Source organism: Triturus cristatus, chromosome 11 (assembly GCF_964204655.1).
Source record: "Triturus cristatus chromosome 11, aTriCri1.1, whole genome shotgun sequence".
NCBI lineage: Eukaryota > Metazoa > Chordata > Amphibia > Caudata > Salamandridae > Triturus > Triturus cristatus.
In genome coordinates, this window is record NC_140594.1 from 659,166,446 (window position 1) to 659,238,534 (window position 72,089).

Consider the following 72,089-nt stretch of genomic DNA (forward strand, 5'->3'; position numbering starts at 1 on the left):
AGTGGAAGTGGCATTACATACTCTTTGATCTTAGTGACATCACAGAAAGTGACATTATATGACCCTTGACCCTGACTTTTTCCAAGAACGGCTGTCACATGATGGTAACATGCCACACACTCTCTCTCTCCAACACCCTTACATTCATTCATTCTCACTCGCTCACACTCTTAATCTCACTCATACTCCCTCATATTTACTGACACTCAGACCAAGGTTTACTAACACTTTGCACTGTGTTTGTGTCACTTGTGTGTGTTAGAGTGGGATTTACTATCCAACGCAAATCCTGGTTTGTGTTCAATAGTATTCTAAAGTATGTTTTGTGGTATTTTGCATCAAATGGGCGCTCACTGGGTAGTGCATGGGTGCCCTCATGCAACCGCCCATGGGTTTTGATGCAAATCCCTATCTACAAACATTGGTTGAGTGGAATGTGTGGCAAATTAATTTAACTACTCAACGCAGACATAGTGAGGGGAAATGTTTTAATTTCTCCTTGTTTTCTAAAATTGCACATGTGCTGCATTGCACAGCACAAATGCAAAGAGGGAAAAGCCTTTCAGCATACTTTTTGTACATGTAGGAAACCCTTTTAGTATAAAACCTAAGCTTCAGAGAACACACATTCCCTTGCATTATAGCGCGAGAGTGTGTTTGTTTGTGTTTGTGGCTGCCAAAAGTACACCAGTGGAGAGGGAGAGGAGCATATCTTATTACATATGGTGCATTTTTTACCTTTCCCTTTGATGCAATGCAGCGCAGCATCTTTGGTGCAGAGCTGCCTTGCATCAAAATATGAATCTCAGTCTCGCAGAATCAAACTCACTACTTGTCACTGACTCGCACTCACTTTCACTCACATACGGACATATGCTCACACACATACACATGCTCTCTCACACTTAAACACACTCTCACACCATACAGTTAAAAACATTTGTACTTACCACAGCTGCCACCAATGTGTGCTCCTTTTTTATTGCACTATAAAATACAGAACCACATCGCTATTGGCGAGATGATCACGTGACTCCATTAAACTAGTGCCACCCACCGGGCGCCATCTTGGTTAGCGCTCTAGTGGCTGGATCTATTTAAGAGGGGGAATGCAAGCGCGCATGGCTACTGAAAGAGACGCCTAGCAAGCTAATTGCAGATTGTAGAACGTACTGCTCATTGATCCGGGAATTGCACTGGGGTTCTGACGCACCGCTGCACCATGCCCTTCGCTGACGCGAGGGTAGATACAAGCGCTGCGATTTATTTTGATATTGCTGGCATGCTGTTTTAATTGTCTGAGTGTTGGGATAATATAATTTTAATATTTGCCAAATCGTGTATTGCTCACTTACTTGCACTATAAAATACAGAACCACATCGCTATTGGCGAGACGATCACGTGACTCCATTAAACTAGTGCCACCCACCGGGCGCCATCTTGGGTAGCGCTCTAGTGGCTGGATCTATTTAAGAGGGGGAATGCATCGCGCCTGGCTACTGAAAGAGACGCCTTGCAAGCTAATTGCAGATTGTAGAACGTACTGCTCAGTGATCCGGGAATTGCACTGGGGTTCTGACGCACCGCTACACCGTGCCCTTTGCTGACGCGAGGGTAGATACAAGCGCTGCAATTTATTTTGATATTGCTGGCATTTTGTTTTAATTGTCTGAGTGTTGGGATAATAATTTTAAAATTTGCCAAATCGTGTACTGCTCACTTACTTGCACTATAAAATACAGAACCACATCGCTATTGGCGAGACGATCACGTGACTCCATTAAACTAGTGCCACCCACCGGGCACCATCTTGGTTAGCGCTCTAGTGGCTGGATCTATTTAAGAGGGGGAATGCAAGCGCGCCTGGCTACTGAAAGAGACGCCTAGCAAGCTAATTGCAGATTGTAGAACGTACTGCTCATTGATCCGGGAATTGCACTGGGGTTCTGACGCACCGCTGCACCGTGCCATTCGCTGACGCGAGGGTAGATACAAGCGCTGCGATTTATTTTGATATTGCTGGCATTCTGTTTTAATTGTCTGAGTGTTGGGATAATAATTTTAAAATTTGCCAAATCGTGTATTGCTCACTTACTTGCACTATAAAATACAGAACCACATCGCTATTGGCGAGACGATCACGTGACTCCATTAAACTAGTGTCACCCACCGGGCGCCATCTTGGTTAGCGCTCTAGTGGCTGGATCTATTTAAGAGGGGCAATGCAAGCGCACCTGGCTACTGAAAGAGACGCCTAGCAAGCTAATTGCAGATTGTAGAACGTACTGCTCATTGATCCGGGAATTGCACTGGGGTTCTGACGCACCGCTGCACCGTGCCCTTTGCTGATGTGAGGGTAGATACAAGCGCTGCAATTTATTTTGATATTGCTGGCATTTTGTTTTAATTGTCTGAGCGTTGGGATAATAATTCTAAAATTTGCCAAATCGTGTACTGCTCACTTACTTGCACTATAAAATACAGAACCACATCGCTATTGGCGAGACGATCACGTGACTCCATTAAACTAGTGCCACCCACCGGGCGCCATCTTGGTTAGCTCTCTAGTGGCTGGATCTATTTAAGAGGGGGAATGCAAGCATGCCTGGCTACTGAAAGAGACGCCTAGCAAGCTAATTGCAGATTGTAGAACGTACTGCTCCTTGATCCGGGAATTGCACTGGGGTTCTGACGCACCACTGCACCATGCCCTTCGCTGACGCGAGGGTCGATACAAGCGCTGCGATTTATTTTGATATTGCTGGCATTTTGTTTTAATTGTCTGAGTGTTGGGATAATAATTTTACCGGGCGCCATCTTGGTTAGCGCTCTAGTGGCTGGATCTATTTAAGAGGGGGAATGCAAGCGCGCAGCGCGTGCGCGCAGCGAGCACGCCAGAGGCAAGCCCGTCTGCGCCCGTCCGCGCATCGTTCGCGCCTAGCGCTAGCAATGCTGCTCAAACTTGCACAGGCAGAATCTACTATTCCACGGCCTCCCTACTTAACATCGGTAAGGGGGGGCGAGGGGAATACCAGCAGGCTTTGACATGTGGTCTGATCAACAGTAGGTCACTGATAAAGCATTATCAGGAGATTAATAACCTGCTGGAAGATTTGGATCTTGATCTACTATTTATCACATAAACTTGGATAAACCCAGACTCCTTAGTGGCGCTGGTATTTGCGTGCCCAGCAGGTTATAAGATCCTCCAGAAGCCCCGCCTAACGGGGAGAGGAGGAGGGATAGGGATAATTTTTAAAGAGAAGTGGGACTGTGCCCCACTACAGATAAACGACATAGCGGGGTATGAACTCTTGGGCTTTACTTTACTGGAGCCTAAAGGGAGAGTGCTGACAGGCCTGGTTTGCTATCTTAATCTTTGGGATACTGGGAGCCTGGGGAACCATTTACAAGCCTTGAGCCAAACCTGTGAGAACTGCGGCCTACACCAGCTCATTCAAGAGCCAACCCACCAGGGAGGGCATATGCTCGATTTAGTTTTTGCTAAACAGTCTGAGACAGAGGTGCTTAATATATCATCGCTAAGCTGGACTGATCATTTCTTGATACAGTTTAGGATGACTATACCTAGAGTCAAACTGATGGGAAAAAACCAAAATACCTTCCGGTGGGGGAGAGATTGGGTGAAACTTTCTAAAGCGGGCCCAGCTCCTCTCTTTCCTAGACAGACTCTGTTTAATCCGGATGAGGCAGTAGAGGAAAACTATAATAGATATAGTAACTTCATCAACAATGTTCTTGAGGGATGCATCCCCAGAAAAAAGCTCAAGGTTAGGAGAACACCTTTTCAGCGAGGAGCTGAGAGTGTTACGCTCGGCTCGCCGACAGGCAGAGAGACGGTGGCGCAGATCGTACTTAGAAACAGATAAAAAAGCTTCAAGCGCAATACAAGCAGGCCATTAGGGGGGCTAAGTCACAATTTTATGCGAGCTTCATCCTTCAGGCGCCTAACGGCACCAAGGCCCTCTTTAATATCATAAGGGACCTTAGTAATCCTGGATGTTTGGCTAATAGAGTCCAGCCATCACAAAATCTGTGCGACAAAGTTGCCACTTTCTTCATTGACAAGGTGGCCAAAATCGTGGGAGGGTTTGACCAGAGCACTACTGGAACATCGCTGACCGTTGAGGAAGTCAGAAATGATATTTCTCTTGAACACTTTCAACCACTCACGGAGAATCTCTTTAGCAGTATAGCTCGGGAGATAATATCTGGCTCGCCCCTTGATCCCCTTCCTCATAAGATCTGGAAGGAGTATGGCCCTGACCTATTTCCGGGTCTGCGGCAAATATGCTGCCAATCCCTGAATGAAGGAGTGGTACCAGAATGCTGGAAGCAGGCGATAGTCACCCCTTTGTTGAAGAAGCCATCCTTAGATCCGACAATGCCAGTTAATTTTCGTCCCATATCTCTCCTGCCGTTTCCTATTAAAATTCTGGAAAAGATGGTTAGTAAATCCCTGTCATGTTATCTGGAAGAAAACCATCTTTTGGACAGGGACCAGTTTGGATTTCGGCCGAGGCATGGGACGGAAACCGCTTTAACAACCGTGTTGGATAAACTTCGAATGCGAGCCGACAGTGGGAATTCCCCAGTGTTGGTGTTACTGGATATGTCGGCCGCATTCGACACGGTTAGCCATGCGGTATTGGTAGCAAGATTGAAAGGATTGGGGGTGAAGGGATGTGCCCTGAAATGGCTACAATCCTATTTGGCAGATCGACATCAGGCGGTTACTATGACGCCATTTGCCTCCCCCTGGTCCCCGGTCTGCTAAGGAATACCCCAGGGCTCTGCAATTAATCTGATTCTTTTTAATGTTTACTTAGGCCCCCTGATCCCTATTGTAAAATCTTATGGGATCGACGTGGTCAATTATGCCGATTATATTCAACTGCTGTTTTCCATTGAAGGAAAGCATGCAGTCTCTATGAGCTCCTTTCAGGCATGTATGAGGTGGGTCTCAGACTGGCTGAAGGCCAACTCCTCACAGCTCAACGCTGGGAAAACAGAGTTATTGCACTGCTATGCAGCAAAAATGTCTAAACACCTAATGGGTGAGTTTAGGATCAGGCCAGAGGATGCCCCTATAGTGGCAGCAAAATCGGTCCGTAATCTGGGGGTCATGATGGATGAGGACCTTCAGATGCAAACCCAGGCCAATAAAACAATCGGCACCTGTTTTTCCCTGATGAGAGCTCTTCGTCAAATTCTTCCTCTACTACCAAGCGAGGCTAGGCCCTTAGTGCTTCAAAGCATAATTCTGAGTAGACTGGACTATTGTAACTCCTTGTATCTGGGTGCTCCCCAATATATCTTGCAGGGGTTGCAAAGAGTCCAGTCTATGGCAGCTAAACTGGCTCTTAGGAGACAGCGTGGTTCCTCCGTGACACTGGCACTGAGGGACTTACACTGGCTGCCTGTTAAAGACAGAATAAGCTTCAAATCCCTGTGCATGGTCTATAAAGCACTACATAATATAGGCCCGCTACCTATACGAGAGCGATTCTCCTGGTACGAGCCAAAAAGACTCCTCCGGTCCACCAGCCAAAACCTGGTGTCCATTGCTAGAGTAAAACTGGCAAGGATGGGAGGTAGGGCTTTTGGCACGGCAGCAGCATGTCTCTGGAATGAGATCCCCCAAAACCTTAGACAAGCTGAATCTCTGTTGGACTTTAGGAGGAACCTTAAGACTTGGCTATTTGCCAGGAGTAAGTAGCAATATTCCGGATTAGTGGTTCGGTCGTTCTGCTTGCTGTATGTCATCATGGTCTCTAAGCGCCAGGATACCCGCTAGGTGATAGCCGCGCTACATAAAAAATGTATACAATACAATACAATTACACTAATAGTGAATAATAAAATATTATTCACTCTGAGTATAAAAAAAACAGACAGAAAATAAGGAATGCAGAGACACCCCTGTGTTCTTGGCACTGATGTTGCCGCCTGTAAGACTACGGTTCACAAAGGCAGTGACAGGGGTTTCAAGGGCCAAGCCAGGGGTCACAGCTGCAACCCATTAATGACGTCCATGCTCCTACATTCTAAATTATTCTGCAATTTACAATAACTCAAAATCTTCAGCAAAGTTCTGGGAATAAACATCCACACCTTTTAAACATCCTTGTTACATAACATTTGTCTACAGCATTGTATTACAACTGTTTAACATAGGCCCGTGTTCAGACACCCACTGGTGGATAATCTATTGTCAGCAGAAGTTTTGGCGTTTCTCATAGACTTTTTGCAAGAGGGTTTGGCTTTAAGCAAATTCTTCCCAAACTTTACTGGTTTCTAAATGGGGCATTATCTAACTTTCAACATGCACTCCAGGGGTTGTAGTTCGGGAACATCAAGACAGAATATGTAAGGGTAACAATGTCATGACTCGAATATTGAGGGATGAAATATTGAAAGGTAAGTTTATATAAATCATCTATACATAACTTCACATATATGTAAGTTGGTGTTATATATATATATCTTCAAGAATAAATGTGGAGTTAGGGATAGTAAATTATACTTCCTTCTGTTCATTTTCCTCTTTGATATATTGTCTGTCAATATTCTGGTCCACATATTGTGATCTTTTGATATTCTGGCTTCGATGTTCCCTAAGAAAATCCCTCCTGGGTTTACACAATTCCATTCTATGCACCTATCCGTGCACACGCAGTAACTCTATGATGTATGAATATGATGTTATCAGTGATGTCATCAATGATGTCATTTGAGATGTTATCAGTGATGTCATCAATTATTTCATTTAACATGTCATGGGTAATGTGATATGGGAGAAGATAAGCATTGCATAGCAGGGACACAAGTTATGATTAGTTAACTCTACTGTAACTGGCGAATTTTGTGCTTTTTTTTAAATGTTGAAAACAGACTTTGGCACAGGAGTCCATAAACACACCTGAAGCCAAAGCAACCAGAAAATTATAAGCTTAAAATGGTAGTTCATGCAAATCCTGAAAAGCTTCATGTTCTGAAAAGTTTGAAGGCAGTAAGTATACTTTGCGCTTTTTCTTATTGACATGTTTTACATAAGAATAAGATCTCACAGGTGCTCAACTATTTTGCCTCATATTGTATTTCTTTCTTCTGATGTTTGTGGCGATGACTGTTGGAGGCCACGCACCTACGTATCCTTATTGGTAAAAGCTGTAAAAAGTGAAAGGGGTGAGGTGATAATGGACTGATTTATTTCTGGTAATTTCATTATGGAGTTTAACATTTTCTTGTCCCAATCCTTGAGTTCATCTTACTTCACAGGATGAGGGTAGTTGGGTATTTGACAGGCCAGTACGTACCAGCTGCGGCCAATGCAGGTAATAGTGGTGGGGCTGGGTGGGGGAATTCAACGGATGACGACGAGAGGAAATTAATTATTTAATTAAATTTGCCTCGTCATCATCTGTTGAAATCCCCCCCTCCTCCACCCAGCACCACCGCTCTTACATGCACGGGCCACGACTGTCGCTGAGTAATCTACAGAAACTCTACAGTGGAGAGTTGCGATTAGAAGGTATGTATGTAACATACAGTTACACAAATAGGGGCATTTGCAGGAAACTTACAAAATGAAATAGGAACATCCTCAAGGCCATCACAATTGGAGGGCTGAGAGGACTTTATTTCCCAAGACCCACCATTTTACAGGGTTCCGTATACATACTGGAAAATTAGCTTTAAAGTACGCTGGCATTTATCAAGGGTGAAGCTGATAGATGCCGACAAACCACTAGAAGCAGTGTTTTCTCTTTCCCTTAAGGATACCTTTTTTATATGTAGAATTAAGTGCTCCTGCCACCTGGCATAAATGGAAAAATCATCAAGGGGGAACTCACATGAAGTTTTGGGCCAAGTCCCCACAAAACACTTCTGAGCTTCCATGTCTATGCAAGCACATGCATTCTTGCCTCACTAAGCACTGCAAAATCAAGGGCTATGTTAAAAACACTATGACCTGAGGGAAACCAAAAAGAGAAACAAGGGAAACAAATACACCTTCCGTAAGTAAAGATCTTCAAATGCTTTATAGTTGGGGCTTACTGAGTCCTTCTCTTGGGAAGCCACCTATACAATTACTCTAACACGCCAATAATAGAAAATGTAAAATAATAGTCTGACTAACGTAGGGTACTAATGGAAAATTATCTTGTTTGTGCAGGAAGTGTTAAATCTGGAGGACAATCTACTAGCCAAATGTTCTCCACACTAGGGATTGGACGGCAAAATAAATTCTGCAACACATTCATCTTGGATTTAGCATTTCCTTCACAAATCAAAGATTTTTTGTTTCTACTCAATTTTTTGTATCCAACCCTATTGACACATGTTTCTTCATCAAGTGAACGGAGCCAGTGCCTGGTTGTTTTAAGTGGTAATGGCAGGGGGGATTCAGTTTTGACTTTTGATATGCATGTGGGCAGCGACAGAGACAGGGTTTGGGTTTGGAAGAGTAGGGAGGAGTGCATGCCAATGTCAGATGAGGAAGGCTCACAATCAATGGTAGCAGAGCAGAGCAATGATGGGGAGCATTGTAAGACACACTGTAGAGGTGTGTAGGACACAAAATGGAGGAGAGTGGGGCTTTTGTGAGGGGTGAAGAACTACAAAAAAGGGGCAGTGCAAGTCATCAGTAAATGGAGGGCTCGGATAGGACACGAAATGGAGGATGGTGTGGAAGCAATGAGGAGAATGACATGCAATGGATAGTGGAAGGAGACAGCATTGAGTCGCTGCATAAGATACAAAGGTAGCAGTGGATGGTCAGACTGGCACTAAAGGGCAAAATAAGAAAGACACTAAGGCACAGAATTGCTCTTAGAGGTCTCCCCATTTAGTACTAGTGTTCACTCAGTTAACACATGAATCCAAGTGTCCAGTGTCAAACTGTTTCCGGTGTCATATATTTATTTATTTTATATTCCACATTGTAATACTAAATGTGCTAACCCATGAGTCCTTTAACAGACCATGTTAAAAGCAATAATAGAAGATTATGTATTTGACAGCCTGTAATACTTGGCCAAGGGAGCCTTGATAGAAAACATCATGTAAGCAAGCTAGTTTCAGATGACTGCCTTTGCAATATACTGTATTTCATTAATGGGCGCTTGCAAATCATATGTGATAAATCACTCCTTTTATTCCCTCCTACATTTTGGACGACCACTGAAAAATCCCACTATATTTAACTAGGTTAATCATTCCCTTCACAGTACCCCATCACATTTGCACGCTACACATTTGCAAATTGAACCTCACTCAGCATTGAAAGTCTGGTCTGTGACCTCATGGTTCTTTTCCAGAACTATATAAAGTCAGTAGGTTCTAGAAGTCCTGCACCGTCTTTTCACAACTTTGAGTATGCTCTCTTTGAATGTGAGAAAGATAATGACTAAAGCAACTACTAGAGTTAGGCTGGTTGGAAGAATGAGCACCAGATACATCAAGGTAGTGTCTGTCATCTTCCACCGGCAACTCTGCACAATGTTCTCTGGTAGCTGCATAACTGGCAAAATATTAGAAGAATGGTTGCAGGTCACTAACCATTTGTCAGCTATATGTACAGTCCTGAGATTCATGAGGAAATTCCACCAGGTCATCTTGCAACAATCATAAGGGTTCTGGCTGAGGTAGAGTGTGTGCAGGCTTTTTCCAAGCTTCTGTTGAGCCATTTGCAGTGGGAAGGACTGGAGGTTGTTACTTCGGACATTTAGAGTGCGTAGTTGCAAGTTACTCAGGGATTGGGGAAGGTGTGCTAAGGAATTCTCAGACAGGTCTAGAATTAGGAGGCTTTGAAAACTAGAGAAATCAATGTCTATGCTGTTGGAAGAGAGGCCTGTATTTCTTAAAGATAGATATTGCAGTGTTGAAGCCACATCTTGCAGTGGGTGTGTACCCAATATTAGTGCCCCATAGTTATTAGAAAGGTCTAAATGGGTGAGTGAAGTTCCGGTAAAAGCATGGGTCACTACCAGACCACACCCTGCAAGGTAAAGGTGCTTCAGTGATATAACGTTCCTGAAGTCAGTGCAAGCCTGATCCTCACCCTTGTCAGCCTCGACTATCTTCGGACAGAGGTCCAGATGATTGTAGCTGAGGTCAACTGTAGTTATGTACTTCATGTGGTTAAAAAGTTGTGCTGGTAGCCTACTTAACCTGTTGGTGCTTACATTCAAGGTTCGAAGATTTGGCAAGAAATTTTTTGAGTTTGGGTCCACCCAGACTTTTGAAAGCTGGTTCTGGCTGAGATCCAACTCAACTAGTGATCCAGGGGGATCCAGCTCAGTTAAATGGATACTTTGAAAACAGTTCTGATTAAGCTTCAATTGAGACAATGAAGTCATCATTGCCAGGAATCCTTCAGGAAGATACCAGAACTCATTTCTGCCCATGTCAAGAAAGTTCAGAGAAGATACATTTCCCAGTGTAATATCTTCCCAAATATTGACAGCAGTTACGTTAGTGACATTGTTGCTAATGACAATGAATTTCACTGTGCCATCCTGCATAAATGTGGCATTAGAGAGTTTTTCATAAAAATTCATCCGGTTGTCAGACAGGAGAAGAGAGCGTAGTTTGTTGCGCTTAGGCAGTAGTGGGAAAAAAAACAGTTGGTTGCTAGACAGATCCAATGTCTCCAAATCAAACTCATTGCTTGATTCATCTGACAGAAACCACTCAATGCTGTTGTAACTGGCGTTTAACACCCGCAGCTGAGTAAGGCTGAAGCCCACAATACAGGTTATTTGGTTGTAGGCCAGATTCAGCCTCTGCAGCCTCTGCATGGCCGTGAAGGTTCCTGCCTCTATCTCATATATGTAATTTCTCTCCAAACTGAGCTCCTTCAGCTCAACCAGATCAGCAAACGTCATTGCATCCAACCTCATGAGAACATTCCTGGCCAGTGATAAGGTCTCCAATGTGGACAGGTTCTGGAGCAGTGTAGTCGCCATATCCTCAGTGAGATAGTTCCCAGACAGATCCAACTTTCTTAGAGTTGGGACACCACGAAGAGCAGCCGCTGTCACAGTGTAGTTTACAAAAACACAATTGCCTTCTAGGTTTAGGACTGAAAGCCTTCTGCTGATCAGGAAGGTCCTCGGCTCAATGAGTTCTAGTTTGTTCTGGCTCAAGCTAAGGCTCCACATGCTGCCAAAGCGCTGCAAGGAAGAGTCTGTAAGAATCCGCACCTCATTAAAGTCTAAGAATAGCTCCTCTGTGTTATCTGGAAGGTCCTGCGGGACTGCTATAAGATGCTTCCTATTGCAATCTGCCGCTCTGTGGACCTAGGAAAAAAGAGACTTATTAGTTACTTATAGGTATTACAGAGTAGATAATAGTATATAGACAAATCTGCAACATGCCTTTAGTGATTGACACAATTGTTCAATCTCTACTGAAAGCATTACTTTAAGCACACCCAGCTTTTTACAAAGTTCATTCAATCAACATTTTTCTCTTCTTCCCAAATTCTTTCAGATGCTTTCATAGTATTCTGCCTCATTTGAGTTCAGTCGTTCTTTCCTTGGTACCAGTAGAACACTAGCTAATGACTTGCAAATGTGGAATCTGTAGGATAGACTTTCCCACCGAAACTGAAAAGCAAAGAAAACCCCGGAACTGGACTGGCTACTCACACATGGACCTAGTAAGCTTGAGTGCTCTGGATGTAAGAGCATTAAATACTCCTACAGATGTGTGTAGGGCAATGGCGTACTTATCTGAGACTTGCTTTTTGCTGCAAACCCCATATCTTGTTTTTCAGAATTCACAAGTGGAAGTGTTTTGTACGATATTGATCCCGGCAGCATGCACAAATTGTAGGTGTAGTCATGTTACCCAACCTGCATGGCCCCTGCAGCTGACAACACACATGCAGGCAGAAAGGAGTGCAGAGCCGGAGCATGGACAGAAATCCAGATCAGAAGTGAGCAGCAAGCAGAGGTTGACCATCACAGTAGCTTGTCATGACCAGTCCTACTGCATTGCCAGTAATTATTTATTTATTTATGCTGTTGATTACTTAAGTCCAGCCCTGAAAATAGTTAGAAATGTGTTTTGGAGTATCCATCAGAAGGTGTGTAAGTCACAGGTTCTTAGAACTGCTCTTGAAAAACTTTTGTCGCTACGTGAAAAAAGCCTTCTTATACGTATAAAATTCACATTTTGCGCACGACAGGCATCGCTGTACATACTTGTAAAATGGGTAAATTACATCTTGCAGCTGAACTTACACTTCGCAATTACTATGAATCATGCTGCTTGTATACAGTACTTTGGTGGCACTCACTGAAGTGGTGCTGCATGATATGTACTGTTTTATGTGCTGCTTGAGGGTGCAATTTATTTTTGTCACCATGCAGTTTCTCACCTTAAAAGCAGTCCGAGACATGAAGGTCTGCTGGGCTCAGCAGACCTCCATGTCTCGGAATGCTTTTAAATGAAACAGTTTTTTTAAAAATGCATCCCGTTTTCCTTAAAGGAAAACGGGATGCATTTTGTTTTAAAAGTGAAACGTTTTCGTTTTGTTTTTTAAGGGCAGGTAGTAGTACCTGGGACCACTGCCTGCCCCATAAAAATATTTCCCCCTGCATTTGCAAAGGGGAAGGGGTCCCTTGGGGACCCCTTCCCATTTGCGAGTGCATTACCACTCTCTTGAAGAGGGAGGTAAATTGTGAGTGTTTTGCGACCGCAATTGCGGTCGCAAAACATTCATACATGGGGTAGAGAGTTGCTATTAGGAAGGGACGCCCTTGAAACGCCCCTTTCTAATAGCGAGTCGCAATTCCTATTTAACGAGTCGCAAAATAATTGTGACACGTTAAATAGGAATTGTACATGGCCCTATTTGATTTTGCAAGCGCAAATGGTTCGCTAACCCGTTTGCGCATGCAATTTAAGGTCGTACATCTGGCCCTATATTTCCCAAGAAAGAAGATCTGCTGTTGGTTCATCATTTGCGTTTGGAAGGCCAGAGCATCTCACCTTCTGTACATAATCATGGGGGTCTAATTGTTTAGATAAACTATAGGATTCTATGAAAGATAGAGTAACATTTTGATATTCCCTAAAAATATTACTATACGTAGGGCCAGATGTAGGTGGCCAAATAGCGATCGGTAACGCTGAAAATCGGAGAATTTCAGCGTTACCGATCGCTATTAACCCATGTGAGATGTAGAGGCAGAAACACCGAATCGCTAAATAAGGAATCGCTAAAAACAACGGAAAACAACTAGCGATTCCTTATTTACCGAAAATGGCACACCGACTCACTATTTAGCGATTAGCAAAATAAAGAATCACTAAAATATAAAAGCAATGTACATAAACTCGCTATTACCGAATCCTTGAAAAATCGCTAATTAAGAGTGCAAATTACCACGAACTCAAAGCAGGTGGTAACCAGGTGCATAGTATAAAAACAGCTCCAGAATGCATCAGCCTGAACACAATGGCGGCCCTCTACGTCATAGCAAGGCGGTTAAGGATATGAGCTGCAGCACAAAGGATCTGGAGACGACAGGAACGCGTATACTGGTTGCGCATCCCCTTATTCCAACTCACAGAGCTGAAATCCATGAGAGGTACAGGCTTCACCCAGACACCATCCTGGACCTGATACGGGACCTGCACCCAATCCTGGAGCACCAGACACCAAGGGCACACGCAATACCTCCACATGTACAGGTACTCTGTTGCCTGCACCTACTGGCATCCGGCAGTTACCAGGGGGTAATCGCTGTGGCAGGTGAGTCTCACAGAGTTGTCTGTCACGTTTCTTCAAAACATTTCTGGACGCCATGTTGCAAAGGATGCCGCACTACATCCAATTCCCCAGCACACAGGCAGAACTGCATAAGGCCAAGATGGACTTTTATCAGAAGGCCCAGTTCCCACACGTCATAGGGTGCATTGACGGAACACATATACCAATCTGCCACCCTCCGCTGCGACTGAGTAGATCTACCGCAACTGTAAAGCCACACATTCTATAAATGTACAGGTTATATGTGATGCTTCTCACATCATCACCGACATAGTTGCAAAATTCCCAGGGAGCACGCATGATTCCTACATATTCAGGAACAGTGGAATCTATACCCGTCTTGCTGCGGGTGAATTTGGAGAAGGCCACCTGCTAGGTAAATCCATGTGACACACTCTGAAGTATACATTTGATGCAACGATTGCTGACTGTGAATAATTTTCCTTTCTTTTACACTTAGGTGATAGCGCATATGCGGTGCGTGCTTTCATCCTGACACCGTACCTCAACCCATCTACCCCAAGTGAAAGGAGATATAATGTGGCACATAAATCTACACGCAATGTGGTGGAGCGTACTTTTGGACTCATCAAAAGCAGGTTCTGCAGCCTCCACAAGAGTGGAGGTGCACAGAAGTACCGGCCCCTGATCTGCTGCAAAATGATAGCTGCATGTGCCATGCTGCACAACCTTGCCACAAAGAGGGAGACACCTGTGGAAATCAGTGATTCAGAGGATGAGGATGAGGAATGTCCCCAGCCACAGCACAGCGCTGCAGGCGTCGCAGCTGCACCAGATGGGAGACAGAGACGGGCAGAGATCACACACAACTATTTCTGAGTAAGTAATGAGACAAAGCTAGTAACTGCAATTGTGTGATGGTGTTTAATTGACCTTCAGTCAGGCAATTGTACAGCACACTGCAACACTATGATGGCCTCACAGTGCCTGGTCAAGCCAAACATGGCATAGTCACTCCACCATGCAACATCCCTAGTCCTATCATTGTGTCCAATGGGTTACGTCACCCACCACACAATGGAATGTGATGGCAGTGCTCATCTCCTACGCCCACGCGCAGCACTGCTGCGTTCAGCAGGCACACTGTCGTTGCCAGTGCTGTGTCCTGCGGCTGAACCGTGCCTACCACTGAGCCTCCTGTTCTCCTGTAATGGGGGGGTGATGCTGCTGCAGCTTGTTGCCTCCTCACTCTCAGCCCCATCCCCCGACCCTGTGGCAGCAATTTGGTTGGTCTGAAGCACCTCCAAAGCACTGGTGACTGTTACCAACGCCTGGGTGATGTCACGGCTGCACTTGGCCATCTCCAATTGCATGGCCACTGAGCGCCTGCTGAGGACATGGGTTGCATTACACAGCTGTTAACCGTCTTAGTGTGCCCTTCCAGCCTCTGTCTGTCCCTGCACCTTGCACCACGGTCGCTATCAATCTTGCTGCATAACAGCCTCACAGCATCAGACATCTCCTTCATGCCCTCTGCAACGGTGTTGTTGAGGCAGTATATGGCCTCCTTCATGTCATTGATGTGTCTATTGTTTGCCACCATCTCGCGTTGCATTGCCCTCATTGTTTTTCCTTGCAGGCGCTGCACTTTAAGCATCTGCTCCTCCAGACCGGAGAAGACACTGGACTCCTTTGCCGCAGGTCTGTGTGCCCTTTGTCGGCGTCTATGTGCACCTGTGTTGCCAACCTCCATGGGGGACTGTGTTACAGATGCCTGTCTATCATCCTGCGGGGTCTGTTGTACTCTCTGGCTTTCATCCTCTGTGCCCTCCATCACCTGGAGGCTACCAACTGTATACCTCCTGGCACGTGGTGGTTGTGATGGTGGTAGTGATGGTGGCGGTGGCGGTGGTGGTGATGGTGGTGTGGTGTCAGCAGGTGATAGGGCATCCTCCTCCAGTGTGATTTGCTACCTAGAAGCCTCTCCTGTCTCCCCTTCTGCAGCCTTGCACGATGTTTTGCCTGTGGATACAGAATGTACTATTACTCACTTGTCTGGCAGCATTTGCCTTCAAATAAATTTCATGACTGCCAATCTAGCTGTCTGTCCCACGCTTGCTAATGTATTGATTTATGTGACATGCATATGCTTTTTGTGGACTGACTGATGTGCTATTAGTTTATAGGGACTGCATCTCCCATGATTCATTGCTGATTTTAGGCAAAACATGGTCTGGAGTGGGATTCTTGCAGGGGGATTGGGGTTAGGGAGGGGGCACAGCAAGCTGTGCATGCATCTTACCTTGTCTGCAGGACCCTGTGGCTGAGCTGTCCACGTCTCCGATGCCACTGACGCTCTCCGGCTGGAGGGTGGACTCCACCATTTGTTTTAATGCAGTGAGTGCAGGTGCTGTTGAGGTCCCCCCACCTGTCTTCCTGGCTTGTTTCATCCGGTCGGCCACCCTCTCCTTGGCACGTTTCCGGAGATCATTCCATCGCTTCTTGAGGTCCTCTGTGGAGAAATGGATAACACCAATTGCATTGATTTTCTGCTGGATAACCAGCCAAATCCTCCTTTTCTGTGCCTCAGGGACGTGCAGTGATTTCTTGCCAAAGAGCTGGTCGTGGTCCTTCACCACCTCCTCTATAAGGACCTCGATCTCCCTCTCACTGAACTTGTGCTTGCGCTTTCTTTCTCCAGCATCCTTCCCCTTCTCCTGTGAGTCCATGGTTCTGTTGTTGTATATCAGCTGGGTGGTAGCTGTACAGCTCCTGTGCTTTTGCTCCTGCTTCCTGCCTCTCCAACAGCTTTAGGATCAGTGCAGCAGCATGGGTGTGGCCACTTCCTGGTTGTGAGGTCATCAGGAAGCGCAGGATTGGCTGGAGCACAAATTTGTGATTTTTTGAATCACTGGATTTGCTAATTACCGATTCGGTATTATGGAATCGGTAAGACCGATTCGGTAATGGGAACTCTGTATTTTTATTAGCGATTTTTACCGATTCGCTAACTTTTAATGATTTTTTATCTACATCGGAAATACCGAGTTCTTAATAGCGATTCGGTAAAAATCGCTATTAAGAACACGGTATTTCGGTTTTACTTACATCTGGCCCATAGTCTTTAGGAGGAAGGAATATGTGCCCTAATCATTAGATTTGTTGCAACCTTACATGATCTTGCTGCATCTTGTAAGTTCAATAAATATACCGCCTAACTAACAAGGCATCAGTTGTATGAATTAGCCAAAAAGTTCAGAGTTACCTTGTACCTCTGAATGTCTTATGAGAGTATACCCATGCCATTAATAATGACATACAAAAGTATTGCATCCACAACATCGTTTACCACAATATCATCAAGGTAAGTATATATTTGCTAAACAGGTGTGCCTCCTGAATATCGATACAGAATATCGTGGTACGGAAATATCAAGGACAAAATATAGAAACCAAAATTTCGGAAGGTAAGAATAGAATTTCCATACCTATCTTCACATATGTGTATCTTGACAAGAAATATATCTTGAAGGTGCATAGATGTGGAGTTAGGAATAGTAAATCTGTACTTCTTCTATATGCACTTACCTTTTGATATTTTGGTCATTGATATTTTGTTCACGATATTCTTATATCATGATATTTCTATGCTCGATATTTAATAGAACAATCTGCTATTCATAACTGCACATCAACTTACACTATACTTACCTAGCAACAGGGTGGTTAGTTTGATGTAATGAATGCACTTATATTGTCATCTGATATAACACACGCGATGTAGTAGAGGATCACCTGTCAAAGAACACACTCTATTGATGTAGTCAAGAGTTTAGAACAATCTTAGGGATCCAAGAAAAACTGCTGTTTCAGCAAGATGGTCATCCTGGGTGCATTGTGGAGTGGGGTCGAGATCAGGAAGGATGCAACACGTTTTAACAGTGTGTGTAAAGTGTGAAAGAAGGAAGGATGTATGTGACATGGAGATCATTCACAACGGAAAAAATGCTAAATGTTTTCCAGGTGTGAAAGCTGAACATCAGGCTTGTGGTTTATTTGTGCTTTTTGCTACGGTTTGCAAGTCAATGTTTGTGACAGAGCCGTGATATGTGCTACTGATGATGTTGATAGTTATGAGAGTGTGGGAATTTGTTCGTGCCCACTGTTATGGGCTTGGCCATATGTGAGGAAGTGTGTGAGGATCTTCATGTTAAGGGGAAGACTGGGGACAAGACTGACAACCTAGTGTCTGATTCGGGCTCAGCTTTACAGTAGCGTCAGTAATCACATTTCATGCAATGTGGAGTGATGCTTAGTTCATGTCATGTGATATTTCTATTGGACAACATGGATGTTTGAATATTTTGCTTGAAATATTGTAAATAAAGATAGATATGTGTATTAAAAGAAAAAGCATAAGTGTCTCTCACATGGGGAATGAATACTAGGGAGGAGGCACCAAGGCAGTTCAAGGTTTTGAGGCATGCTAGACGGATAGCAAAGATGAGGAGAAAGTGCTAAGTAAGTATGAAGTCTGTGCTTGTAAAGGTTAAGGGGTTCAGGAATGCCATCAGGGCCGGACTGGCCGTAGCGGGCACTGGTGTTTCCCCAGTGGACCGGAAGGGTGGGGGACGGTTTTGTACTGGTGGGGGCCGTTTTCATTGCTGGGGGCTGGTTTTGCAGCAGTGCTACAAAATCAGCCCCTTGTAACAAAAGCACAACCAGATTCACCCCCCCCCCCACCCCGAGGCCGATCAGACATAATTGCCAGGGTTGGTTTGTGATTCCAGACCGGCACTGGATGCCATTGGGCTCAGACGTGGGAGAATTGAAGTCAAACACAATGCGTGGAATGGGCCATTTGGCTTATGTGTCGCAGGACATGTATAATGAAGGCATACCTGAGACCATAGGGTCTCCTTTATGGTTAAAAAGGAAAGGTGAGGTGAACAGGTGGTTGGATTTGCTTAGTGTAAACGAGTTTGTTTGACTTAACCCCTTCGCCGTGGCACGAATTTTGCCGCGGCGCTGGGGGGGGCTCGGGGTGTTAGCGGCGCCGCCATGCTCGTGACGGAACCACTCCGTCATGAGCCACGGGCGTGCTGTGCTCATGACGGAGTGGTTCCGACACGACTCCGCCCACTTGCATTGTTCGCCCGCACAGGCGGGGAATCATTGTCGCGTGGGCGGAGCGGCCGCCAACGGCCGCAGCATGACGGAACCACTCCGTCATGAGCACACGGCGCCCGTGGCTCATGACGGAGTGGTTCCGTCATGAGCAGGCAAGGGGTTAACTGCCATATGCTTCCCATAATAACAATTGCCTCCCTTGGAGATGCAAGTCTTTTTCAAAATATGAATTATAGTAGATGTGCCTTCAGGTGGAGTTGTAGCAGCAGTCACAGCACATTACTGCCTTTATTATACCACATGGTATCTTTAAAGTTTTCTGAATCCCTGTTAACCTGTTCTTACCATCATTCGTTTGAAGAGGCTGCTGTTCCACATATCTAGCAATTTCATTTTCCTGGTGTCGTTCTAAGATAATATATAAGTGTGTGTGCAAACTTTGAAAGAAAATGATGGTGTGTTGAATAAAGTGATGTCTGTTTTGGAAGAAAGAGTGATTATTCAGAGAAAGGAAGGGTGTGTTTTTGTCAGAAGAATTTAGAGTATTTAGAGCATGTGGTGGTGTCCAGCGATTGGGTGGGCTGTCAACAATGATTGGTTTATAAAATGTGTGTTCTCCTCCACCACTGAGTGGAGAACAGTTGACATCCTTTTTGAGGTTTATATGACTTCTATGCCAAATGTTTAAAGAACTTTGCTGGTGAGACAGGATATCTTAAAGAGTTTATGCGCAGCGCAGAATATATTTTTGAAAAGCTAAAGGCATGATGGCATGAATATGCGAAGAGTTAAATCACATTGTGCCGGCACTGTAGTCATTTGTTTACTGGGTTGTAGTGTTGTATCATGGTCGATGCCAGCACATATGGTCTAGGGCGGTACTGATTCTGGTGAAGGAAAGGTCTGAGTACATACTGGTTTTTACTTCAACAACTTGGAGACCTTCTCATTCATTGTGAGGAAATACTGTTTATGTTGGAACAGTTGAAATGTTCAGATGCCACCTGTTTGAGGGGCATTTGATATTCGCACAGATGATAAACCACTCACATTGAGCAACTCGGTGCTGACAACATAGAGAAACCCAAAGCTTGGTTAAATGAAGCTGATAGTTGAAGCATGGCCACCATCGCAGAATGCTGAAGTTGGGTTGCAGCCATACTGGAAGACAGTTCATTAACTATCCAGTAAGAATGGCGTACTGATGTGGTGTGATACACTTCTCCCTCGTCTGTTTCCGAGGCCCAAGGTAGCAGTATTAGCCCAATAGCGACATTTAGGCCAAACCCTTACTCAGAAAATAAGCCATGTAGTTTGCTAGAGGTCTTTTCTGGATAGTAGGCCCTTGTATTTAGAAATCTCTATGATAGCACACTTTTTTCCACTCATTGAATGGTGACTGTTTCTTATGGTCAATATTCTGCGATCTGCTATTGGATTAAAAGGATGAATCTGCAACGTATCAAATTAATTTTTCCATGTTTCTCTAATGTGGAGAGTTACAATTAGTCAATGGCACCCTTGCATCCCCAATGCATTTTGGGCATTCAACAGCTCTACTTCTGAGGGTCAATTTATCACTTGCATCTCGGTGGTTTAACCTCTGGGCCTGTCCCATCAGTTTAGGTCTTTCGATGATCGAGAAGCGCTAAAGGCATTAGCAAGCCTTCTTCGTAAGACGCCAAACTGATGGTTCAGGCACACTAGTTTACACAGTGAAACTACCGAGATGGAAGTGAAAAATAATGGCGTTTGTGCATGTGGGTCAGAAGACGGTGCACGATGAGCCACATATTGAGGAGAACAACAGCATGGAGCAAGGACTGGATGTATTGGCTAGACTAGGACTGGAATCTATTCGTGCCGACTGCAGGAGTGCAAACGCAGGAACTAGAAGACACATGTGAGCGAAGCAGAAATGCTAGGAAACCTCAGAGCCCCGCCCTGTAAGAGATAGTGAGGGGAAACCCAGGCCAATCCACTAACTGTCTTCTCCCTGGTTTTCTTCCTACCAGAATGTGCACATTTTGGAAAAAAAGACCCTCAAAAATAATTTATCAATTTTGTAAAAATCTGGTAACCACTTTTTTTTCTTCAAAATGTACCCTTACTATCTAGGTGAGTTTTGTTTAGCTTGATCCCATGTTACTTTCGTGGAGGATAAAAGTGGCATGGGGTGAAATCAAGACTTCGAAGTCTTGATATTTGACATCCTGATGATATAGGCTTTAAAGGAAAACCTTGGGCCGCACTAATTCTTTTTCAAATTAGGAACTTCTGAGAAGATGAAGATTTTCCAGCCTTTGGCCATTCCGGTTTTGTGGGTTTTCCAGACTTTAATAATTTATTTTTTAATGTAAATTTCTCAGAGTAATTATTATTGATCATAGGCAAGGCAATATGGTATTTGGGGTTTTGAAAGAAGTACATATGATGTCATTATGGCACATCTTAACTGTGAAGACTATTCTGCAAGATCTAAGAAAACCCTGTCAAGAAATAAAGTAGATACCATTAAACTTCGGCCATTGAATCCACTATGTCACACCAAGCAAAATGAGATTTGATCTTCTATTCAATTTCCTGCTGACGTTGCTTGGATGAGCAATATCTGCTCACATCTGCTCTTCATTAATGCCCACTTTCTCGTCAACTTCTTCAGTCATGTATTCAGGTTGTCGGGTCAATTGCCATGGTTTAATGACAACTTGAACACAGAAAGACGCAACCTAAGAACAACAGAAAGAGCATGGAGATAATCCCCATCCGTGGAATCATTAAAATGCTTAAGATCAATGAGGAACATTTACAATAGAAGAATAAGAAAAGCAAAAGCTACTTTTAGCAGAACTCAACTCGACAAAGCCAGAAATAGACCCAAAAAAATGATTCAAAAAAGTCAAACAGCAGTCACGCAACACATCAAACCAGTTAGACACCGTATCCAGCACCCTGCCAAATTGCGAAGAACTGGCCACCTTCTTCAAGGATAAAACAACAAAGATAGAGAACAAACTTCAACTAGCGAAGGAACTACTACCGGCTGCCCCAGTCAGCTTCTCATACACCTCCCAATTTGCGGAAGGGAAGGAACCACCCTGGCCCCCCTCCAAATACAATGCCACTTGGAACACCTTCTCCCCAATCAGCGAACAGGAAATGTACAACACTCATTCTTCCTTAAACCCATCTAACCACTTCACGGACCCGCTACCTCCCAGCATATTCAAAGAGATCAAAACCTGTATTCTCCCACTATGGTCAAAGATTGTAAACACCTCACTACGTCAAGGCACTATCCCATCTTAAAAAAGCCTTTGGCACACTGCTCTGATCCTAACAACTTCCAGCCCATCTCCAACATCCCCACACTGTCAAAGCTCTTAGAAAAATGTGTACAGAACCAACTCTGCAATCACATAGAAAACTTTCAACTACTCGATCAACACCAATCAGGCTTCCGTCAAGATCACAGCACAGAATCTGCCCTTACGCATATTGTAGATGACATACTAAAAATGCTGGATCGGAACAAATCAAGGTGCATATTAACAAGGGACGGCGATAAATTTTGCAAAGCACGCTTAGCGTTTGCATCTTTATCGCCGGCTATCTGTGGAATTTATCTCCCGGTTAGCACGTTATCAACAACGCATATCGCCGAGGCGATAAAAATTCCAGAGATTGTGTGGATATCGCCGTTTTCCATGATGGAAAACGGCGATATCCTAGATGATAGGGCCTGTGGTCTTAGCCACAGAATCCACCCCCCATGTTAAGTATTCCTTAGTCAGGAATTTAACACACGTTAAATTCCTGCGTTAAGGCATACTTAACGCAATTTTAAAAATCGCTAACCTTCCTTGTTAATATTGCGAAGCTGGCTTCGCGATATTTTCCCTGGTTGGTTTCACAGCCATGCCTACTTAGCATCTCATTAGCGATGCAAAGTTAGGCGTGCTGGAAACGGGCGCTAAGTCAGCAAAACACGCGATAGCGTGCATTTGCTGATAAGGCGATTAAATTATCGCCGCTTTTCGCCCGAAAACGGACGCAAAAGCGGCGATAATTTCATTTCGCCGCCTTGTAAATATGCATCCATGCCTTCTAATATTGCTTGATTTATCTGCTGCCTTCAGCACCGTCAAACACGACAATCTACTGAAACTACTGGAAAAAAGAATGGGCTTATCAGGGGTCATATTACAATGGTTCGCTTCATTCCTCAAAAACAGATCGTAAGAGTCAAAATGAATCAATCTCTCTCTAAGGCCCATACAATAACTCTTGGTGTTCCCCAAGGATCCTCTCTCTCACCCATTCTCTTTAACCTATTCCTGGAACCATTAGCAAACCTCCTAAAATCTTCTAACATCCACTACCATATGTACGCGGATGACACTCAGCCATATCTCAAAATCACCTCTCCAGATGACATTATATCCCTCAATTCCATCCTACAAAATACACACCTCTGGTTCACGGTTAACCACCTCAAACTCAACGCAGCTAAAACTGCATTTCTTCTCATCTCTCCGCCGAATAACAACCCCAAGATTGATCTGTGGTTGAATCAACTTACAGCCCTCAAATGCTCACCCCACATGATAGACTCTGCCAGATCCTTAGGTATTACATAAGACAAACACCTAAATATGCAGGATCACATTAGTGCTGCCACCAAAGGAGCACACTACCAAATGAGCATTTTGCGTAATCTTAAACCCTACCTACCTCATGAAGATCTAAAACAAGCGGTCCAAGCCCTAGTACTACCCAGGCTGGATTATGGGAGTGCCACATTATGTGGCCTACCTAGATACAAGCTGGCCCCACTAAGAACCTCCCTCAACGCAGCTGCAAGACTTGTCCTAGGAACCAAAAGAAATTAGCACATCTCACCAGCCCTCAAAACCTTAAACTGGCTACCATACGAAGCAAGAATCGAACTGGAAATTGCTTTCATGACGCACAAAGTGTTACACTTCAACACCCCCAGTTACCTGGCCCAAAAGCTAGAAAAATCAGGGGAGCAGCAGATCCTCACGAAGTGCGTTCACCTTGCTTCTGAAACCCCAACAAACTCACAAAAAGAAAACTGGGGCCAGAGCATTCTCGGCTATCGCACCCAAAATATGGAACTCTTTACCACTGGACCATCGCCTAATTCCCTCTACCTCCGCCTTCAAAAGAGAAACTAAATCTTATCTACTGACTAAGTTCTTACCCTAAGCTAATATATTGGTGACACTGAAAAAAGTATAGATACCAAACTCTTATGTACACTGTCCTCCCTAGTACTAGCGATATTCCAGATCAACCACTGTTTATCCTATTTGTATTTTATGATATGTGTTCGGCTCTCACACTTATGTTTGCATGTTGATCAGACCTATGGCTAATTGTATTCTCTTCATGTAAGGCGCTCTGATACCCTCTAGGGTCACGTTCGTACTATACAAAACCTTCTAAATAAAAATAAATAAATAAATTAAATAAATTGCCCATTCATATAACTGATCTTTTTGTGCAGTTTGACATGACCCGTCCTTGTTTCTGCCATTAGCACAAAGATTTCCTACTGGGTGTTTTGGGGATATTAATCCACCATAGATGTGGGAAATGAATAGCAATAGCTTTCGTTTTCAACAGGACTCTTCTCATAAAGCAAGAGATGGGTAGCTCACTGTCCGTTAGGGTTGAAGGCCACAGACTCAAAATACAGTGTAGTCAAACCTGCCCATACCTGTTAACAGAGTACATTAGAGTGTACCTATGTGCACCGTTCTAGACATATTTCTACCAGATCTTCTGGGACATATCAGCAAGAGAACCCAGTCTTGGTCTTCTTTCAGTGTAATAGTTGTGGGGCACCTGGAAGATCTGAATCAATGGTTCCTCTTTTTTGTTGACCAACCGTCATTGATATTGTACCACTGGTCTTTGTAGTGGCTCCTTCTTGTTGTTCTTCAGATTCCATTATTGTAGTACTATGGCAGGACGACAACAGTAGTTTTTAAAAAGCTAAGCTGATCACGCAACAACAATACTGCACTTCACTTGAATGGGAGCTTGCGGTTGAGGTGTTCTGCTGAGAATCTGAAACTCTGAGACGGGCAAAGAAATGAAGATGTCAGGGAGGGCACACCTGCTGAAACAACTATAACTTGCACCCTCGCCATCCACTGTTATGTTATGTTACGTATATTTCTAGAGAGCACCTACAACAGACGGTTTCATGGCACCAGGGTAACAGAAACTGATAGTTCACTTGTATGCTCCGCTACTTATTACCTTACATATTACATCACTCATGACATGTTCTATGACATTATCGGTAACATCAACGTGACATCTGATATGGCATCATTGATGACAACACTGTGCATGGCGTGGGCGCAAACTGTAGTTACTTCAGTTAGTTATAAAGGGTGAATTTAGGTCTTTTTTTTTGGGAAAATGTAACGATTTAGCTGACATTTTCAGCTAACTATAAAGCCACTTTAACCTTTATATTTTTTCAGTGAATGTCTATACACACATACATACACACACGCACACACACACACAAACACAGATTTAATGTATTGAAAAATATTTATAATTATTATAATTTGTAAAATACATGTAATAATAAGCTCAATTGAAAAGATAAATTCATCTTTTAAATGAAACAAGTTGTTACATCAATTAAATATGTAAACTTTAGCTATTGTAACAAAATATCAAATAAAAGTGATAGTGAGGAATATTTTATAATTAGTGTTTAACAATCATATTTACAAATACATTTAGTATAATTTATTCATTTTATTATTGAATATGCATCGAATTGAGAAGTTAATTTGCTGTAACATTTTATTTTAATTTTGTCATGTTAATATTTAATATTTAAATTAATTTACATTTATGTTGTACATTAGAATATATTTAAAAAAAATAAAGGTTATTCATTTTTTTCTATATGTAAAATTACACATAAGTGTAGTAGCAAATATACATGTGAATAAATATCCACACATATATTTACCTTTCTAAATCGGACCCATAATATTTCCCTTTGAGATCCAAACTCTGTTTTGTACAGAACCTCACAGAATCTGGTAGTCCCTTTCTCTCCTTTTCATTTTTGATGCCCAGCTTATTGATAAGCCTGCTAGTGAACATGCGTGTTCCTAGCTAGATTCAAGCCCTCATCAGAGCTTTAAAGGCTATAGAATTGAACAAATGTTTTCTAGCCTCTATCATAGCAAATGGAATCCACCCATCCATCCATAGGTCTATGCTCGCCTCCTTCTGTTACAATATCTCCTCCAATTTCAACCTTCGATAAATCAACCCACCTTATTCTTGAAAGTTTAAAAAGCAAGTATTGATGAACACTCACAAGTTTGCAGGGACCCTGGTAACCTGGCAGGACTGCCATCACCTTGCTCCTCCATGCCACAGCCAAAAAGGTGAGACCCAGGGAGAAGCATAAAGAGACAATCTCCATTTCAGAAGTGATGCACCTGTCAGGAAAAAAGACAAATAAAATGCGATAAGATATACTCACATGCATAGGGTATGACAAAGGCAATCTAGATCTCTACCGCTCAGAACAGACCAATTTGATTGGCCAATTTGGAAATGAGACCACTCACAAATATTGAGATGTTTTAGGGACAGGCTTGATAAAGGTCTTCTGACTGAGGAATGTAGCCAAGCGTGGTGTAGCAATTTCATTTAGCTTTGTAGTCCATATCACTTCCTGGACGTCAAAGTGTGTGTGTGGACTTGGGCACTGTGTGCTCAGTGTGTGGTGTTATCTAATGTTGTTGCTGATTAGTCTGTGGCAGAGAGAGTCCACACCAGTGCTTCCAAATAGTGGGTATAAACTAACTTGGGATTTTATTTGTTTTCCTATAATGAGCGTGTAAAGGCAAAGAAGAGAGTAGTACATTTCTACCCAATTTCCAACCTTTTGACCATAGTAGTTTTTTTATTGCCGAAATTCCAGGATTATGGGTAAGCAAGACCTCTGAATGATTTTGAAAGAAAACTGTTTCTATGAATCTTCATATAACTTACGTCAAATAGTGAACATGAGTTATTGTATCAAGCAGTTGACACATGTCAACCTTTCTTTAAACTTGCTGTCTACCACAGAGCAAAGGGGTGTCTTGTAACCAATGTTGAAATCTAAAGAAAGAATTAACATTCAAATAATTTATTGAGTCCCATAGCTGACACCGTATTAAATCTCACAGAGCCCTCCTTACCCGCATCCCATGTCCTTATTGAAGTAAGAAAAGTAATGGAGGGAGCATTGTATGGCCAAGAATATAAGAGAACTTCTCTCACCAGAGTGCTTTGTGCTGTGGCTGGTATTCTTGTTTCTAGTGTCAACCACTCGATTCAGACAAGAGAATCACCTTCGCTGTATCTAACTCTTGAGTGGAATTACCTCTGAACACTGACTAAATTGTGACAAAGATTTCTGCCCTCCCATCCTATCAGACTGCATGCAAATCTATTCCACTGGCTCCATGTCTTCAGGTTATTCTGAGAAATCTCCAAGTAGACAAAACATAACACATTCACCGTCAGTCACATTTCAATTAGTTTTCATGCTGCCTCATACACCAGGTTGACTGGAAAGTGACCAGACATCAACTTCTAAGTTCCCAAATCAATATTTAAATAAATATGTAATAATCCATTGATGGATGGGGTCTTAATGAAAGCAATCGAAATGGTTCAAAGTCAAAACCTATGAGGAGTGGAGTATGGTAACTCCCACGGAAGTTTGAGTAAATGCAAAGACCCCATCCATCAATGGATTATTACACCTTTATCGATTCTCAAAACTTTATTCGATTACACAAGTAACCATAAAAGTACAAACCTATATAAAACTATTAAAATACTTAGAAAGACATTTATACCCGGCAGCATATCCAACAAAAGATAATAAAACCAATGCGATCATAAAAAACATAAAACCGCTATGGGCTAAGCACTTAGAAAGCAGTCATCGAAAATCGGGCCCTCACCGCCGTTTTCAGAAACAATCCAACATGAAAGATGAATTGCTCATTATTTTGTTGAAGCCAGGTCTCATAGGCTTCACACAAATCTGTAATGCAGTGGTAATAAAAAACTTTTAATGTACATTAAATAAAAATCACTCAGTCAAAAATGTCTCATCGATTGACCCGATATACCGTTGGAAGGTCAGGTTTGAAAACCGAGTGGAAAGCTTAGCAGATTACTGACCTGCCTTCCCTGAGGCGGAACAGCAGGGAGCGCTCCCACTGCCCCATCGATCTTGTCAGATACCTTTGAATTGGAATACGCCTATCAGGGTTCATGTTCAAATATACAACCACTCTTGGTATGTCACGCTCATTCTTCAGTCTCTCCGCATGTTTGAATTCGAACCAGGCGGTGCACAACTGTCTTTTGGTAATGGAATGAGGGTCACCCTGTTTCTCAAATAGTTGTTGGAGGCCTAACTTATACATACAGGATTCAAAGTAAGGCAACCACATGATATGTCTACCTTTGTCACACGACAGACAATCTAATATAATATTATGTGTAAAATCTACCTCTGTATTTTTCCAGATTGCAAACAAGAGGAGCAGTGGGCGACTGCTAATGAAGTCCTCAACAAAAGGAATATTCAGTTCACTATGGCTGATGAAGGTAGCACTCGAGATTGGTGCCCCCAGGATTCTCCTACAAAATCTATTATCTTCCGAATGAATTTGGGGACATTTATCAATGCCCCAAATTTCAGCCCTGTAAGTGGAAATTGGGAGGTAATGTTTCTTAAAGATGTTCAATAATGGAACTAAGGTTCCTCCCTTTCTGGGGCGAGGTAGATTAAGTATAGATCCTGCTGCTCTGGAAAGTTTGCGCCCACTAAGTGATATGTGGGATTGCCAAGATCCATTGTCAGAAAAGATCATGCCAAGGTAGGAAAAAGTGCTTGTGCATTGGAGTGATGAATCTCTCACTTTCAGGTTAACCAATTTATGCTTCTTTGGGCCACACAACATTATAAAAGACTTACTCAAATTAGTCTGCAAATCTAATAGCTCCATAAAATTTACAAAACCACTTATCAAATGAGGCAATGCATTACCAAATGAGGCAATGCATTAAGGGCACTGGCCTTCAATACGGCGTTGCAAGCATGAAGTAATGATGGCAAGGGAGAACAAGGGAGAGTCTTTTATTTTAGGAATGTCTGGACTATAATAAGTAAAACTGGGTGAAGATCATTTATATATAAGATAAATAAAAGGGGAGCTAAAATGCAACCTTGCCTCACGCCTCTAAGAATGTTAAAATCTCCGGAAACCTCCCACTGAGTATTAATTCTGATCCTCACTTTCACATCCCTGTGCAAATATGCGAGAAAGTGCACAAGTGTTTTATCTAATCCTAGGGATATTAAAATGGCCCACAGCTTTGAGCCGTTCATGCTATCAAAAACGGTGGAAAGATCCATAAAGTCCAAATAAATTGGGGACTTCTTAGCTACGGTATATTTGCCTATTATTAAGCTAAAATTAAGGCACTGCGCCAACTTTGGCTCTGAAGCCACACTGATTACAATAAAGTATGGACTTCTCTTTGACCCACTCCTTTATACGATTATATAGGACTCATCCTAAACTTTTTAGGGTGGCATCGATTAAGGATAAGGGTCTATAACAACTAAGCAAAGAGCGATCCCCTTTTTTAAAAAGAGGCACAATTATGGAATTAGACCATGTATGAGGTGCAGGGGCAAAGGCAAGGCTAATGAACACATTTAAAAATAGAGGTGCCCAAAACTCAGGGTTATATTTTACTCTGAGGAAATGCCTTCTCTACTTCTTCAAGGGTCAATTATACTAAAGCAAAGTCAGGCTCAGTCACAATGTTAACATTGGGTTGATCCAGGGCATATAAATTAGCAAAATGTGCCTCCCAGTCCTGGGTAGTGATATTGAAGCTTATCTGAGTCATTTTAAGTTTGATTGTTTCATTTCTTTAACGGCATTCCAGAAAACATTACTATTATTATTGCTAGCCGATGTAACTAGTGAATCCCACTGTCTATTTACCTATTCTGCTTTCCTGCCTGAAATAACCTGTGTATATTGCCTACGTAATTCGACCACTATCAGAGGGTTTCTTGGTGATGCCTTGAGGGCATTTCGCATCTGGCGAGTCGCAACGGAGCACGCCCGGTTGAACCATCTAGGCTTGTCTGAATTGGATTACTTGAGACCATAAGCTCTTTTTTAATTTTAATACAAAGGTGAGTGAAAGAAGCGAGTGTGGGGTGGACATTAACAGTCTCAGTCAGGCATGCCTTAAACAAGGGAAGATTTTCACCACTTTTAAAGTGCTCAGAAGCTACTGCTCTTCATTTTGGTCTTAGTCCATCACTGGAAGCTGGCAGGCCCCAATCTCCTTACTATATAAAGGTTTGAGAGATATAACAAAAGACACTGCAATGGGGTCATGATCACTATAAAAAGAAGGGATCACTTCACCAAAAGTCTGCAAGGTCAGAGGAAACAAAAATGTAATTGATTATGGATGCTCTTTGCCCCTGAAGGTGGAAGGTTGCTCTGTGCCACTATATGTAACTTCTAGGGCATTTTCTAAGTCTTGGGCGACCAAAAAAGATGTAAACTCGCCCTCTTGCATCAAGGCTATTTAGATCAGAAATACTATCAGTAAAATTGCAGATTGGGACCCTACAATGGATTGGGAGTGAGATCATTGAATTAAGTCTAGCATTAAAATCTCCTCCTATACAAAAACATGCGAGCTGACCGCTCTTGCTTACAAGTTTCTGGATTGAGGATATATGCTTAGATAAAGATATAAATTTACCATTGGGTATACCTGTAAAATCGTTGTTATAAAAATTAGTAAAATAGAATGTTAAACCTCGTTTATATCTGCCTGTCAGGTAATTTGCATCAGTTATCTCAAGGGCCTTCACACTGCCACCAGCTTTAATGTTTACCCAAGTTGCCTACCCCCCTATTACTTGTCCAGCCTGTGATAAAGATGCTGGGTTATAGCAGCATACACAACCGTCAATATGAACAGTATTCTTCACCCAGGTCTTCTGGAACATTAATATATCATATTGGCTGACAAAAGAGAGCCAATCCGAGCAAAGCAACTAAGAGTGTAAACCAAATACATTCCAACTCAAAATACTCAATTCGTGATTATCCAAGTTGCCAGTTGTACTTGGTTTGATTATAGCTTGTGATACTGGATCAGTGGTCAAATTACTTATTGCCATACTTGGCTGACCTAAAGGGGTAAGTCTTAGTCAATTGAGCCCATCAAGGCCCTCTAAGCTTGCAAATATATTTTCTTCTATAGAAAATAGAGGAGGGGGGGGGCAAGAGCCCTCGCAGGTGATGGTTTGTAGAAGTAGCCTAAAGGGAGGCAACAGATGTTAATATCGAGGCCATTAACGGCCTCCTGACAGTTGAGTAGATTGCGTTCAATTGCAGGCCTACTAAAGTGAATAAAGATACAATCACCTTTGATGTTTCTTGGAGCGACCAACCCACCACACCCTCCTTACCATCAATACGTTTTTACTTTGGGCAAGTCTACAATTTTTATGTTTACTAAGCCAGTCCACACTTTTATTGCGTAGTTCCTCCCAGGATTCTCTTTAGCAACCCTTAGAGGCCGTACCCCGGCTAGGACTACAATGTAGGGACAAGATACAGGTGGAAGATCCAGAATGACCATGCTTTTGTCGGCCTCACGGCCTATTAAAGAGCTTTCAGGATCGTTACTACTTTAAATGGCTTTATGTCTCGGTTTACACGTGGTACTGCTGTTGTCATCGGTATGGCCTTTCTGAAGGGATTTAGTGTCGATTATAGAGATATTTCCTTGTGAAGTACAAATGGTACTTAGAATATGTCTGTTTTGGGAGTTATGGAGGGCCTTAATTTCAGCAAGGGGGTCAGTTGTTCGTGTTGTATTATTGCCTAATGTGGAAAGCCCAAACAATGCAGTTAATGGAGTAACACAAGTTCCACTTCCGGAGATCTTATTGACATCCAATACTGCAGGGGGGGAGCGAACTGAGTCTAATTTCCTCTCTGTGTTCGTAAGACGCTTCCTTAATGGCTTAAGCTTGTCATCCAAGATATTACTAATTTGACTGCACAGGACTTCATGTGAGAGAGTCGTTACTGGGTAGAGGGATATTAGGGAGTGCACTACCGCTCAAGTCAATATTATCAGGATTCTGAGGCTGAGATAAAGGCTGCTGAGTTTTTCCAGGTTAGGAGGGCTAAAGTGGCTGTGTCCATGTAAGAAGTCAGTTATTTCCATGTATGGCTCTGGCAGGTTGTTTTCTTTTGTTAACTACCTGTTTATTTTGTACTATTTTCCTTTTTGTCGCTGTATTTTTGGAAGAAAGGTGATCTGCTGTTGAATGGCCGCAAGGGTCTGGATTGTTGCTAGCTCCAGAGGTTGGGAATGGGGTTGGAATGATGGTTCCACTTACGCTGGTGCGTGGTATAGCACTAGAAGGTTCAATATCAACCCCATATGCAGCTGCATTTTGGCTCCCAGATACTGGCTCCTGTAGCAGTCTCCTCTAATTCCCATAATCAAGTGATAGATGTTGTTCAGTCAATTCAATTTTGTTGGTTACAATCCCCTTCACTCTCTCCAGCATAGACTCGATAGACACAGAGGGGCGGGGCACTACACAATTCCCTTCAATCCTCTGTTTCACAATTACAATAAAATTGTTACTCTCACCTGACTAATGAATACCTTTGTGGTAGGATCCCGAGTGACGAGATAGAGCCAAGAGGAAGGGACCGGCGTTGTGCGGCCGCAGACAGGCGCAGAAGGGAGTCCAGCAGGGAAATTATAGATGCATCCAGGCGCAAGGATTGACGTAGCGGCTCCTGCCACAAATGAAACTGGTGCTGGGAGTCTGCCCCACCGGCTGTTTGTTTCTATCCTGCTGTGGGAGTCCAGCCGGGAAATTATGGGGGCGCAAAGATTGATGCTGCGGCTCCTGCTGCAAAGGAAACTGGTGCTGGCAGTCCGCCCCCATCGGCTGTTTGTGGCTCCCAGTGATGGAGTGATTGTAACAAATATATTCTTCATACACTCAAAAGCACTTCTTCGGGTGGTATGCAGTCTCTGAATTCCAAATTTGCTCTTGAATGGCCTGCCAACTTGAAGAACATCTCACTGTGTATTTATTTAGGTATTGATTTGGGAACTTAGAAGTTGATGTTTGGTCAGTTTCCGGTCATCCAGTTTCTTTTACTCTTGGATTGGTTTGCAGGAACTTTTAGCATATATACAAATTATTGGAACATTGTACTATCTAGCGCTCTTGACTCTTGAGTGGAGAACATTCAGTTGAAATTCTGAGGATATGTATTGAACGAGCCCTGAAGAAGTGCTACTGGACAAAACGTGTTGGCTACAGAAAAAATCCAAGATGAAAATGAAATGTTTTAATGAAAGAATTAATGAATAAAGAATATCTTTTGAATAGGAAAAATATTCTGGGGTGTGTGCATTTTGCTGTCTAATTACTGTTGTTAATAATCAAGTTGTTACCAACTATGAAATTGTTGGGGTATGGGTGCTGAGTCACATTTTCTTTGAATTTGAAGGAGATTGTTCTCCTGGGTTTGGAGACGAAGATGGCTGGTCCTCATGACTCGAGCATCACAATGGTTTGAATTACAAGCAACCCTTGTATGTGTTGTGTGCGGTATCTTTGTGCCTCAGCCTCTTCTTTATAAATACCCTTGTCCCATACTCCATTGCGGTCAGCCTGAACTTGTGATTTTTTTGCCACAGTTCTAGCACGTCCAGATGACCACAAGTGGCACTTTGTGCTTTTTGGCGCTATGCTTTACCTAAACCTTTGAAATTGCTTATCTGTTTCTACTCATTGAATTTTTGTTGTTGTTTGCTTTAATTAGTGTGGGATTTTTCTTGTGTTGTGTTTACACTTTATTTCTGTTTGTGTGCTGCATAAATACTTTATACATTGCCTCTAAGTTATACCTGAATGCTTTTGTGCGAAGCTACCAGACAGTTAAGTACAGGTTAATTTAGTCACTGTGGTTCACCTTGAGAGGGATTGTGATTGTTGCTTGAGATGGGTCTTTACCCCCTTCAATCGAAAACCCAATTTTCTGCAGCAATCATAAAGGAGGAATACACACAGTCCATCCAGGCAAATCTCTGATTCCACTCAGTCCCCAGTCTTCCCTTTACACCTGCTTTTTCACCGGTTCCTTAAAAACTCAAAGTGTACAAAAACACAATAACCGCACCTCGGTGGCCATAATGCACACAGAGATACCTCCCGCATGGGCAGAAAGCAAACACAACAAACTTCTAACCTCACGCCCACGGGTATAAATAACGTGATACCCTTGTAGCTAAGTACTTAACTGCCCCGCACAGGAGTTATAAGTGCTATCTATACAAATGCTACAGTACAATGCGATTATACACGCATTAACATGAATTGTTATTACACTTGCAGGTAAATAAACTTCAGAGGCACAGAAAGACACATACTCGAAACCCAATCAAGCATGTTCACACGCTTCCAGGCATACAGCGCCAAATTAGTAAATTCTAGGCTTAGGCGAGCCTTTAGGCAAAACCATATGTACAAACACATCACGCTCTCGAGGACACAGACACCACCTTACGGTGTCTAAAACACAAACGGGGCAGATTTACAAGCCCCTTGCGCTACTTTTACTCCGCCGTTGCGTCACTTACAGCGGCGGCGTAAACCATGCGCCATGTTGCGACTTATTTACAACATGACGCATCTAGGCAGATGCGTCACATTGGAAAGCCCTGCGCCACATGAACCCTGCGTCAGGTTTCATGTGGGCGTTCTGTTGCAGGGTGGGCGTTCCCTCGCAGGAAAGCCCCGTAAAACTGACGCAGTGAAATCTACAAGATTTCACGGAGTCAGTTTTACAACGCTGCTGCGTCAAATCCTTACGCCTGCTTGAAGCAGGCGTAAGGAGTGACGCACCACGTTAAGTATGGGCGGCCCCTGTGCATTGCAGGAATTGCGTTGCGCTTGCGACACGACTCCAGGAATGCGCCGCCCGTACGCCACAAGATGTGTCACACATCTTCCCCTACTTGCACCATGGTGCGCCGAATTGTAAATGCGAAGCAACTGTGGTGGCGCAAGGGGGGGATTACATGACGCATCTGTTCTGGCGCATCCCTGCTGATTTGCAGAGATGCGCCAGAAGTTGTAAATCTGACCCAGACATGTTTTTGGCATTTAGCGCAAAATCGTCAAACACTGAAATACACTCGGTAACACTAATACTGCCACAACGTGCCTTTCAGATTTACACTGACATCCAATGTCACAGACTCACAAGTCTAAACTACTACAAAAAATGAGCAGGCAAACAATGAAAGAAAACATACAGCAATGCACACTTCGAGGCGCACAAGCACATGCACGAATGAAACTCAGTCTATTCCGAAGTTCCGAGCTCCACTGCACCCGATAGCAGAAACCCACGAATTGCAACAGACACACTTAACCCCAAACAATTCTTGTTTTAGACGATAAACTGCATCTCTAATCCGTTTGATTTATTTGTGCTCTCGTACTTTCAAAGGTTAAAAACAACCGTATGTGCTTATAGGTTGAATGCCATATTTTTGCAGGAATGGCATGAAATGATGTACCAGGGGAGGCCGACCGCATGTGTTGATGGGCAGCACCACGATCTATACCATACGCCATTTTTGTTTATAGACACCTTTCTTTAACTGATTTATTGGGAATTCTGCTCACTGTTCTGGGCCAGTCTTTAGATTCTGTTCAGTGTGGAGACTTGGATCGATAGTGTGACCTTGAAAAATTCCAAATGAATAGCATTTGTAGCATGGATGGATTGGTGCCAAAGAATGGTAATTGACGCATGATGGATATTGATCAGAGAGCGAGTAGGGATAGCAAGCTGATGGCCACCGATGAGTAGTTATGAACCGGTAAATAGTGTTCAAGAATACTTACTTTAGATAAATCCTGGCTGGCATTAGACCACAAAGGATATAGACAATTGAATTATTTACTCCAAAGACTGCAGCAGTGTTAGTGATCTGTAGACACCAAAGACCAAATATTGGCAGGTGATAAGTGGACAAGAAAGACCAGTTACTGGTTGTTGGACGCTAGAGACTGGAAATGGTCAGATGATTGGTAGACACCACACGCAAGTTTTGAAATATGTATAGTTGATTGGAGTATAATGAAGATAAGCTATGGACCAGTAAAGGTTAGAAAGATCAGCGAAGGATGTGCTTTATGGGCACCAAAGTTCCATTATGAACATATAAAAGACAGATATGAAAGGCTTTGTTGTGAACATGCAATAGAGGGACAATAAAACAAGCCAAAGATCTCTATTAGGTTGACACTAAAGACCATTTACAGACAGCCGGAGGATGGACACAGGTAAATAGATGAAGATTAAAATATTTTTAAAAAATGTGTTTAAGAATTAAAAACTTTTATATTTTTCCATACACTTTCCCATAGGAATATCTCTGCCACAGAAGTAGTGGTATCTTTATAATGTAAATTCAGTCCTGTACTGAGGAGGTGGAAACATCTAAGTCTACACTTGGGTGTACATCTGGATTCAGAAATGGTGAATAGGAAAAACGTGTAGAATTACACCTAGGTTTAGAAGCAAATATACACATGTATGTTTACATTTGTGAATCGGGTCTGAAGTATTTGCTCTAGTATAGCAGGTATTACAGATGGCACAAGATCAAACCAATTTTCAAATTTGCGATGGGCAGTCTCGAAAGACCACTTCTGGTGAGGTGCTGTTGGTGAAGCATTGCCTGAGAAGGACAGACAAGGGCAGATGATGGATTTGCACCAAAAACTGTACATGGTCAGGTGGCCTTTCTGCACCAAAGACCAGCTATACTCAGTGACGAACGGACAGTTTTGGGTAGGTGTGCACCAAAGATCCAATATGGAGAGCTGGTTGATGGACACTAAAGAGGAGTTATCAATAGGAGCTATAGGGGAACCAAGGATCACACATTGGCAGGACTTAGGTAAACTTTTGGGCAGTTGGTGAATGGATGCCAATGAACAGGTCTGTATATGTGTGATGGATGGCTACACTAGGTTGTGTATGGCCAGATGGCAGAGGAACACTATTGTTTGTTATAGAAAATAGCACTTACTAGTAAGGATTCGCGGAGATTCTGGGCAATTGTAAACAATGGGACTGCAGAACCCAGCAAGGCTATAGAAGTAAATTTAGATCCCGGGGTTTGGGAATCCCATTTTAAGTCTCTCTATGCAGGATCTTCTGATCTAGATGTTCTGCATTTTTATCCACTTGCACTTGGAGTTGACGAGGTTGAGACCTTGGCCTTTACACACGAGGATACTATCATTGCCCTGGGAAAAATGATGTGGGGCAAAGCCCCAGGTTTAGACAAACTTCCAGGTGACATGTTTAAGGACCAGCCCCTGATTTGGGCACCGTATCTGTGCGCTCTATTTAATAACATCTTGCGAGGCGCTGAAGTTCCCGGGTCGTGGCTGGGAGCAGAGATTATACCTATCTACAAAAAGGGGTCGCCTCTGCTCCCAGCAAATTACAGACCTATCAGTCTCATTGATGTCCCCCAAAAAATATTTGCGCGACTTATTTTAGATCGCCTGCAAGAGTGGATCAATGAGAATAATATTTTGTCACCCTACCAGGCTGGCTTTAGGAGTAAAACATCCACCACGGATCAGCTATTCCGCCTAGCTATGCTATACTGGAAGACCGTCACTATAGAGGGTGGCAGCCTCTATATGGTGTTCGTTGATCTCCGTTCAGCATTTGACACCGTGCCTAGGGGGAAATTGTGGGCTGTTCTCCGGGACATGGGAGTACCTAATGCTTTGTTGAACATATTAGTGAGATTGCACACTCAGAATTTTGCGCAAGTCAGGTGTGCGAGGGGAGGAGTTTTGTCCGCAAGGTTCCCGGTAGACAAGGGAGTTAGGCAAGGGTGTGTCCTTGCCCCCACTTTGTTCTGCCTGTACGTGAATGGGTTGATCTCTCGCCTGGATGCAGTCTTAAACAACGATGCACCCAGGCTGGCAGGTAAGAAAATCGCGGCAATAATGTTTGCCGACGATACTCTCTTATTAGCTAAGTCACCCATGGGGATACAGCGTACATTGGTTGGGTTCCACGAATTCTGTATTGATCATGGTCTACAAATCAATGTAGACAAAACTAAATTCATGATTTTTAATCCCCCACGACGCACCAGACCCCCTCCTATACTGGACACAGTTTCGCTTGAGAGAGTGCAGACCTTTCAATACCTAGGTGTCACGTTGAGCGAAAACTTTTCCTGGGTGCCCCATCTCTTAAAATCCCAGCTTAAACTGACCCAAACAGCGGGTGGAATATTGAAAATGAACAATGCCTCAACATATAGGCCCATAAGCCCAGGTTTAGAAATTTATAAAACCAGGGCTAGATCAGCGGCCCTGTATGGGGGTGAACTATGGGGGTATGTTGTGAGTCCCGAATTAACTAAAGCGGAGAACAGATTCTTGAGGCAGCTGCTCATGCTCCCGCAGAGTACCCCCCTTATTCCTCTTCGGCTTGACCTGGGCCTACTCCCAATCCAGGAGGAATTGTCTCTTAAACCCCTTAGATTCTGGAGGAAATTATGGCTAACTCCTGAACTCACACAATATAGAACCGAACTGCAGGAAGTATTAAACCTGAGCAAAGCTGCGCACATCCCCTGGCTCTCCTATGTCAAACAGGAATTAATGTCAATGGGTCTTGCGGATTTGTGGTACCAGCCAGCGATTGCCTGTAGTGTGATCTCAGGAAAACACCTTACCCAGTCATATAGAGCTAGATGCACTAGTGTTTGGCTGCATAACTCACACATTGGCCCTATGGTAAATTCATTTTTAGAGTACAAATCTGTATACTCCTTTGAGGACTATTTAAATGTAATCTACCCTGTGCTGGCCAGAAAGTTATACATCCAATGGAGGTTCGGCTGCCTCCCCCTTGCATGTTTCACAAACAAGTGGTCTAGCTCCGGGGTTTCCAAATGCCCTGGCTGTGGCTCGGATCTAGAGAATGAATGCCACATTCTTTTCTTCTGTCCCATGTATAGCAGAGCTCGGAAGCACTGGATTATACCTGTTTGTAGGAACCTGGGCTTTCGTAAATATGTAGATGCACTTAGAGTCTTTAAATCTAATACAGCAGCTCACATTCTGTTTGCACTTTCCAAGTATCTCCATGCATTCTGGATAAAAAGGAGTTTTTTAATTCGAAACAGTGCCTAGACTAATCTGGGGTGTTAGCTGAAAATTTTTTGTCTTTTATTAACTGATGATGTTTTTATTCTGTATTTTATTGTATTGTGTTTTTATTGTTACTTTTAAGGCCGAAACAGGTCGAAATAAAGTATTATTGAATTGAATTGAAAATAGCATTGGGGCTGTCAAAGGCCGCTGGTGGATGTTTTAAAGAGACAAAAGTCTGACTGTAGACTGAGAGTGGATGGAGACTACAGGATGATTAAGAAAAGCGCAAGACGCTGGAAGATGTCAGGCGCTGTTTGACAGTGAAAACTAGAGGTGGCAACAGTGTTCGCCTAATCCTGGCCAGGAGAGGTGGAAGGACCACGTGTGGCAGATGGGCAACAGGGGCGCATTGTGCATCAATGTTTAATGGAAAAGAAAAGCTAATTGGGGTCACTTTGCGTAACCCACTGAAGGTGCCCGAGTGGGTAGGAGACTTTTAGGCTAAATATGGATTCCGTGATTGACGAGCTTGTCAGACTGAATATGTAGCAGATGGAAGACAAGCTGATTGTATTCAGATATAGTCTCTACAGTTTAGAAAAGAGGCATATTCACATTTAGTAAGAAGTACTATAATGACCTCCACTAAACGTTATCCTAGTTAGACTAATGAGTATAGTTTTCACTATATACCCTCTAGTAAGATGTTTTCTGTCGATATTCGATTCACACACTTCCCATCAAGCTGGATATCCTTCCCACTGATTCCCGGAGCGCTACATGAAGCCACTGACGGGAAACGTTTAAGCCAAACACTGATCTAAGCTTTCTTTTGACTCGAATCAGCCCCACAGCCGGTGATGTCAGCATGATGGTAGGACCGGTTTTATCTCCCTGAAGAAGCCTTTGGTTTGTGGCTTGCATCCCTGAACCGGGGCTCGTGTACAACAGGCACAACCTCCTTTCTTTTTTTCGCTCTGCTGGTCACCCACAACCAGACCCGCAAAGGCTTTGAGTAAGAGCGTCACTCACCGTACACAGCCATGCAGGCAGCTTTCCCGGGCTGGCCCTGGTGACGACGATGGGCGCACCACAGGGATCGCACCTGCGGCTCATCCTGGGTCATCAAAGATGGTGCGAGGGGGGTTCAGAAAGCCCGTGCATCATGACGCGGCTCACTCTCTGCAGGGCGACTGATGTGCCTTTTTTTCTCTTACTCAGATATAATTTAGAAGTTGCGGAAGGAAGTACCGGAAGTTAAAGTCACATGGACTGCCGAGCAAGCAGAGGCAACTTACTTGCTTCTGTGCCTCAGATCTCGACAAATAGTAAACCAATCTTTAACCCAATCACAAAATTACTCTTCACAGGAATTAAAGATTATGGTTTACTTGGTAGACAGCCGAATATGTATGTGCTGAATATCCCGAGGTGTATTTCAGTTTATTGTTGTGTAATTAACGCGGTGCTGCTTCTTATCAGCACAGCTAATGTCACGGGGGATGGTAGCAGCGAAAGGAACTTCTCAACTTTGCTTCCTGTCGCCTAATAGCCCTTACAGACTTATCGGATTTGCCACCGGCCTAAACACTGGATGGAGGAACATCACCAATGGGCTTCTTGATGCACGGTGTATTTGACAACAGCTTGGACCCAGACTTTATGGATTGGTTAAAACTAGAAGCAACGTTCCAAAGGTTTATTAGCTTCTTCCTCTATGTTTTTCAATGAGAAACGAATTATATTTATTAAGATTTTTTATGTTATTGCTTGTTGGATGGCTAGGAAAATCACTTCAATGTAAATACAAAACCAAATAAAAACTCTAAAGCGTTAGTTACATTATTTAAAATATCAAAAACTGCCTCAAATTCCTTCTTACAAGTATACCAGAATAATTGATATAGTTATGCAATCTATATGAGTCATCGTATTCTGTACACTCCACATTGAACTTATCTATGTACTTAGGGCCAAATTGCGGGGCATATTTATGAAAATAGTGGCGAAGGGCAGCGCCGCAAATCACCTTGCTTCACTGGGAAAGGGCAGGAATGGACCGTATTTAAGCAATACAGCGTATTCCTTTTGTAGCCTTCTGTGCTAGTGCTGTTTTGGCAACCTAGCGCCAACGCAGGTACCCTTGCACCATGGTACAAGGGTGCCTCTATTGTAGGCAGGATTATTTTTGTGCAGGAAGGGACACCTTCCTGCACAAAAACAGTCCATACAAGCATTTTCCTCTTTCTAAGTCTGCTGCAGAGTAAGGCAACGCAGCGATTTGCGCTGCAAATCATTGTGGTACTCCAGATTTATGATGCCATTCAAAGCCACTCAGTCAAAAATCTTATTTAGAGACCAGCATGCCCCTTTGCGCAATGCAAAACTTGACACGTACATATCCCCCTTAGAGTTTGATGGACAGGATTCTCTGATGATCACACACGACAGAGTACCTTGTCCGCTAAACACCTCTATCTGCCTCATTTAGAGATGGGTGGACCTTACGCTTCATGTTGACAAAGCCCCTTTGGCTCCATCGACCCAAGCTTTTTGTGATGGCGGTTCACTTCAAGATACAGAGATGACCTGTAGCTTGGCAGTCAACACTAAATTTGATGGACGGTAGTCTGCCAGGATGGCAGAGGTAACTCCCTGTTAAACCATAAATCCGACCCTTGGTCCAAACACAGTAAAAATACATAATAAAGCTTGATGAGATGGATGGAATTCCTAATGTTCCCAGACATTTTCTTTCCTTGCTCACAATTCTACTGTAGTGAGGGTAGCGATTTAGATGCATACATTGCTATGTTAGCATAAGAGCGTTAGCTTTTAGAAAGCCATCTTGCCACTTTTGCTGCTTTTGCACACAACACTGTTGAGACATGTTATTATTTGAGAACTGCTTGCTTGCCTTTTCTTCACATGAGAACTGTCTGTTGTTCACATCCCTAGACGTGCACTGCGACCTTGGTCTGAACATTGTGTGCAAAACACTCTGAGCCGCCAGACAATGTATGTTTTTGAGTCCAGGTTGATCGGCCCACTCTCTAGTCATAATATGCACACAGCTGCAAATACCTGAATGTCGAGAGCCTTTAATATTACAGTTTGCATGCGTTAGAAACACATTCTGGAGAAGAACATTTCCAGGCGCAGAGCAAAGCTGATCCTGTGATGTGATTCACCTACGCTGATCTTTACGGTATGGGGTTCCCCATTCAAGCCTAGAGACCTTCTATCAATATAATAATACTAGCCTACTAGCTAAGGGAAGGTGGCTGTACTCCACTGTCATTTGTAATATGATTTCTCCCTTCATTTTCTATGGTATTGTAAAAATGCTGATGGTTTTAATTATATTCATTTGTCTGCTTATGTTAGCTAAAGTACTGCATCTTAGGACACGTAGTTTATAAAATAAACCTTTTAAACTTTACCGTGTCTCTGATTACTCTTGTTGTGGATTGATATATGAATAATAGCGAACAGGTATTTCTGATTCCCACCAGTCCTGAGAATACTCTAAGTCGCTTGTTCTGTGTTGTCTATACATTGGGACCTCCGAGATAATACGAATAACGAATGGGACACTGATGCTGGTCGGATAGGGGTTCTGGGTACTGAGGTGAGTTTTTTGGTACACCACAATTCACTGAGGTCCTGGTTTCCTGCGCATAGTTCTGTGCATGAGCAGAATCCCTGCAACATGGCGCACCTAACGTTTTGTCTTTTGATTTGAAACGCCTTAGTAGTGCTTATATTAGTCCACAACACCCTCACTCTTGTTTCCGGATAACGGGAGTGACGGATTTCACCTACCTGATAGTAATCTAATAGGTTCATACAAGCTTGTTAACTAAAAAGGTGTTTTTATATTTCTGAACCCTTGTGCTACTTTAAAATCCGTTGTTGTTCTTCTCTGTGTCCTTATGGCGGTTGAAATTGCCAGTCAGTCAAAGCTTTTATTTCGGTGAAATACCATAAAAAGACATAAATAATTATGTACAATAAAACATGATTAAATAGACATTGCATAGAGTATAATCCATCAAAACATTAATAGTTTTTGTAATAAAAAATTACACGGACAATTAAAAACAAAATTTTTCCACGTAAAAACATATTGTTGAAACTATATTCAAGGCCCAAAGTAGTCTCACTACACCACAAGCTTCTATAGTAACAGTAATGACAATACTAGAAGCAAGAGAGTTATGTGGCAGATAACATTTTTTTGGACCTGGTGAACCACATAGAAAGAAGAAATTTAGCCATCGCAAACACTATCAATTGGGTAGTGTCGTACTTCAGGATTCTAAACACCTCCTGATAGTCCCTGAGACCCCTGGACTTGCAGAGTTGAATGATCCACTTCCTCCTTGCCTTGGTATATAAAGGACAGAAAAGAACAGCATGCAGCTCTGTTTCGCAGATATCAATACATTCAGGACACGTGCTTAAGGGGTCAGATGCATTAGACCATCTATGTGTGAAGGCCCTCAGTGGTAACGAGCCGTGTCTAAACTGAATGTAAAGTTTCTTTGCCATAGGGGGTTGGATAACATCCAAGAAAACTTCAAACTGGGCACTAATCTTAATATCCAGAAAGGTGTCAGTAAGCCTTCCCAGAGAGGAATGCAATAACATTTCCTTCCGATACAGTTGTAAAGCCTCCCGCAGTGATTTCTTAGTTAACGAGCGGCTTGTCTCTTCCGGTGCGGACCATAGGTCCCCCATCCCTATGAGATAACAAAGGTTCTTTACATATGTTAACCAAGGAATTTTTCCCAATTTCCCCCTTGACAGTATATCGCCGAGATCATGCCTATAACTTGCAAGCTCGGGCGTTGACCAGAGTCGTCTCCAGAACAGGAGAGGGCGATTCAGGGCAATCTCTTCGATAGGAACTAAACCTAGATCCCATCTCAAGGGAATTAAGGGGGTACTCATGGGTAGTTTCAGCAGTCGCCTAATAAAATAATTCTCAATTGACGATAAGGAAGCAGGAGTACAGTATCCCCAGAGTTCAGCGCCGTAGAGCGCACCCCCTCTTGCTTGGGATTTGTAGATTTCCATGGGGGGGCCCAGAGGTTTAAAGGAAGTGTTATTAAAAACCTTCAGGATACCCCCCACTGATTGCGTTAGCTTCAAATTTGCCTTCGCCATGTGAGACCCCCATTTCATTTTGTCATTAAGTGTTACCCCCAAATAATCAAAAGTAGAAACCCTATCCAGCTCATCATCTCCCATCTTGGGGTGAGGACAATTGGTTGAATTGGAGCTGAAAATCATAAATTTTGTTTTAGATAGGTTCAATTCCAGATCCCTTTTTTTACAGAAGGAGCAGAAAGCCTCTAATGTACGCTGGATGCCCATGTAAGATTTAGACAACAGGAGCGTATCATCCGCGAACATTAGGGCCGGTATCTTACGCCCCGCTAGGATTGGGGAATCCAGATTAGCGGCGCACAAGAGATGCTCGATCAACCCATTAATAAAGAGGGAGAAGAGTGTGGGGGCCAGGACACAACCCTGCCTCACACCCTTTTCAACCGGAAATGGGCCTGAAATTTCCCCAGATCTCCCAAATCTCACCCTTGCGTAAGTGCCTTCATGCAGACGTTTAAATAGATGGCAAAGGTAGGGGGGAGCACCCATCTCTAATAATAAAGCCCATCGTTTTTCCCTTTGGACCATATCAAATGCGGACCGAAGGTCCACAAAAATCAAGTAAAGATTACCAGCACCCATACAAACTGTCTTCCAATAAATTAACTGTAGCCTAAACAATTGATCAATGGTAGAAACCTTTGCTCGAAACCCCGCTTGGAGGGAGGTTAAGATTTGATGGTCCTCCATCCAGGTCTGCAGTCTTGTTAAAGGGACTCGGGCAAACAGCTTCTGTAAGACATCGATCAAACTTATGGGGCGATAATTAGCTGGATCCAAAGGGGAAGATTTTTTATGAATGGGTATGATTTCTGCTCCCAACCAGGTATCCGGGATCTCAAGGCCCTGCAGAATAGCATTAAAGTATACCCGAATATAGGGGGCCCAAATTTTTGTTTCACTTCTATACAGATCACCAGGGATCCTGTCAAGCCCCGGAGCTTTCCCTACTGATAAGGTGCTAAGGGCCAACTCTATTTCTTGAAGGGAAAAGGATCGACTCACTGAATCTTCCTGGTCCATTTGATTCGTTACAGTGTCATTAGGCTGGGTTACCGGGTCAAATCCACCACTAGGGTTACTGAGAGAATAAAGGGGTTTAAAATACGCAAGCCAAACCTCCTCACTGAGATTGGGAATAATAGCAGGGCAGCTTGCTGCCGTGCCTGTTCGAACAATGTTCCAAAAAGCCCTCGAATCACGATCTACTAATGCTTGCTTCATATTTTGCCACCTTAGATCCTCCCACTCAGATTTTGCCTCTTTAATCAGATTTTTGTAGAAGGCCCTCGCAGCTTTGATAGTAGACTGTGTACCCTTTTTTACTTCTTTAATCAGGGCAGTCTTGGCCAGCCTACAAGAACTATTGTACCAATGCTCAGGCCTTGAAACCCTTGGCCTTGGCACACTAGAACTGTAGAAAAAGCCAACCAGGCCACCGAGGAGTTCCTTATGAATATTCTGGAAATCTAGGAAATGATTCTGCAGAATATCACCATTGGGGCTCAATAGGTGGGAAACCACCTCCAGGGAGCGAGTGACACTGCTATATAATGCTGCAAGCTTTGTCTCATCGGTCACGACCCTTGCCCACCTAATGCGTCTACCTCCTGCAGCTAGCACCAAGTTCTCACTATTTGATGGTGCTAGGCCCTGGGGGACTACGCTGCCACCAATATTATTTGCCAGTTCCAATGACAATAAGTTGTGGTCACTATCGACCCTAGGTATAACAGAAAAAGCTGCTAAAAAGCCCCAAAATTCCACATTCACCAGGATGTAGTCGATAGTCGAACAATTCCCGGGTCTATTAAAGGTGTATGAACCCGGTACATCGGGAAAAAGTCTGCCATTACAAGCCCTCAAGGAATGCGCGATGGCAAGCTTGTTGATCTCGAGGGCTAATGGGAGAAGACGTTTGGCAGGGTAGATTGTAGGGTCTGGAATTTTATAATTTTCGTCCTCATCACAGGTAGGAGAGGGAATCCCAAGGAGGGGTTCAAAGTGGCAATTAAAATCAGCACCTATTAATTTATGAGACGCAGGGGGAAGGGAATGTAAAATATCATCTAGAGCACCCAGAATCGACAGACCCAGCTGTACCGGATAGGGACGCAGGTAGACATTTAGTACTACCAGCGAATATCCGGCAGGAAAAGTAAGTGACAGACACAAGATATCAGGGGACTTTGAATCTACGGGCTATACAGAGCAACCTAAGTGGGTTGCAACCCAAACAACTAACCCCCCGAAGGTCTCCCCTGGCACCTTGGACCGCAGGAACAGAAAAAGATGCATAGCCCGCCCTCACTGGAATGTGCCGTAGCCATGTTTCTTGGCCATTAACTCTCCCCACTCTGGGTCAGAGAGTTTGGACTCCAATCTAGCCACATTCCAGGACCCTACTAAAGGTCTACGTGTAGGTGTATGGAGGGAACTGGCCACTAAGGGGACAGAGATGATAGAGCAGTGAGAAACAGTTTGCTCAAGGGGACCCAACTCAGAGCGCCCTTCCGTGGAGCTATTGTTCAGAAGCGAAAAAGAGGTGGAGGTGAGTCCTGACCCGGTACCAAGTACAGCCATGGAGAAATCCATCTCCACACCATGGCCATCCCTGCCCAAGCTCCCCCTCATATGCATATGCCTTCCCTTATTATGCTTCAGAGGTGATGGTCAATCCACGGAACTAAGCACATCAAAACGGTTGGCAACCGGGATATTGAAGTAGGAATTATGAGTGGCTTGGTGGAAGTAGGGTAGTTCCACAGGGTTCAGAACATTGGAATGAGAGTAGAAATACCCCAAATGGCAAGTATCAATGGAACCTAGTTTGAACTTCCCGCCCAAATCCAATATATGGCCGACTACTCTAGGGTCCCTAAAATTAATTAGGACACAATCCCCACCGATGTCCTTTGGTCGAGTCCCCAGCCAACAAACCCTGCGAACAAAAAGGATCTCCCCCCTACCTACTCCATTCAATGGTCTATTTTTAGACAACCAGTGAATGACTTTATTTTTTAGTTCATAGTATGTTTCCCCCTTAGCATTTGTTAGTGGAGGAACTCCTGTAAGCACGATCACATAGGGTGCTGCCTCGGGGGGGAGCTGTACAAGGGGAGAGGAATTAGCCAGGCTCAGTGAAACTGAATTCCCACCCAAATTAGAGAGAAGCCTACCCCCACCAGGGGTCCGTGAAATACGATCCTTGTTACTGTGGGATTGATCACATGCTGGTGGAGCAATAGAAGCTCGGGGGATGATCGAGGGCATAGGAGGACCACCAGAAAGAGGAGGGGGAGCTGGCAGCGCCGAGGATGGCTGAACTAAAACAGAAGGAGTAGGGTGCAAGGGGGAAATAGAATGACCCTGTGGAGTGGGATTGCTAATCATGGCTTGAGTATCAACACCCCCCACGCTACCAGAGTTATGCAGTAGATGATGATTTGGCTGCTTCTTCCCAATACCTTTGGTATTGATTAAAGATACCAACCTGTCGATCTTAGATGACAGGGTTTTTAAAAGAAGGTTTAGGGAGTGGTCTATATGCGACTGTAGGTCTATTAATAGATCAGTAGCCCAAACCGGTGGGTTTGAAATAGGAGGGTGTTGGGCCAGATCTGGAAGGACAGGCCTAGCTGCAGAGGGGGCAGGATGTATGCTCCTTTTTTTGGTTTTCTGTTTTTTTTTCCTTAGCTTTTCCTGCTTCTTGGGCGCCACTATGGAAACCAAGGAGGATGATAATGGACCGACTTCCACTTGCTCAGACTCATCTAATATCACCTGAGCACAAGGTAAGTGGGTAAAGGAGGGCAACATAGAGGACATAGCTTCCATGTCCACCTGATTTAAAGACGAATCAGCCAAACCGTCAAAAGGGGGTGCCATAGTAAATGCAGGGGTAATGGACAGCCGTCTTTCCGTGTTTTCAATGGCTGTAGCAACCACCCCAATTGTTTTCTGCAGCATTTTATCTATAACTGTGAGACTTGGAAGCGGCGGATTTGAATTAGCTAATTGTCTAGTCATAGGGCGACACGTTGAAGGTTTAGAGTGTTTCCCCATAGTTCAGGTGCAGTACTAACAAGCTGGTGTAGTACAAGAAAGAACCCCTTATGCAGAAAAATAGCTAATATCTAAACAATATTTGTTAAAAATAGAACACTCTATGCACAGCTTATGGCTGAATGCTACATATAATAACAAAAGTTTGTAATCGAATAACCAACGAAGAATAGAAGTCCAAACTAACCCAGTGTCAGCGACCAAGAGTTGTGGCCCAGCCCGGCCTCCTTCGGCCTTTGATGGGCAAGGACGGGCCCGCCCTTGGCCCGGGCTTCGCCCGGGCAGCGCCCGGGCTCGCCCGCGCGCGTCCCGCGCTGCGGTATGCCTTCGCCGCTTTTGAGGGCTCCAGGCGCCTCTGCTGTGACGCGGGTGCTGAGCGTGATAGGGCGTCTGGGTAGTGTAGTCCTCGGTGTACCTCGCGGCTCGGCGTGGGTCAGACCAGCCGTTCCCCTCACGGCAACGTCGTGTCCGGAGCCTGCCCGACCACAGGTTCGGCCACTAGCAGGCTGGAATTCCTTTGTCCGGATTATGAGCGCGTCCCGCGCTGCGGTATGCCTTCGCCGCTTTTGAGGGCTCCAGGCGCCTCTGCTGTGACGCGGGTGCTGAGCATGATAGGGCGTCTGGGTAGTGTAGTCCTCGGTGTACCTCGCGGCTCGGCGTGGGTCAGACCAGCCGTTCCCCTCACGGCAATGTCGTGTCCGGAGCCTGCCCGACCACAGGTTCGGCCACTAGCAGGTTGGGATTCCTTTGTCCGGATTATGAGCGCGAAATTGCAGCGCATAGTCGTACTCCGTTGCGGCGTCATTTGACACAGTATGGGGTACCGGACGATGGGATGGCCGTAATTTTTGTGGTGAGTGCGGACGCGTCTCACCCTTACGAGTTGTTTTACTCTTGGGTGACGCTGCCGGAAGTGAAGGCGAATGATAAGACATTTCACTCGTATACTCACACACGGGTCCCAGAAAATTATACACCCTACAGGATGCTGGAGATTCCCCGTTCAGCCTGGCAGCATAGCATTTGGTTTAATGGCGCCCTTCCCCATGCGGTTGCACCGGCTAGACTTGGCCCATTGTCAATTCCAGGGGCCACGTGGCCGGTGCTGGCCGGATTTACGCCTCACCCCCGCTATTTGACTATTGCGGTGGATGAATTGCGTACACTCCATACTGCCCTAATTACAGTTTATAGAGCTTTGGTGCAATACATTTCGCGCAATGTGCAGGTGGGGGCACCTGCTGTTGCGGGTCTACCAGCTGGTCATCCTGCGGTTGTTATAAGCCCAGTCATAGTTAATTCGGTGATGGGCAAGCGCCCCCAGAATAAGGACGATTTGTCTTATTGGCTTGCCGAGAAATTTGACCAACTGGAAGCAGTGTTTCCACACTCTAAAACAGTGGAGAAACACAGAATACTCACCATTAGTTTGCCGAAAGACTTAGTCCCAGAAGTGTCCGATTGTGAAAACTGGGGTAAGGTTTTTGCCGCGGTCTACTCGAAGTGCTTTGGCACTCCGTCTATGGCTGTGCTTCCCTCCGTCATTAAACGTGTTCAAGATAACCACGGTCCGGAGGCGAATGTTGAGTTGGGAATGCGACTTGTCGGAGTATTCAACGTAGTTTCCTCTCTCGTCCTTGGTAACCTCAAGGGAGATGCGGTACAATTCCAAGTGGCTAATGGCTTAGCCCGCGTCGATGAACTCGATAAGCCGAAAGAGTTGCCCAAAATTATTGCGGAGGCGTATAGAACAATTGTCCGCAGTAGTTTAGGAGTTAAACCAACTATAGTCATTCCTGACCTGATACAACAAACGAAGGTGAGCTCGTCTGTTGAAGACGATCGTCCAAATTTTCCAAAGCAAAATTGGCGACAAAAGAAACAGGGAAAGCAGCAACAGAAACAGTGGTCTCATGCTGCGTCTCCCATACAGCAGACTAGTGAGCGCACATACGATTTGCGCGATCGCACTAGTATAAAGTCACCTGATAGATTTCAGGTTACTGAACGTTCTCCTCGTTCTTCACAGGAAACATCGGCCTCGCAGTCCGGTGGAGGAGAACGTGGCAAAGGTCGGGGTGCCCAACAAGGATGTGAGCAACCCCATCAGGCTGATGGTAAAGGAAAGCAAGACGAGTTTGCACGTCAACGTCCCCCGTTTCAAAAGGAGAAGGTTGCTGCGCTTTCAGCGAGGTATGCCACAGATAGTGCGGACGCTGCTTCGGAACCTGACATGGGCGATAACGCTGCTCGACAGCGCAGCGGAGGTTACAGTAGTGCGGCAAGCACTACGTCCATTTCTGGAGGTGACAGCAACTGACACGTTCATTACTATAGAAACTGCGGACACTAGAGTGGCTCCCCCTGACAGACTATATGACATAGTCCTCTTAATCGAAGGTGACATACAACGCACAATACAAGGGATTTTTGGGGATAATCTGACCTCTTCCTATGACATTCTCTTGGCGGAGGCAGATTGGCCCCCAACTTTCATTTTAGATGCTCCTAGAGGGGAGGAGGTTATCCTCCCGTCCTTTGCACATACTGTGCCAAAGGAGCATGCTGAAAGGTTTGCCGAAGAGTGGGCTCAGGTGCTTGCACCGGCTTTGTATCGTACTCAGGTGGGCTGGGATAAATTGTCCACCAGCCATGAGATTCCCTTACGGTCTATGCCTCAACCACAACCCCAATATCCCATGCGCCGTGAAGCTAGATCTCACGTCGCGAAAATCCTTGCGCAATTGGAATATCAGGGTGTTATTGAAACATGTGTGTCACCAATGAATAATCCTTTATTCACTGTAACAAAGCCTGATGGGTCGTACCGCCTAGTTTTGGATTACTACATTTAAACTCTCATTGCCGGACATGCGCGGTACAGAATACCCACAGTTCTGCCCTAGTTGATAGTCTTGTGCGTAAAAGGTTTAAAACCACACTTGACATATCCAATGGCTTTTACAGCCATAACCTGTCCTCTATTAGTAGTCAGTGGACAGCGTTTACATCTGGCAGCAAGCAAAAACAATTTAAAAGATTGGCCATGGGCTATAAAAACAGCCCTGGCATCTTTGCCGCACGTGTAGTCTCTCTGTTAGAGAGCATTGACCCAGATGCGTACTCGTATGTTGATGAGATCTATCTCACGGATGACGAGTCGTGGCTGCATCTGTGTCGCGTTGATCGCATTATTGTTATGTTTGCAGACTTCGGTTACAAATTCAACTTTGCGAAGTCTCACATTGCAGAGTATACAGTGTTGTTTTTGGGATACGAGCTCAACAATGAGGGTCGAGGGTTAGCTCCTCACTTTCTGGAGAAGTGCGCATGTTTGCGTGCTCCAACAACACTGAAAAAATTACAATCTTTACGGGGCTTTCTGAATTTCGGTCGTACGTACATTCCCGATTATGCCCAGCGTATCAAGCCACTATATGCCATGGTACAACCAACTTTTTCCAAATCGAGCTGGCTGCTAGAACATTCAGCTATTTTGCAGTCATTGCAGGCTGATCTTCGAGCTTCAAAATACTTATTGACACGTGATAACCACACAAACCTGGTAATAAGAATTGTGCCAGGCGCAGTGGGTTTCACGTACCTAACGTTCAATGAGGGCGACACCGTCCCCATTGCATACAAATCACACCTGTACACTTCGGCTGAACTGCGCATGTTGGTGGTCACACCGTATCCTGCCCAAGAGGCGGTGACGAAGGCCAGTGTACCCAATTCAAAAGCTTTGCATCCACGTTGGATACAATGGGCCACTTCCCTGACATCGCCAGATGTCACTTATATCTTTGATGCCTCATTACAGACGCAGGAGTACTTGCAATATGAATTCGTTCATCCGGCTCCTCTGTCTTTGCGCCCGCTCGAAGATTACCATTGTGTCATTTACACTGACGGTTCGGCGCAACCGGCGACGGAATCGAAGCACGCCTATTCAGCAGCTTGCGCTATTGAGGCAGGTACTTTCGTAAATGGTGAATTCCAATCTGATGTCGTGCATACGCAGTCATTAGGTGATTGTACCGCACAGTTAGCGGAGCTACGTGCTCTGGTGCTTGCACTGGAGTTGGCTGATCCTCGAGTCACTAGTCTTATAGTAAGTGACTCTTTTTACTGTGTTCAGTCCTTCAACGACAATCTATTCTTTTGGTCGCAAAATGAATATCGTGATTCCAAATGTAGCACAATTAAGCATAAAATGCTTTGGGTTCGAGTGGCAGAACTTAAAGAACATCTGCCTCTCGTGAATGTAATTCTCACTCTTGGGCACCAGCGAGTTGGTGTCCACGCTGTCGGTAACAGCTTAGCTGACGAAGCAGCAAAAACAGCAGTGGCGAAATATTTAGTAGCAGCAGTTACAAGATCCAAAAGTAAGATCGATGATGACATCTTGGCAGCTATTGCTGCTACAGAGAAGGGAAGTAATTACCCGAGTGATTTCCCTTCTCGTTACCATTATCACTTAAGTCCTGATAAAGTCCCATTAGTGAGAATTAACGACGTTGGTGACAGATTGATTCCCAACGTGGACTGCAGACCATCTCTGATATCAGCGGCTCACGAGGGTATGGCGTCTGCCCATTCTGGCATTGCAGTAACTGTTTCTCTGTTACAACAACGTTACTGGTGGTGCGGGTTATATAAACAAGCTCGCACGTATGTTCTTGATTGTGACATTTGCCAGCAGATTAAACCTTCAACTGCTGTGCGTCCACCACAAACTCAGTTGTGCATATCCAATAAACCACTTGGGTGTGTTTATCTGGATCACTGCGGTCCGTTCTCCTCTGATACTGCGTACAAGTATATCTTAGTTGCAGTGGATTCGTGCACACGTTTTGTGTGGGTATGGCCACAAAGGAGTGCTGATGCCCGTACTGCCATCAGGGATTTGCGTGTCTTTGTGGGAAGTTTTGCGTGTGGTACCTTTCATTCTGATCAGGGCCCTGCGTTCGCCTCTAAGGCGTACAAAGAAGCCATGAAAAATGTGGGGGTCCAAGTCAAATTTTCGTCTCCATACCGACCTGAGGGTAATAGGGTAGTGGAGCGGATGAACCGTGACTTAAAGAAATCCTTGACAGCTAGGGTTTTAGGCACTGATCGGAACTGGCTAGCCCATTTGTATTACGTTCAACATGCACTTAATAATCTCCCTAGAAGGTCTCTGGGTGGGCGAATCCCATACATGATGCTCTTTGGCATAAATATGTTTGTCCCGGACCTTGATGGTCTAGACATGTCGGCGTCTGCCGCACCCTTTGACGTAGATGATCACTGTGATGTGTTACAGACTCTACAAGAGGCTAGAGATAGTCTTGCGAAGGAACACATGCCCTCCACATCTGATGCTGCACTTCAGATTCCGGTAGTCGGCTGGCTACCTTGAGTTGGTGACCTGGTCCGTGTGAAGGTGGAGAACAAGAAGGAGTTTGGCCCCTCTTATCGTGCCCCGGTTCCAGTGCTTGGGGTGCAGGGTACAAGAACAGTCATTTTACCTCCACTTCCTGGTCGCAAGGATAACAGTTACATCCATTGACAATGTCAAACTACAGCAAGTGGCCGATTCTTCTTAGTATGAATCCCTGCGATGCTGAGAAATTCTGTTTTGGCTCCGGCTCCTAACACCATGCCTGATGTTGCTATCGAGATGCATACAGATACTGATCCTTTACTGCTACCACTGGCTGGTGATCTACCTGAAGATACTGAGTATGCTTATCCTGCAGATGTAACATTACCTGTTTTACAATCAACCGCAGTTACACAGTCACGTTTCTGCTGTGATACTAACTCTATGACTTCCAGGGCCCCGTCAAAAGTTTCTATTTTTCCTGTTTGGTTTAAGAGACATTTTTTGATTCCCCCTTGGACTTACATTTGGCAGAAGCTCATATGTATTTTTTTAATTTATGTCCATCGGATTTGTAGTGGTATTTTTTCGTCTTGTGAACGGACACTACCTAAAAGAAAGATCTACAATTAGACTAATTGATGGAACTTTGGCCCCTCACTCCTCATCACACATCATGAAAAGAGACCAGACTTTTGTGAATATTACTGCCTGTCCTGTGTTAGATGGGATTGCGTGGGATGCTGTTAAAGTTCAGATTCATGGTCCGACTGAGGTTATCAATGTACCAAATGTATTTCGTGTTTCTATGGGAGATGTGGTCAAACAAAACATCCGCTCTGATGATTGGGACGTTCAGGCCATAGAAGCACTGTTTTCTGATTTGAAATATTATGCCGCTTTTGATACTGAAGATTTGTATTTAGACATTGCTAATTACGGAGAGTTGTTTTGCTATCAACATTATGCCAATAATTTCCTACATAAAGCCAATACATTTCGTAATTTTGTAAATTATACACAATGGGAACATTGTCCAATGCCAATGTTAGGCAGCTCAAGCATATTGGTGAACAAATTTGCCTATTTTACTGATTTCAGTGTTTCCAAACCTGCCGCCTTTTATTTTAAAATGGCAGCGGAGTCTGCCTTGAAGGTTAGGCTGACACACACTAGATTATTATTTTCCAAATCCTTTATGGATGAATTAGCGGTCAGGGGTTATAATCTGTGGAAAGATACTATTGATCTTAAATCTGTCTGGGGTTCTAAACCATGGCAGGTAGAAGGAACAGAAGCTTTGCATCGTGCCTGCCTCATCCCGAACCACATTTTATTTTTGAATTCAACTATTTTTCAGACCACCTGCTTTGGATTGGCTACTTCTAAAAAACTGAATTCCCCGTTTATTCCAGATCTGGGTGCTTATCCAAATTGGGATAATCATACAGATCTGTCCCTTGATGCGTTGCAGTCGTACATTACTAATTCATCCTTCAATCTGTCTAAGTTCCACTCTGAAGGATGGTTGACTTGGCAGACGAGTTCAGATTCCTGTCAACATCGTTTTTTGGGTCTGAAGCCTGGGTATACGCAGGATCGTGTAGACCCCCGCTTTGAATCTTCTCATTCTGTTACTACCTACTCCGTTGGGAAGTTATGCCAGTCTTGGCTGCAACACTCCACCTTGGCATCTGTTAAAGTTCATTTATCTAAATTACATGACAAAATAGATTTGAATGATTTTGTTAAGGGTCCTGTGGGTGGCAGGTCCAAAACATGGGTGTATGCTATTTATAATAAGGTTTGGAAGTTCTCACAAATTGAAGTTGCTTCCAGATTGAGAGCTATTGATCAAACCAACATGGAAAAAGTGCTAGCTGTTATAGATAATAGCATTAACACCCTTTCTTCCAGAATTTACACATTAGATAATATTATTTCATCTGTTGTTGATATCGTGCAGGATGATGTGTCTGTTTTATATCATGGTCAGAATCAATTTAGTTCTATAATGCAGTTTGCATTGACATTGCAAACGTTAAAAGCTGGGAAAGTCCCCTGGAACTACATGAATACTTCATCATTATTCCTTCCTTTTAATCTTACTGTGAAACAACAATTCATGTCCATGAAAGATGCAACATACTCATTACTGCATATTGAAAAGTTAGAACCTTTGCCTTTCTCAGTGGCCGAATTGAACTCAGCTGTGTGGCTTATCCACGGGTTAATCACATTGCCATTTCCATTGTTTAAATTCAGTTTGTGCATGAAACATTATGCCCTAGGCAGATATGAACCATTGGGTACTGCTGTCCTGCATGAAGTATGGTCACTCCCATTTACATACAGGTGCATGAGAGAAGGTAAAGAAGTTTATTTGAAGGGTGAGGAATGTTCTTCCACACCTGATTATTCTGTAGTCTGTAGGCACATCCAATTGCATGGCGCGTGCAATGTGCAAGCTCCTAATTTAGCATGCGTCCTGAAAGGGATTCCAGTACCAGCTATTACACCTTCTTTTACGTTGCTAGCTAACGGTAGTTATTTGCTTTTGAGTAATGAGGCTTGCAGCGGAATGCTAGTGGGAATTCCCTACATTGCTACTGTATCACAGAGAGTAGTTTGCTGTAAAAATGTCCTTTTTCCCACCCCCGCATGGGCGGCTGGATGTATCCATCTGGCCTTCCATTTCAACCTTGAAAGCAGAGTTCAACAAGATGAGCAGAATAAGGGCTCTATTTTCTCAAAAATAGGTCGCTCTGACTTCTTTCTGTGAAACATTTGTCCTTCACGTAGCTAACACACGTACCGAGGTGCAGGCACTTTTAAATACTGATCTCCCACTTCATTTTGGTGCCCTGATTCAATCTATATTTAACACCTCGTTAACAACTGGCTTGGTACATTTTTTCAAAATTGTGGGCTCCTGCCTCGTGACCTCCTTCCAAACTATTTTTGGTGTGATACCGGCCTTTTTTCATTCTATTTTTTCCAGTGTCTTTGGAGGGCTCCCTTTGATTCTCGCCCTCGCGGCTGGCGTGCTGCTGTTGGTCTGCGTACTGCGCAATGGCTGCACACTGTGTGTCACGCAACAGCCTGTCCCGGCTGCTCCATCTTCGTAACCGGATGCTTGAATACTATGGAACTTTACCACTGGCAACCTTGAGCATAGCCTATGGATTATCCTTCCGGTTTGCCTACTTTACATGTGTACAACCTGTTTTTCATTGCCTAGATTGTCCTTTCGATTGGGCTCTGGATTTGTGCTTGTCAAACTCGGTGTCTCCTGCCCCGGATTATGATCGACTAATGAGTCCATTAGTGGCTCATGAGTTGGACTGTTCTGGTGTTAGGATTATGGCCTGTGGAGCGGCACATGGAGTCCTTGGGAACTGGCACATCGGAACGGCAGCGTATGACTTCTTGGCATGAAGTTATTTAGAAGAACACGCCAGTTGTCCTCTGAACGTGCTAGAGGCTCCAGTGGTCGAAGAACATGTATGTTTGTTTGCCTTGTTAGACTGGATGGCGGACACTTTTGCAACTCGTTCCAATGACCTCCTTTTGGAAGCTGTTGCTACGTATTTTGCTTACACGTTTATGGATTAACTTCGTTATCGTCCAGCTTCCCTTGCACAAACCACAAATTTTTTGTGTGTTGCTACATCTGGGCTCATTGAGCTTTTGCATGATGTATTGACTTCCCATTTTTTTTTCCTCCCCACCATTTGGTTTTTTGTTTTTTTACGTTTTTTTCGAACTTTCACTGCTCTTTATTTGGATTTCCAATACATGCACTTGGTTCTGCTCTGTCGAACTTGAACTCTGCGTTCCTTTTTGTATCCCTATTTGTTTGTGGTCCGATCAAGGGGGGGTGAAGTGAGGGTAGCAATTTAGATGCATACATTGCTATGTTAGCATAAGCGCGTTAGCTTTTAGAAAGCCATCTTGCCACTTTTGCTGCTTTTGCACACGACACTGCTGAGACATGTTATTATTTGAGAACTGCTTGCATGCCTTTTCTTCACATGAGAACTGTCTGTTGTTCACATCCCTAGACATGCACTGCGACCTTGGTCTGAACATTGTGTGCAAAACACTCTGAGCCGCCAGACAATGTATGTTTTTGAGTCCAGGTTGATCGGCCCACTCTCTAGTCATAATATGCACACAGCTGCAAATACCTGAATGCCGAGAACCTTTAATATTACAGTTTGCATGTGTTTGAAACACATTCTGGAGAAGAACATTTCCAGGCGCAGAGCAAAGCTGATCCTGTGATGTGATCCACCTAAAGCTGATTTTTACGGTATGGGGTTCCCCATTCAAGCCTAGAGACCTTCTACTAGTCTAATAATATTAGTTTACTAGCGAAAGGAAGGTGGCTGTATTTCACTGTCATTTATACTATGATCTCTCCTTTCATTTTCTATGGTATTGTAACAATGCTGATGGTTTTAATTATAATCATTTTTCTGCTTATGTTAGCTAAAGTACTGCATCTTAGGACACGTAGTTTATAAAATAAACCTTTTAAACTTTACCGTGTCTCTGATTACTCTTGTTGTGGATTGATATATGAATAATAGCGAACAGGTATTTCTGATTCCCACCATTCCTGAGAATACTCAAAGTCGCTTGTTCTGGGTTGTCTATACATCATGAAGCTATAGTCTATAATAACGAAAGGATATTACCCAAACCTCATGGTCATAAAACTCAGAATTTCGCTGTGGCTTTTCAAGGTATCTAGCATTTAACATGCTCGCCCCCACTATAATATGAGAGTTTATGTCTGGACATTCACTTGGTGCATAAGGAAAGAAAATCGGCTTCATTTGTATAAGTCATTGCATGGAATAATCCCAATAAACATCTTAAGAATAGTGGAAGCCACCATCTGAATTATCCATGTTGCTTATTAACAGATGCCAGTGGCGGCTCGCAGAGCGAGTGCTGAGGGGCAGTGGGGCGGGGAGGGGCAGGGTGAGGGGTAGTGGAGTTGGACATACGACGGCAAGAAGTAAAGAAAGTAAATACATTTAAAAAACTATTTACCTTGCGCTCGCTGCATCGCCAACTTGGCGATGCAGTGAGCGCAAGGTAAATAGTTTTATTTATTTATTTACTTACTGTACTCCTTGTCGTCGTATGTCTGACTCCACTACCCCCCACCAAGCTCCTCCCCTGCCCTACTGCCCCGCAGCACTCCCTCTACGAGCCACTAGTGACAGATGCTGATTATTGCACAAACCAATGGCAATTATTTTATTAATCTAGAGTGATTGTGAAGCCAGTAGAGCCGCAACACGATCTAATGCAAAAACCTTGGTCCTGCAGAAGGCACGTGGATCTTTACAGCTGAAACATTAGCTTACCAAATGTGTCTGTCAGCCTCACAAGGGCCATCCCACATATCACCATCACTGTGATTTTTAAACTACTCACTGTACATGTCCCTGTATCTTCCCCACAACTTCCTACAGAGAACCTGAGAAGACGTGCTGCACGCTCCAGCCACAGGCACTCATATTTCCCGATTAACGTCATCAGTCCCAGGCATTTATGAGATGAAGTCAAAACTGCAGCTTTCACTCACAACATGAATATTTTAAGCACAGATGGGGCATTTGTATTTTGATATCTACTCCATAGCAGCCCCGCACATGGGCGATGCACTGGTGAAAAGAGGATACTGTCCCCTTGGGCGTAAGACCATACGGTCCCATGTCACAGGGAAACTGAGGACCACAGCAAGCCCCATGGAATGATGCACATGTCAATGCAAGTGCAAAAATAGGGAATAGTGTTAGTGCAAATGTGGATAAGAACTGCAGTTCTCTATTAATGTTATTGCTAAAACCTTTTGTACATTTATGACAAGACATGGACAAATTGTTTGCAAACATGCACCATTCCAGTTGTCTTGAAAAGGTTATGAGACACTAGGGATTACTGTGTGAAAGAGAGGCAGAGTGTGCACATCCAAAACTCTGGGCAGGTAAAGCCCCCACTGCCACCCTACTTCATTATTACCCCAACACATGCATGCTTATATGTAACAAAGAAGACATGATCCATTGAGGTCAAAATACTTCATCTACTTGTCAAAATCTGCAGTGAAACTCCAGTGGGAGGGATACATTCTTGATCTCGCTGTCTGCCAGGATCAGTCTGTCTGGGTGCCAGTCCATTTTTCTGAATCGGTCCTTGTTTCAATTTGTCTGCTTTTTTCTATCTTTTTTTTTTTTTTTTTTGTTGAAAAACCTTTATTGACATTTCAATCATTAACAAGTATGGGCCTACAACCCCCCGGGGCCGGCCGCTAAGCAATCAGAGCAATAAGAGCAAATGTAAACACAGGCGGCACCTCGGAGAGCAGAATCTTCATTCCAATATAGTCCGGCCAGTAAGCCGCGCAGGTAGGACACCAGGAGAAAAAGGGTTTTTCATTTTATAATGAAACAAGACAGTAGGATCAGGTGCCAAACAATTTCCCAACAGCGATAAGGGGCAAGAATAATAGACGTAAGCAATAAGCAGCAATCTATTGGATCTATGGCGCAGACACGGGAAATTCCGGATGGGGAAGAATATCAGAAACAGTTGCGCCTGCAGGCCCCCGTACCTAACGCCCAGAGAACACCCCGGAAACTGTGGCACACATGAAGAGGCGACGATTCACGACAAAGGAGGTGTACCGCGCTGATCCCAGAAAAGAAAAAACAAGAAGAAGCGGAGAAAAAAAAGGAGGCCATGGAAAAAGAGATAAAGACTAAAGAGTCCCCTCCCCCAACCCCCCACCCTGCACCTCTGCAAATGAGTATGGCCCCTCCCCCCAGCAGTGTCTGTCGCCCTGGTACTAGACCCGAAATATAGAAGAAACAGGGAAAAAGGAGTAAGAAAGAACCCCACCAGACGGGGGGGTGGAGAAAGTATAATAAACTGGAGGAGGGCCTTCAAAACATACCCCCGGCTTCTCCCTCCCGCACGGTGAAGTCTCCCCACAGCAAACAATAAGCAGCACCAAATCGACCATATCAGAAAAGGGGGATGGGGAGCATTATGCACCAACTATGCTAATAACCATGAGAGTACGCAACCATGAGTCCGCCCGTCTACTAGATGACCACCCCCGAAGGATCAGCCTCATCCTTGACCACTCTTTGCAATTCTGCCCATGCCTACCCCTCGACCCAGCACCATGTCCGATGTTACAAGGTAAAGGAGTGTCCAAAAACAACCGGGAAGCGACGCACACAGGTGGGGTGGAAGTCTCTGAGTACCAACACAGTCCGCATCATGGAGGGACATCTTTCCCAGTGCTGCCCCAGGATCTGCACTGCACACAAGGTCCAGGAAGGCTGAATCAGCCAAAGTAGACAAACGTTGCTGGAATTGTCCCTGGGTCGCCGGAGGCCGTGCACGGGACAAGGCCACCACCTTCCACTCAGGTCCAATACCTCCGGAACAGATCAAACCCTCAGTTAGCCGATCACACGGTAGCATACTGTCCGGAGTGTCCGGCTGTGCACTAATCGCAGGGGTGGCCGCGACATTATCCTCCTGTGCGCAGTGTGGGAAGCCCCTGTGTACCTGTGGACCAGCATGCCGCCACTGTCCCAACGCTGATGCCACACCATCGAGCTTACTCCCCAAGACCCCGGCGCCACGAGCCAAGGAGAAATGAAGGGCACCAAGGGCCTCTAGGAGGTCGCCGTACCCCAGCACAGCTCTCTGCGACCGCTCCGCCACACTCCCAAAAGTCACACACTCCCAATCCTGCTGCAACCCAGTGGACAGGATGGTAGGCTGCATCGCAACAAGATGGCCGCCGGGAAGGCCCGACTCGTATTGGGGCCGGGACCCAGGGACAAGCGCCTCGAGGTCCACGTCGCTGAAGACAGGGGTCCGGGGGCAGGCACAAATTCAGCCGTTGCGTGGTCACGGGAAACAGTCGTCCCCGCCACGGACCAGCTCCCGCGAAAGTCCGGGAGCAGCCCGCAAGGATCAGGGCGAGCGTGGGGCGGCGTCCGGGCAGCTCACCGTCAAAGGCAGGGGCAAGCACCGAAGAATCGGAGAATTGCACCCCCGGGCACGTCCTCGGTCCGCTACGCTCAGCAGTGGGAGCGACTACGGCGAAATGCAGGCCGAGGGCAGCACCGCTCCGGTGGACCGACTCCACCCAGTCACCACAGGCCGCTGTTGTTAAACTGCCGCCCGGCCAAGGCGTCCACTCGAGGTCCCGGCTCCGGGGCTGCACGGGCCGCAAAGTTCAACTGCAGATTTCTCCGGCGGTACGGCAGCCAGAAACCTCGGAGTCACACGATCGGTTGCCACTCTCATTCACAAACACGATCTCATAGCGCAGACTGAGGATCTCGTGCAGGATATCCGTGCGGGATGCGGAGGTTCACGGAGCCGGGAATCTACGCTGCCGTCCCGGTCGCCATCTTGGCTCCTCCCCCCTTTTCTATCTTTTTCAAGCATGTATAGCACATGATGTTGGGCATTCCCTCCTCCTATGTGCTTGGTGGAAAGGAATCTAGTTGATAACAGCATATGTGTTGAAAGCTGTGGGTTTTCTAGAAGGTGCCATCTGAAGCTAAGCTTGGGTGACATCTGTTCGTCTGAGCTGCAGTGGAAGGCAGTTCAAAGGTCAGCATGCCTCCATGTATGATATTTTAGTACCTGAATAACGACTACTTTTATCTGACTGATTTTGAATAGAGTCTGGGAAATTGTGTGGAGTATTCCTACCATGTGAGGGAGGCCTTTCTGAAGCATGGATATACTTTGGTCTGAAAAGTGCACACCGGTGAGCACATGCCCTGAATGGTGAATAGATTACTTGACAAATAGAGCTGAGGAGGAGTTCACCACAAACGCTGTGTTACTGTGCAACCACTGTAGTTTCCTGTCCCTTGTGAAAGGCTGTACAGTAGGTTAAACATGGGTTCCTGATCTGACATTGCTGCTCTCTGATGGATGTAGATCACCTAAGGAAACCAGGGTAGCTTAGCATAATGGTGCTGGAGGTGCTGGGGCTGTGGCCATGGTGGGCAAGACAAATAGTAGTAATCCAATTGTTAGAACCGGCGGTCTCTAGTTGGCAGAGGTATACACTTCTGACAAATAGGGACCGACCAACTCTAGTCAGGGCAAGGGGATTACACACTCAGATAACCCCTGCTACCCCCTTGGTAGCTTGGCAGAGCAGACAGGCTTATCTCAGAGGCAGTGTGTTAAGCATTTATGACCACATACAGTAATAAAGTGAATACACTACAGATGGACACGACACAGAAGTTATTATAAAAATAGTATTTTTATATAAGGCTTAGCACAAGACCAAATAACGACAAAAATATACCACAGTCTTAATAAATACTCTTTGGAAGGAAAAATAATAGTTCAAGTAAGGTTTCTTCTTGGCAAATAGTTCTTTAGCAAAGTATTCTTCTGCACAGTTCTTTGGCAACAATGTAACCCCCACAGGAGTCACACGACGTCGAGTCTACAAGATTCCCAAGGTTCGGCGTCGACCGCGAGGAGCGCTACGTCGAGCCTGGAGTTGCAACAGACCCCACAAGTACAGTACCTTGAGAAACGAAGAAAACGATGATCCACGGCGTCGAGATGTCGGCGTCGAGGTCGGCGTCGATCGTGCCTCGGAGTCGGGTCAATCCGCAGCGGCGTCGAGGGATGTCGGGCCGGAGCAGCGCTCACGGCGTCGAGAAGGGCGTCGAGTCGATGCGATCAGCAGCGGCGTCGGGACGGGGTCGCTTGGAGGTAGAGCCGATACTCACTCCTCACTGGCGTCGATACCGGCGTCGAGACGGGGTCACTTGGAGCCGGGGCCGATACCCACTGCTCACTGGCGTTGCTGCTGGCGTCGAGACTGCAGATTTTCCCTTGTGTACTGGAAACAACACTTTCCAGCAATTCAGCAATTCAGTAGCTGGTGAAGTCCTTTGGCCCTGTGACTTCAACAGGAGACTGGCACTCTTCCAGTCCTTGGAGATTTCCTAGCAAGTGTTCAGAGAGTACACACCAAGTTCCTCTCTCCTTGTTCCTTGGCAAAAATAAAGAAGCAGCTTCCAGGTTCCTCCACAGCAAAACAGCACTCTGGCAGAAAGGGGAGGCAAGTCCTTAGATCAGCAGGCTTCTTGTCCTTGGTACAGGTTTCCTTGTCAGAAGTGATCTGAGTTCTTGGTTCAGGGGTCCTTCTCTTATACCCCTTTTTCCCTTTGTTCCCTTTGTCCAAGCAGGGAGATTCCCACCATCTCAGGTTTGTTGTGGGTGTTGCTAGGCAGAGGCACCTGGCCTATTCACTGAGCAGGGCAGAGTCCTCAGCCGCCCAGCAGGAGGCGGAGCCAGTATTGTCACTGGTAGGAGCAGGGCTATCAGTCGCCCAGCAGGAGGCGGGGCCAGTATTGTGTCAGGCAGGGCAGGCTACTCTTCCCTCACTCTACGTGTAAACGCCCCATTCACCCCACACTGACTCACTCAGACCTCTGGAGCCACTCAGCCCCTGACACACACACCAAACCAGCAGAGACCGGTAGATAGTTGGACAAGAAAATAGCCACTTTCTAAAAGTGCTATTTTCAAACATAGAATTTAAAAACCATCCATCCTAAAGGGTGTGTTATTAAATTCTGAGTTCAGGGATACTAAACTCGACTTGCTACCATGCTCCCTGAGTCAGATAGATTATAATGGAGTTAATAATCAGTCTGCCCAGTCTGGCCTATTGGAGGCAGGTAGCCCTTCAATAGTGAAAAACGAAAATGGCTGTAATTCACTATTAGGTCATGCCACACACATCAGGGCATGACCTACCTTTTACCAACAATGCACCCTGCCCTAGGGCCTACCATAGAGGTGTCTGAAATGTGGCAAAGGGAAGGTTTAGAGACTGGTAAGTAGGTTTCCTTACCAAGTCGACATGGCAGTCAGGGACTGCACGCAGGCGCCGCGGTGGCAGGCCTGAGACACATTTTGCACGCTGCTTCTGTGGGTGGCACAACCAGTGCTGCAAGCCCACCAGCAGCAGTTAACTTACACGCCCTTGGCACGCGCAGTGCACTAGACTAGGGTCTGAACAGTAAGTCAACCAAGCCAATCATGGTAACACCAATCAACGTAACAATTTAGCATAGGGAGCACTTGCACTGTGGCACTGATCAGCAGTGGCACAGTGCCCAAAGCAATAATCCAGCAAAAACATCGTAAACAGAGGAGGCAAACAGAAAAAAATGGAGGAGAGACTCATGCCAATGATGCCAGGTCTAACACGTGTCCCCTCCAGCTGAAATGTGGGGAGAACTACCCTTCACCCAGGGAGTCCTCATCACTAAGGCGGAAAAATCTGGACAGACCATCAGCATTGGCGTGATCTGTACCAGGGCGGTGTTCCACCGTAAAGTCCATCCCCTGTAGGGAAATGGACCACCTCAACAGCTTTGGGTTCTCACCCCTCATCTGCATTAACCATCTGAGGGGCCTGTGGTCCGTCTGAACCCGGAAGTGAGACCCAAACAAGTAGGGTCTTAGCTTCTTCAGCGCCCAGACCACAGCAAATGCCTCACGCTCTATCGCACTCCACCTTTGTTCCCTGGGAAGTAACCTCCGGCTGATGAAGGCTACAGGTAAGTCTCGGCCCTCCTCATTCATCTGTGCTAGAACAGCCCCCACACCATGCTCTGAAGCGTCCGTCTGGACAATGAATTCTTTTGAAAAGTCGGGTGCCTGGAGGACCGGTGCTGTACACATTGCAGTTTTCAGGGTGTCAAAGGCTTTCTGACAGGCGTCAGTCCAGATCACAAGTCTCGGCTGCTTCCTGGAAGTCAGCGAGGTCAAGGGGTGCACAATGTTGCCATACCCCTTGACGAACCTCCTGTAGTAACCCGTGAGACCCAAGAAGGCTCTCACCTGAGTCTGGGTTTTGGGCGGTTCCCAAGCCAGGATGGTATCTATCTTGGGTTGCAGGGGGGCCACCTTGCCGCTCCCTACTTGGTGCCCCAAGTACACCACTGAACCCTGCCCAATCTGGCACTTACTAGCCTTGATTGTGAGGCCTGCTCTGCGCAGGGCCAACAACACTTCCTGGAGGTGGCGCAAGTGTTCCTCCCAGCTGGCGCTGAACACTGCTATATCGTCCAGGTAGGCGGCGCTGAAATCTTCCAGCCCGGCCAATACCTGGTTAACCAACCTCTGGAATGTGGCAGGGGCATTCTTCATCCCAAAGGGCATCACACGGAACTGGTAGTGCCCATCTGGGGTGGAGAATGCAGACCTCTCTTTTGCCCCATCAGTCAAGGCGATCTGCCAGTACCCAGACGTTAGATCAAACGTACTAAGGTACCGGGCAGCCCCCAACCGATCGATGAGCTCATCAGCTCTGGGGATGGGGTGCGCGTCAGTCTTGGTGACCGAATTGAGTCCTCGGTAATCCACACAGAACCGAAGTTCTGGTGAAGCACCAGGTGCTGCAGCCTTTGGGACCAAGACCACTGGGCTGGCCCAAGGACTGCTAGAGGACTCAACCACCCCTAAGGCAAACATCTTGGAGACCTCCTCCTTGATGTATGCTCTGACCTTGTCAGTCACCCTGTAGGCCTTGTGCCTCACAGGAGTGCTGTCCCCGGTGTCCACATCATGGACACACCACTGAGTGACACCAGGGATTAAGGAGAACAGATCAGGGAATTGTACCAACAGATGGCGACAATCTTGCTGCTGCTCAGGGGTCAGTGTGTCAGAGAGGACAACACCATCCACTGACCCATCTTTTTCTTTTGCACACAGGAGGTCAGGAAGAGGCTCACTCTCCTCCTCCATCCCAGCATCTGTGGCAAGGAGCATGCCCACTTCGGACCTTTCTAAGTGGGGCTTTAACCGGTTGACATGCAGGACCCTTAAGGGGTTCCTGGGAGATTTCAAGTCCACCAAGTAGGTGACATCGCTCTTCTTCTCCACAACCTCAAATGGTCCAGTCCACCTGTCCTTGAGCGCACAAGGTTCCACAGGGGCCATGACCCAAACTTTCTGACCAGGTTGAAGCTCAACCAGAGTGGCATTCTGATCGTACCACCGCTTCATCTCTTCCTGGCTGGCCTCCAGATTTGCCTGAGCAAGATCTCTGAAGCGCCGAGTCTGGTTCCTAAAGGCCAGCATGTAACTATATACATCCTGGGGAGGTTTCCTGGGAGATTGCTCCCAGCCTTCTTTGACCAGACTCAAAGGTCCTCTTACCGGGTGACCATACAAAAGCTCAAAGGGGCTGAACCCTAGAGACTTCTGTGGCACCTCACGGTAAGCAAACAGCAGGCATGGCAAGAGGACGTCCCATTTACGCCTCATTGGTTCTTCAAGACCCATGATCATGCCTTTTAGGGTCCGGTTGAATCTCTCAACCAGCCCATTACCTTGAGGGTGGTAAGGAGTGGTAAACTTGTAGGTTACCCCACACTCCTTCCACAGAGACTTCATATAATTCGAAATGAAGTTGGTGCCCCGGTCTGACACCACCTCTCTGGGGAACCCCATGCGGGAGAAAACACCCATCAGTGCCCGTCCCACCACGGGGGCCGTCACTGTTCGGAGAGGGATGGCTTCCGGGTACCGGGTGGCATGGTCCACCAAGACCAGGATAAACCTGTTGCCCATGGCTGTCTTGGGGTCCAGTGGCCCCACAATGTCAATTCCCACTCGCTCAAAGGGGGTACTGACGACGGGAAAAGGTTGGAGGGGAGCCTTCTGCTTCCGCCCACTTTTCCCACTTGCCTGGCAAGTCTGACAGGTCCTACAATGGATATCTGAATCCCTTCTCATCTGGGGCCAATAAAAATGGGTGACAAGCCTGTCATAGGTCTTGTCCTGCCCCAGATGTCCAGCTAACGGAACGTCATGAGCCAACCCCAGTAGGAAGGCTCTGAAGCGCTGGGGTACCACCAGCACACGGGCTGACCCAGGTTCAGCAGCCTTAGGCTCGCTATACAGGAGGTCGTTCTCCCAGTAGACCCAATGTGATCCTGACTGATCACCTGTCGTTTGGGCTGAGGCCTGCTGCCTCATACCCACAAGAGAAGGGCACACTTTCTGCTCGGCACAAAATTCCTCCCTGGAGGGACCACCATCCTGCTGCCAATGGGTCAGCTCGGGCAGGTCTCCCAGTTCGGCCACTTGTTCTCCTGTCGGTTCCAGGGCATCCCCCTCAGGGTCTGCTCCCTCCTGGACCGCGGGAACGATGGGGGACGGTTTCCCGCGCCCCCTGCCTCTTCTCTTCACGGTTGGGACCTGGGCCATACTTTCAGGCTCCGGGCCCCCATCAACACCCTTACTGACTGACATGGACCGGGTGGTCGCACACACCCACTCAGGCAGACCCAACATTTCCAGATGCGATTTCCTCTCCACCTTAGCCCAAGGGGAGTCCTCCAAATCATTGCCCAAGAGACAATCAACAGGCATGGCGGGCCTCACAGCAACCTGAAGAGTACCTGAGACCCCCCCCCACTCAAAAGGAACTTGAGCTACCTCACACTTACTCTGTGAGTTGTCAGCAGCTACAACGGGGTAGAATGCATGAGGGATCACCTGCTCTCTGGACACCAAGTGACACTTGACAGCTGTCACACTCGCTCCGGTGTCTCTGAGAGCTTCCACCCTATGGCCATTAATGGTCACCCACTGCCTATATTTCTTAGTGTTACTAGGCAGAGGGGTTGGAGGGACCATTTCCACGTCTCCTAAAGAGACCAGGGACATTTCTGCGGGACCCCACCCACCGGGGGCACCCATCTCCTCCCCTCCCAGGGCTACACTCGCTACCTGACGAGGGGGTGCACGCGGCGGTGCATTCGAATCCTTCATGGGACACTGGGGATCATAATAACGGTGTCCCACCTGCTTACAGGCATAGCAGGTCATGGGGCCCCTGTGAACAGGTTTACCTGTCGGGGCCTCTGGTTTCTTTACAGGGGGAGGCTGGGAACCCTTCCCTTGGTTCCCTTGGGGACTACTTTGGGGCCCTTTCTGAAACTCCCTCTGTTTACCCCTGTCCCCCCCACTCTTCTGCTGGGGACCCTGCCCACCCTTGGCTGAGTCTCCCACTGGACCCTTGTGGACCCTGGTACTGACCCAGCGGTCCGCCTCCTCAGCAAGTTTTCTTGGGTTAGATAGCTTGCTGTCAACAAGGTGCTGGCGTAGCTCTGGAAAACAGTTATTAGACAAGTGCTCCCAAGCAAACAAATCATAAAGAGCATCATAACTATCAACCTTGCTACCCTTTATCCAACCATCCATGGTTCTGCAGAAAAAAGACACATATTCAACCCACGTAGTACCAGGCAACTTCTTACATTCTCTAAAGGTTTGTCTGTACTTTTCTGGGGTTAAGCCATATCTCAGCATTAAAGCATCTTTCATATGAGTATAAGACATCCTATCCTCAGCAGGAAGGCTCAACAAGGTATCTCTCCCCTCGTTTGTAAAGCGGCTCCACAACCCCGTTCCCCAATCCTTCTCAGGGACCCGGTGGGCCAACAATGCTAACTCATATGCTTTAAACCATTGGCTAATATCTTCATTCTTACTGTAATCCTTGATCACATCTTTCGGAAAATAAAACCTACTTTCTGCAGGCACGGATGGAGTGCTGCCACCAGAGGGATTCAACTCTAAACTCTTAGTTTTAAGCTCCATCTCCCTCACCATCTTCTCACGTTCAAACGCTAATTTCTCTCTCTCAAAATCTAATCTTTTGCTCTCCATTTCAGCTTCTCTCTTGCTTCTTGCATTCTCTAATTCCAACTGCCCTCCTAATTTAAGTTTCGCCATTTCCAACTTGTACCCCCTCTCCTTCTCCCTGTCTTCTAATTCTTCGGGGGAAAGGCTCCTAGAGGACGCACTACTGCCTGGAGATGACACTGGCCCACCTGTGGGCTCTTCCTCTTCCTCTTCTTCTTCCTCTTCCGGTACCACCACCGGATCAGAGGGATTTCTGGCCTCTAACCAGGCCTTCAGCGCTTTGAGGAAGCCCTCTTTCTTGGAGACACCTGTGGTAGGAACTTTAAACTGCTTGCAAAATCCTTTTAGATCTTTTAGCGTGTAGGAATCTATCTTCTCCTTATCGAATTCCCCCACAACATTCTCCACAGGTGTAGTAGCTCCGGCATTCTCCATGGTCAAAACTGGCAGTGTTTAAGAAAATAAGCTCCAGGAAAGCGGAGAACAAAAATAGAATATCCTACCAAACAGACTGTGGCTGCGTTATGGTCTGCTTTCACTATGTAGCGTACACTAATCACTGCACATGAGTCATAAATGCAAAGTTCAAATCCCACCGCTGACCACCAATGTTAGAACCGGCGGTCTCTAGTTGGCAGAGGTATACACTTCTGACAAATAGGGACCGACCAACTCTAGTCAGGGCAAGGGGATTACACACTCAGATAACCCCTGCTACCCCCTTGGTAGCTTGGCAGAGCAGACAGGCTTATCTCAGAGGCAGTGTGTTAAGCATTTATGACCACATACAGTAATAAAGTGAATACACTACAGATGGACACGACACAGAAGTTATTATAAAAATAGTATTTTTATATAAGGCTTAGCACAAGACCAAATAACGACAAAAATATACCACAGTCTTAATAAATACTCTTTGGAAGGAAAAATAATAGTTCAAGTAAGGTTTCTTCTTGGCAAATAGTTCTTTAGCAAAGTATTCTTCTGCACAGTTCTTTGGCAACAATGTAACCCCCACAGGAGTCACACGACGTCGAGTCTACAAGATTCCCAAGGTTCGGCGTCGACCGCGAGGAGCGCTACGTCGAGCCTGGAGTTGCAACAGACCCCACAAGTACAGTACCTTGAGAAACGAAGAAAACGATGATCCACGGCGTCGAGATGTCGGCGTCGAGGTCGGCGTCGATCGTGCCTCGGAGTCGGGTCAATCCGCAGCGGCGTCGAGGGATGTCGGGCCGGAGCAGCGCTCACGGCGTCGAGAAGGGCGTCGAGTCGATGCGATCAGCAGCGGCGTCGGGACGGGGTCGCTTGGAGGTAGAGCCGATACTCACTCCTCACTGGCGTCGATACCGGCGTCGAGACGGGGTCACTTGGAGCCGGGGCCGATACCCACTGCTCACTGGCGTTGCTGCTGGCGTCGAGACTGCAGATTTTCCCTTGTGTACTGGAAACAACACTTTCCAGCAATTCAGCAATTCAGTAGCTGGTGAAGTCCTTTGGCCCTGTGACTTCAACAGGAGACTGGCACTCTTCCAGTCCTTGGAGATTTCCTAGCAAGTGTTCAGAGAGTACACACCAAGTTCCTCTCTCCTTGTTCCTTGGCAAAAATAAAGAAGCAGCTTCCAGGTTCCTCCACAGCAAAACAGCACTCTGGCAGAAAGGGGAGGCAAGTCCTTAGATCAGCAGGCTTCTTGTCCTTGGTACAGGTTTCCTTGTCAGAAGTGATCTGAGTTCTTGGTTCAGGGGTCCTTCTCTTATACCCCTTTTTCCCTTTGTTCCCTTTGTCCAAGCAGGGAGATTCCCACCATCTCAGGTTTGTTGTGGGTGTTGCTAGGCAGAGGCACCTGGCCTATTCACTGAGCAGGGCAGAGTCCTCAGCCGCCCAGCAGGAGGCGGAGCCAGTATTGTCACTGGTAGGAGCAGGGCTATCAGTCGCCCAGCAGGAGGCGGGGCCAGTATTGTGTCAGGCAGGGCAGGCTACTCTTCCCTCACTCTACGTGTAAACGCCCCATTCACCCCACACTGACTCACTCAGACCTCTGGAGCCACTCAGCCCCTGACACACACACCAAACCAGCAGAGACCGGTAGATAGTTGGACAAGAAAATAGCCACTTTCTAAAAGTGCTATTTTCAAACATAGAATTTAAAAACCATCCATCCTAAAGGGTGTGTTATTAAATTCTGAGTTCAGGGATACTAAACTCGACTTGCTACCATGCTCCCTGAGTCAGATAGATTATAATGGAGTTAATAATCAGTCTGCCCAGTCTGGCCTATTGGAGGCAGGTAGCCCTTCAATAGTGAAAAACGAAAATGGCTGTAATTCACTATTAGGTCATGCCACACACATCAGGGCATGACCTACCTTTTACCAACAATGCACCCTGCCCTAGGGCCTACCATAGAGGTGTCTGAAATGTGGCAAAGGGAAGGTT

The 72,089-nt window shown here is 45.3% G+C and overlaps 1 protein-coding gene across 2 annotated transcripts; it reads right to left on the minus strand.

The window, feature by feature from the left end:
* Window positions 1-9,164: 9,164 nt before the first annotated feature.
* On the minus strand, window positions 9,165-40,483 carry NRROS (negative regulator of reactive oxygen species). Of its 2 annotated transcripts, none has more exons than XM_085634216.1 (3): window positions 40,315-40,483; window positions 26,290-26,413; window positions 9,165-11,328 (listed from the first exon to the last, which is right to left on the minus strand). In XM_085634216.1, exons 2-3 carry the CDS (start codon window positions 26,395-26,397, stop codon window positions 9,358-9,360), a joined length of 2,079 nt encoding a protein of 692 aa, XP_085490342.1. In that variant the 5' UTR covers window positions 26,398-26,413; window positions 40,315-40,483; the 3' UTR covers window positions 9,165-9,357. The 2 variants fall into 2 exon arrangements, with proteins under 2 accessions (XP_085490342.1, XP_085490343.1); XM_085634217.1 differs by lacking the exon at window positions 40,315-40,483 and adding an exon at window positions 16,075-16,284 and having other exon boundaries at window positions 26,290-26,409.
* Window positions 40,484-72,089: the final 31,606 nt, after the last annotated feature.

Coding starts and splice junctions, on each gene's coding strand:
- NRROS (XM_085634216.1), bottom strand. CDS start 26,397: ATGGAGATTGTCTCTTTATGCTTCTCCCTGGGTCTCACCTTTTTGGCT. Junction 11,329..26,289: donor ACCAGGGTCCCTGCAAACTT/GTGAGTGTTCAT, acceptor CTTTTTTCCTAG/GTCCACAGAGCGGCAGATTG.